The sequence below is a fragment of the Bos mutus genome, chromosome 9 (genome assembly GCF_027580195.1).
Source record: "Bos mutus isolate GX-2022 chromosome 9, NWIPB_WYAK_1.1, whole genome shotgun sequence".
In the NCBI taxonomy this organism is placed as follows: Eukaryota; Metazoa; Chordata; class Mammalia; order Artiodactyla; family Bovidae; genus Bos; species Bos mutus.
In genome coordinates this window covers 96018385-96077046 of record NC_091625.1, presented here as the reverse complement: position 1 = coordinate 96077046, position 58662 = coordinate 96018385, and the positions used below count along the sequence as shown (strand labels likewise).

Sequence of the window (58662 nt, the reverse complement as noted above, 5' to 3'; positions counted from 1 at the left end):
AAGCATAATCCAAGAGACATAAAGTAAATGACTGACTGATGGATGTGATGACACAAGACAAGGCTAAATTAAATGAGGCTAGATGTTTAACACACCCGAAAAGTAAATTTAATGAATAAGTGACAGATTTGGGGAAATATTTGCCACATATAAAATATTAAAGGGCGAATACCCAAAATAAATAAAAAGCTACTAAAAGTAAATAAAGAAATGACAATCCTTTACACAGACCATAGGAAAAAAATGGTTCAAGAATACAAAGTTATTTATAGAAATAGCTTTAAAATATGGTTAGATTATATATATATAAACGTATATATCTTCACTGCTGGGAAATAATAAGGAAATATTTTTTACTCTTCAGATTAATTAATAAAAGTAATTTAAAAAATTGAAAACATCAAGTATGGACGAGGACATGAAAGAACTTTCGTGCATTGCTGGCATGCATGAGTTGATTGGTTTAGTCTTTAGAAAGCAGTTTGGCGGTGTCCGTGCACATATTAGAAATGTGCACATCTGGACCCAACAATTTCACCACTCAGTGTCTATTTTTGAGAAACACTAAAGTGTATGCAGATTCATCTCAGAGGTATTCATCGCATCATTTGTTGATGAGAGCAAAAACTGGAAATAACCAAAGTCCTTGTATGTGAGGAATGCTTAAATAAGCTACGGTATATCAACTCATCAGTGGAAAAGAGTGAAAATGACATATAGCTACTCCATATAAAGACCTTCATGGTGGAGGGCTAAGGTGAGTTTTGGAATAAGGATGTGGAAATCATAGGATGCGCATCTAACTAATGATGTAGGGGGAGAGGAATGGGACTGGCAGGGCACAGAAACGATTAGAAAGATTTTACTTTTTCTGCAAGTCTTGCATTTTTATTTTTTCATGTGCTGATCTGTGGCATGCTCATGCTGTTTTTAAAAATAAATGATTAACTGGGAAAGAGTTTGATGGTTTCTTTAAAAACTAAACATGTACTTACAATATCACTCGGCAATTGCCCTCCTGGGTATTTATCCCAGAGAAAGGAAAACATACATCCACACAAAATGCCATACACAATTGCTCATTTTTGTCTCTAATTAAACACAATCTGGAAATAATCAAAATGTCCCTCATACCAAGGAACACTCCTCAGTAAGAAAAAGGAACAAATCAACAAGACACACACAACTTGAATGGATCTCAAGGATGCTAGGCTGAGTGATAAAGGCCAGTCTCCAAAGGTCACTCATGAAAGGAAAAACTCCTGAGATGGGAAGCAGATCAGTAGTTACGGTAGTGGTTACATAAGTACATAAATCTACTCGTGTGATAAAGTGACATGGATCTATACTCACATAAAGCACCAGTGTCAGTTTCCCGGTTTTGATATTTTCTATAATTATGTGAGATGGAACCATTCGGGAACACCAGGTGAAGGGGACCCAGAATCTCTCTGGATTACCTTTGTAAATTTCCCGTGAATCTAGTTATTTCAAAATAAAAAATTAAAAACAATATTTTCAAAATGAAATGCTATGGGGACCCAGAAGAGGCCACTTCTCTGTAACAATGTTTTTTCAAGTTAATGGTCAAAATGTCTTTGACATCCAAAGGAAACTACGTTCCTCTGTCCAGAAAACTGCATATCCAAAATTTGCATATACTTTCACAGGCTTTTACCAATCCTTCATTCAGTTAAGAACTCTTGCTGTTGACACAAGTTTCAGTCCATAAACCAAATCCAGCATGCTGCCTGTTTTTAAATAAAGTTTTATTGACACACAGCCACACGCATTGACTTCTATTTTGTCTAAGGCAACTTTGCAGCCACTGCAGCAGAGTAAGTGGCTGCTGCAAAGATTCTCTGATGCACAAACCTTAAAATATTTGCTATCTAGCCCTTTATGGGGTTTACCTAATAGATCAGCTGGTAAAGAATCCACCTGCAATGTAGGAGACCCCAGTTCAATTCCTGGGTCCGGAAGATCCCCTGGAGAAGGGATAGGCTGCCCACATCAGTATTCATGGGCTCTCCTGGTGGCTCAGGTGGTAAAGAATCTGTCTGCAATGCGGGAGACCTGGGTTTGATCCCTGGGTTGGGAAGATCCCCTGGAGGAGGGCATGGCAACCCACTCCAGTATTCTTGCCTGGAGAATCCCCTGGTGAGCTACAGTTCATGGGGTTGCAAAGAGTCAGACATGACTGAGTGATTAAGCACAGCACAGCAGCCCTTTATGGAAAAAGTTTGCTGACCCCTGGGTAGAATCCCACCTCTGTAAACTGAAAGAAATGTTGGAATAAAAAAGAACAATAAAAGCACAGAGAAGGCAACACTGTTGACCTTCTAGAGTCTGCGCTCCTTCTGTGCGCCTGTTGTGCAGGCAAACAGGAAGAAGTCAGGCAAGAAGGTGGCAGTGTGGAAAGAAGACGCACTCACATCTCCCCAGCACGCTCGTGCACACGGCCCCCTGCGGCTTCCTCCCTGGGCCCTGAGCTGGGCTGGGCTGCCCAGCAGCCTCGGGGCGTGCTCTGGGTGCGGTGATTCCCGAGAGCCCCAGCACTCCTGAGGAAAAGAACTGGGTGGGCCGTGCAGATTGGGGTGGCCACGTAAACTGGGAGGGGCGACTTGGGAGGGAAGAGTCAGGGACCATTCTGTCTACTGTGTAAGATGTGCTCAGTAAAAGCCCCATTGTCTAAAAAGTCCCACTCATCAAAGACTATTATTTTCATTTAACCTAAAGCAAAAAGAATGTATTTTTATTTCTTCAATGAAAGAGGAACGTCTTTCCTCTAAGAATATGTCTCCTGTTAGGAGTTCTTCCGCTTTTTCTGGCATAAGCCACGTTTCTGACGCACTGTTGATCATTTGCAGTTTGAGTCTCTTTAAAGTAGAACCAAAACTCAAAACACTTTGAAACAACCTGGATCAAAAATTCCAGATTTTTACCATACTTTTCTTCTTTAATATTTGACTTGTCCACATTTACATGACATTTTTAGTGACTCACTCTACTGAATATTGAGAAAGCATTTAATTCAGGGGTCCCCAACCCCCAGGCTACAGACTGTAGCCTGTTAGAAACTGGGATGCACAGCAGGAGGTGAGGATTGGGCAGGCAAAACCAAAACTATAATCCCACCCAGGCCAGCGGCAACACTGTCTTCCATGAAACCAGTCACTGGTGCCCAGTGTAGGGAACTGCTGATTTAACTTACTTTAATTGTGTATTAAAAATGCATTTTTACCTTTCTATTTCATCAGATTACATGATGTCATCAAATTAGGTAATCACAATATAGAGTTCAAAGAGAAAAAACAGATTTAGGAGCAAATCTAACTGATCCCTGGTCCTCCTGTAGCTCAACTAAGAGACACAGATAGGTGGTCACATTAGAACGTGGCCACCTAGCTGAGCTGAGGGTTCGCCAGCTGGTTTTGCTACCCAACACAAGTCTGTGTGCCCGACACACAGCAAAGCCAAGCAAACCTAAATGTCAGAGTTTGGAGCCAAGAAAGGTTTATTGCAACCCCTAGAATCATGCCAGGAGAATGCGTGTCTCATGCCCCCAAAACCCATCAACTCCCTGAAGGAGTTCAGCAAAGCATTTTTAAAGATGGGGGTGGGAAGGATGGCAGGGTTTGTGATCAGTTCCTGCGTCGTTTCTGACTGGCTGATGGGAAGGTGACATGGCCGTGTCACGGGGTAAACCTGAGCAATCCTTAGGCTCCAGTAGGTCTGGGGGTTACAGTGCTCAGCATCGAGCAGTTAATTTCTTTCCTCTGGTGGTAGCCTCCAAAAAACTCAGGAAATAAGCATGAAATACCGTGATCTGGGTGCTTCAGGGAGGAGCTACAGCAGAGGATATTGGGGACGGGTCTGCCCCAGGAAGGTCCCACGGGGTTCTGATCTGTTACAGTTTCACAGAGAGAAGGTGTGCCCAGCGGGGTTCCCCAGAGAAAACAGAACCAACGCACAATGTACATATACACATACGTGAAAGGAAACTTTGGCTTACATTGATTGTAAGGCTGAGAAGTCCCACGATCTACTGTCTACAAGCCAGAGACCCAGGGAAACCAGCTGTAAAGACCAGGGGCGCATGATGCTGTAACTCCCGGTCCCAGGGCAGAAGACAGATGCCCCGCTCACAGCAGCAGGAAGGGAGGATGGCAGGCAGGGACAGCACTCCCTCCTCTCCTTCTCGTTCTGCTCAGTCCCTGGATTGGACGATGCCCACCCAGGTTGTTGGCGGCAGGGGGCATCCACTTTTGCTGAGTCCACCGCTTCGCTTCCAATGCCGATCTCATCCTGAAACACCCTCACAGACATACTCAGGCATCCTGCTTCATCAGGACACAGGATTTCACGTTCATGGGGGTGGGGGTCGCTCTGTAAACCAGTTCACTGGAGGCTGGTCTCAAGAGCTCCTTCTAAGCCCAATGCCGCTCTGGTAAACAAAACATAGAACTCGCCTTGTTTCACTCATGCAAACTTGACAAATAGGACAATACATCTAAAACACCAGGACCCTGATCAAACCCCAAGAGTAAAGCTGTCTTCCCTTTTCCCCATTTGGCAGGTCTTAGCACAGTATCCTCGGTTAACCAGAACTCTGTAGCTGTGAACTTGGGTGACCCCCATGAAAGTTCTGAAATCAAAACTGACTTGGCAAAGACTTCTCTCCCAAAACAGTCTGACTCTATGCTTACACCATCAGGCAAGTGGGTCTCGGGCTCAGGTTCACTTTCAGATGTCTCCAGCAACGATTTCTCTAAGGCAGGAAGATGTGGAGTGAGAGGGGACCACGTCCGTCACTCTCTGGCTGCTGTAATTTGGGGGTCTGTGTGATTTCCACGTGCCCTCAATCTGCATTTCCCTGTCAAGAGCCCAGGGCATCTTGCCTCAGGAGTGCTTGCCCTCAAGCATAAGGCACCCAAGGACACCACCTCAATCATGACTGGGCCTGGCAAAATTGAGTCGTCTGTGTTCCAGGTCCCCTTGTCCCTGCCTATCCTCCTCCCCATGCCCACCCTCCCTGGCCACACCAGGGCCCTTTGACACCAATGGCTCAGCAGGTAAAGAATCTGCCTGCAATCCAGGAGACACAGGGTCAATCCCCGGATCAGGAAGATCCCATGGAGGAAGAAACCCGCTCCAGTAGTCTTGCCTGAAAAATTCCATGGACAGAGCAGCCTAGAGGGCTACAATCCATGGGGTCACAAAAGAGTTGGATACAACTGAGCGACTAAGCAAGTAAGCCAATCTCCCCTGTGGCCCCTCATCAAAAAAGATCCGCTCCATGCCCCAGAATCTTAGGGCTCAGCTGGGGAGCGACCTGTAGGGCAGAGAGTGTTAATTCTGGAAACCAGTTCTGCTGGGTTGTGGGAACTAGCAGTCTCCATCCCAGAGTTCAATCATTTCAGTGCTTAGATGCCCAGAAACTCCTACAAACAATGACTCATAACTAGTGCTGGCTTGGATCCCCAGGTCAGAGATTCTAGCCCAGAGCACTCTTCCCAGATCCAGACATCTCTGTTTAGACATGCGGAGGGTTCCCGTGGGTCTCCCAGGTGGGGCTAGTGATAAAGAACCCACCTGCCAAGGCAGGAGACATAAGAGATGCAGGTTCGAACCCTGCGTCGGGAAGATCCCCTGGAGGAAGACATGGCAACCCACTCCAGTGTTCTCGCCTGGAGAATCCCATGGACAGAGGAGCCTGGCGGGCTACAGTCCACAGGGCCGCAGAGTCAGACGCAACTGAAGCTGCTTAGCATGAGGGTTCCGGTAACCAGCATTTCTCACTGAGATTTTACTGCCAATGACAAAAAAGTTTATCGTCTTCAGATTTTGAAAAGAGGAAGAACTCTGTAGAGGTCCATATTCATATCTTTCTTGCACATTTTCTAAGCCATCTGTCATCCCCAGGAAATCTTGTGGAATGTTACAGATATTTTACCCCCAGAACAGATGTTCGGTGAGGATTTTCCCGTCAGGCAGAAATACTAGGGTCAGAAACCACAGAGGCAGTAGAGGCCACCCAGTGCCTGTGAGAGCTCACAACCCTGCAGGGGCCCAGCTCAAACACAACAAACAGGAACTGTAACCAGAACCCTGTCTGGGGTGTCCCTCATCACTAGAGAAGCAACCTCAGACTACTAACCACGGTACAAAGTGCGAGGGTCTCCTCTACTCGGGAATGCTGTTCACCAGGACAAGATGAACAAGATGGGTGTGGGCTTTGACGCCGCAGGCCGGTTGGGGAATACCCTAGAGATGACAGCGCGATGTGGAGCCAGCCTGGGGACCAAGAGGGAAGTGCCAGATCCCCAAAGTCAAGCTGGTTTTGCTTCTTGAGCGGGGACAGCTCTCCCTGGGGAGCCGATACTTAGTACAGTTCTAGGAGTTCACAGACAAAGGAGAATACCTGGAGGACAATTTGGAGTTTGGAGACAATACCCCGAGAGGCTGAGCTTCAGTGTGTGCAGGAGGTGGAGAGGCAGGCAGAGTGGCCAGGGCTGCCCAACCTTGACCTTGTGGGCAGAGAGCTGGGCAGGGAGAGATGGGATGGGCAGCAGGAGGCACGGAGCCAAGAGAAGCAGACAGATGAAGGAGATTAAGGGAGAAAAGAAAAAGGATGACCATTAGCTGTGGAGCCAGAGGCTAAAGGGGCATTTAAGAAGAGCATAGCAATGAGATTTATCCCATAACAAACACACTAGACACTAGCTTCACAAGCTCGACAGCCTGGGGACAATTCCAGGATCAGGTTCAGAGGTCCTGAGGCCATCGGTGTCTAGAGCATCACACAGGAATTTTTGTCCACAAGGCAACCAGAAATCACAAAAACAGGTTCAAGTATTCTCAAGTACTCTCAGAAAGAAAGAAAAAAGACATTTTAGGAACACTTTCATCCAAAATGGTTCAAAGAGAAATAACATTAAGACTGAGAGGAAGGGTAGTTTTACATTTTATTCTTCATAACTTTGGCATTTCCTCAATTTTCTGCAATGCATATATTTAAAAAACAAAAAAACATGTGTTAGGCAGGATATGGTGCCTATAAAAATACGCGTGATAGATGGGTCACCGTTAAAGATTTCCTTTCTGAATTCATTCCTGGTCTAGCCTCCATCACACCAAAGGTAACAACTATTCCAGATTTTGTCTCTCCAATTTCCTTGTTTTGAGTGTACAACACACACACACACACACAAATGTGTGTATGCATCCTGTTAAAAAACAAAAATTCCACTGAGAATATTTTAAAGATCTAATTGACTTTATTGAACAATTCAGGCATCAGGCAGCATCCCATGCATTGTGTGGAAGGAAGCCTCAAAGGGTGACAGAAAGGGAAATTTTCTAAAGACAGGATGGATATGAGAGAGTGCGTGTGTGCTCATTGGCTAAGTCGTGTACAGCTCTTTTGCAAGCTCATGGACTGTAGCCTGCCAGGCTCCTATGTCCATGAGATTCTCCAGGCAACAACACTGGAGTGGGTTGCCATTTCCTTCTCCAGGGGATCTTCCCGACCCAGGGATGGAACCCACGTCTCCTGCATTGGCCGGTGGATTCTTTACCACTGAGCCACCAGGGAAGCCCCAAAGGCAGGACAAGGAAGTCATAAACATGGAAACAAAATTGTTTCAGATTCAGATCATCTTTCTTCGGGGGAAAAGGGGTCTTTCAGGCACCACCTCACCTTCCTTTGGGGGATGGAGAAGGTGCTGACCGGAAAGTATCTGACCGAAAGGTTAAGGCTGTATTTCTGGGGGAGTCTGAGCTTCAGTTAAGTTAGGTATTAAGTCCTGATTCGGTGGCCTGATGTAGTACAAGTGAATCCTTTTGGGGCCTGTGGTCTTATTTTAATGCTATCAACTTATTTTTAATATATTTTGTAAATGTTACTGAAATACAGTTAATTTCAGCCTCTATTTTCAGCTTTGTTTTATATTTTTATTACTTTTTGCTTTTATCTTCATCTTCACTTTTCTTACTTTGGGTTTATCCTGCAGTTCTTTTTCTAATTCCCTGTCCCGAATGACCATTTAGACTCTGAGCCTCAGCCGTCACAGATATCTAGCACGTTGGCCGATTCTGATCTGAGAGGCTGTTCCATACATCCCCGCATCCCTGCCCCAGGCTTCCTATCTCCTGGTGGGACCTTCAACCGGGAGAAAGTCCCAAAGCTCCACCCCCTCTCTCAGGCTCTGTTTAACCCCCTTATCACACAAAGGGCACAGCAATGTTTTCCCACAGCCGTGGGTTGTTTTCTTCTCGGAGACATGCTGAGTTGGGAGGCCAGGAAAACGTCTATTCCTGGGTCTTCAAAGGAGAGCAGCCCCTGATGCTGTCCAGGGACTCCTCTAAAGCCACGCCCGGCTGTCTGTTAGAAGTGACCACCCAAGGTCAGACACTGACGCATCACTGTCTCAGCTCAAACACATCTTAAAATCACGGATTTCTCTCTTCCAAAGGCAAGAGACTGCTAAGTGCGGTGGGCGTGGTAATGAAGTTAACGGGAGGACAAAGGGGGAAGTCTAAAGAAGAGATTCCCTCTCCCTTCTTCCAAGTGTGGCTCCAGAGAACTTGGCCAAGTTCAACTAGTGAGCCATTCTTTCTAAAGCATCCAGAGAAGGGGGGATTCATTAAGAGCCAATGTCTGGAATGAAAGGAAGTCCCATGAAACCAATTAAACAGGGTTCTCCAATAGATCAAACCAGGCAAAGGTGAATGGACAGCAGAAGACGAAGAGGGAAGACAGCGTCAGAGAGAAGCGAGGAAGGCCTTGAGAGACAGGTTTGACTTGTCTTTCCTGCTGCCACTTTGCGTCTGCAACTGCTGAGGCAAGAGGCAGAGGGGGTCAGGGCTGACCCGGCATCAAGACGGATTGCCCCGTTTACTAGCCATGTGACGCACGTTTACAGACTTCTGCTGCAAGTATCAAATTGTCCTCCAGAAGGTGTTAGAAATTAATTGCACCGACACACCAGAGGAGAGCCTACTTTTTCATGCCGTCGTCCCCCCAACAGCTTCTCTCTCACGCACTCGCTCATGCTCTCACACCCGCACACACACGCACCACCGCTGCGCAGTCTTGCCGAGTGGATCCGCCAAAGATCACACCGCAAGGCTGTTTCACCCGTGCTTCTCTCCGAAATCGTCTGCTTTTCCTTATTAACAGGTAAGAGCCTTTTGTATATTAGGAATAGTAACACTTTGGCATAGAACCTTCAGTTTGTGTCTTGGAGTTGGCCTCTGGCCTTTTAGGGGTTTTGGGTGGGTGGGGGAAATTTTTCATGTATAGAATTCTTTTTTACCAAAAAGAAAAACAAAATGGGCTGCCTCCCTACTCGAGAGGTACCTTTGGTGCGATTGAAATGGAGGTCTCTGTCTTGACCCAGTAACTCTGGGCGTTACCACACCTTTGCCGTGAAAGGAGGGCTCCCCTCCCCACTTCCTCTTTCCACCCTCCCAGGACCCCCCCAACCCCACCCCCATTCCATCCTGAGCAAAGCACTCCTCTGCTGTCTGTGGGACTCAGGGGAAGCCCGAAGCTGCTTCTGCTGAATGGTAAGGTTCTTTCTTCATCATGAAAGAACTCAGAAAGGAAGCAGGGAGTTTAAGAAAGTTAAGTCAGAGTTTATTTCAGCAAGAATACACTCTGAGAGGGAGAGCGGCAAGCAGGTGAGGAGCTGCTGCCCCGGGTTTCTTTAGCAAGCCGGTTGCGAGGGGCTACAAACAAAGGGGTGTATTCACTGGGAAAGGAAGGGTTTGGGGGTCACCTGCCCTGATTTTCAGGGCTTCCTGGTGGCTCAGACAGTAAAGATTCTGCCTGCACTGCAGGAGCCCTGGGTTTAATCCTGAGTTGGAAAGATGTCCTAGAAAAGAGAATGGGTACCCACTCCAGTACTCTTGCCTGGTATCCATGGATGGAGGAGCCTGGCTGGCCACAGTCCATGGGATCATAAAGTGTCAGACACAACTGAGCGACTAATACTTTCACTTTCAGATGAGTTTACTTCTGGATGACCAACAGGTTTCAATTTAAAACGACCAAACTGGACTTTTCTGGTGATCCAGTGGTTAAGAGTTCACCTTAAGAGGGGATGTGAGTTTGATCCCTGATCTGGGAAGATTTCACATGCTGAGTAGCAACTAAGCCTGAGTGTCACAGCTACTGAAGCCCTCACACCTAGAGCCCAAGCTCCGCAACATGAGAAACCACCGAAATAGAAGCCCATGCACTGTGACCAGAGAAAGCCCAAGAGCAGCAACGAAGACCCAGCAGAGCCAGAAATAAATAAAATAAAATGCATTTTAAAAAATAATAAGAGAAAGACACACTATTGAGAGGGCTAACAGTCAGGAAGGCTAGGGGTCCCCAAGTGGCACGAGGAAATGAACTGCAAGTGACAGGCATTTCTTTCTTCTTTTCTCTTATTCCTGCATTGGCATGATGACACCTGGTGCCACCTGAACTTAATTTTTCTCAAACCTTGAGCTAACCAGTGCAGTTTTCTTATGGAAATGTTTTTCTTAAGCCATGTTAATGAAACTGTGTATTTGCTTTGGAAGTGATCAGTGCAAAGAAATAGAGGAAAACAATAGACTGGGAAAGACTAGAGATCTCTTCAAGAAAATTAGAGATACCAAGGGAACATTTCATGCAAAGATGAGCACAATAAAGGACAGAAACATTATGGACCTAACAGAAGAAGAAGATATTAAGAAGAGGTGGCAAGGATACCTAGAAGAACTGTACAAAAAAGATCTTAATGACCCAGATAACCATGATGATGTGATCACTAACCTAGAGCCAGACATCCTGGAGTGCAAAGTCAAGTGGGTCTTAGGAATCATCACTACAAACAAAGCTAATGGAGGTGATGGAATTCCAGTTGAGCTATTTCAAATCCTGAAAGATGATGCTGTGAAAGTGCTGCACTCAATATGCCAAAAAATTTTGAAAACTCAGCAGTGGCCACAGGATTGGAAAAGGTCAGTTTTCATTCCAATCCCAAAGAAAGGCAATGCCAAAGAATGCTCAAACTACCACACAATTGCACTCATCTCACATGCTAGTAAAATAATGTTCAAAATTCTCCAAGCCAGGCTTCAGCAATACATGAACCATGAACTTCCTGATGTTCAAGCTGGTTTTAGAAAAGGCCAAGGAACCAGAGATCAAATTGCCAACATCCGCTGGATCATGGAAAAAGCAAGAGAGTTCCAGAAAAACATCTATTTCTGCTTTATTGACTATGTCAAAGCCTTTGACTGTGTGGATCACAACAAACTGTGGAAAATTCTGAAAGAGATGGGAATACCAGACCACCTGATCTGCCTCTTGAGAAACCTGTATGCGGGTCAGGAAGCAACAGTTAGAACTGAACATGGAACAATAGACTGGTTCCAAATAGGAAAAGGAGTACATCAAGGCTGTATATTGTGACCCTACTTATTTAACTTATATGCAGAGTACATCATGAGACATGTTGGGCTGGAAGAAGCACAATCTGGAATCTTGTGGGAGAAATATCAGTAACCTCAGACATGCAGATGACACCACCCTTATGGCAGAAAGTTAAGAACTCAAGAGCCTCTTGATGAAAGTGAAAGAGGAGAGTGAAAAAGTTGGCTTAAAACTCAACATTCAGAAAATGATCATGGCATCTGGTCCCATCACTTCATGGGAAATAGATAGGGAAACAGTGGAAAGAGTGTCAGATTTTATTTTTTGGGGCTCCAAAATCACTGCAGATGGTGACTGCAGCCATGAAATTAAAAGACGCTTAAGGAAAGTTATGACCAACCTAGACAGCATGTTAAAAAGCAGAGACATTACTTTGCCAACAAAGGTCCATCTAGTCAAGGCTATGGTTTTTCCAGTAGTCATGTATGGATGTGAGAGTTGGACTGTGAAGAAAGCTGAATGCCAAAGAATTGATGCTTTTGAACTGTGGTGTTGGAGAAGACTCTTGAGAGTCCCTTGGACTGTAAGGAGATCCAACCAGTCCATCCTAAAGGAGATCAGTCCTGGGTGTTCATTGGAAGGACTGATGTTGAAGCTGAAATTCCAATACTTTGGCCACCTGATGTGAAGAGTTGACTCATTTGAAAAGACCCTGATGCTGGGAAAGATTGAGGACAGGAGGAGAAGGGGATGACAGAGGAAGAGATGGCTGATGGCATCACTAACTCAATGGACATGAGTTTGGGTAAACTCTGGGAGTTGGTGATGGACAGGGAGGCCTGGCGTGCTGCAGTCCATGGGGTTGCAAAGAGTTGGACATGACTGAGCAACTGAACTGAACTGAAAAAGGACACCATCCTTATGGCAGAAAGCAAAGAACTAAAGAGCCTTTTGATGAAAGTGAAAGAGGAGATTGAAAAAGTTGGCTTAAAAATCAACATTCAAAAACTTAAACCATGGCATCCAGTCTCATCACTTCATGGCAAATAGATGGGGAAACAATGGAAACAGTGACAGACTTAATTTTCTTGGGCTCTAAAATCACTGCAGATGGTGACTGCAGCCATGAAATTAAAAGATGTTTGCTCCTTGGAAGAAAAACTATGACCAACCTAAACAGCATATTAAAAAGCTGAGACATTACTTTGCCTACAAATGTCTGCCTAGTCAAAGCTATGTTTTTTCCAGTAGTCATATATAGGTGAGAGTGTTGGATCATAAAGAAAGCTGAGTTCTGAAGAATTGATGTTTTTGAACTATGATGTTGGAGAAGACTCTTGAGAGCCCCTTGGACTGCAAGGAGATCCAACCAGTCAATCTAAAGGAAATCAGTCCTGAATTTTCATTGGAAGGACTGATGATGAAGCTGAAGCTCCAATACTCTGGCCATTTGATGTGAAAAACTGACTCACTGGAAAAGATCCTGGGAAAGATTGAAGGCAGGAGGAGAAGGGGACGACAGAGGATGAGTTGGTTGGATGGCATCACTGACTTGATGGACATGAGTTTGAGTAAGCTCCAGGTGTGGGTAATGGACAGGGAGGCCTAATGTGCTACAGTCCATGGGGTCGCAAAAAGTCAGACACAACTGAGCGACTGAACTGAACTGAACTGATTTGCTTTGGAATCTGCCCTTCTTCAAATCTGTTCTGCTTAAAACTCATTTATTTCCCAAACCTTGTGCTGATCATGTCTCAGCAAACCAGTACGTTTTACTCTTGGAAATGTTTTCTCAAACTATGTTAATGAAACTGTATTTGCTTGGAAATCTGCCTTTCTTCAAGAGTCATGTGATTGTTTTATGGCTGGAGATGACTCTCCTTGTGCCATTCTATCTCAAAACTCACGTTGTGGGAGAGGGGCCTGGTGTGACCCTTTCAGTCTTGAGGTGTTTCTTTTATCTGATTAGCAGCTTGCTAACTGATATGAAAGGGGGCACTCTTTCTGTCCCCTTCTGATGTCTATGTCAGAAGCTTTATCTATCTCTTTTTATACTTTAATAAAACTCTGCTACCCAAAAGCACCGAGTGATCAAGCCTCATCTCTGGCTCCAGATGGAGTTCCTCTCCTCTGGGGGCTACGAATCCTGCTGTCATTCACGGCTCTCAGCCACAAACTTTCACTATGATCGTGGTTCAGAAGAATTAATATTAAAAAATGAATATCACTGATGAACATAGATGCAAAAATCCTTAACAAAATTCTAGCAATCAGAATCCAACAACACATTAAAAAGATCATATACCATGACCAAGTGGGCTTTATCCCAGGGATGCAAGGATTCTTCAATATCTGCAAATCAATGTAATAAAAATGAAATAAAACAATCAAATCATAGACATTATATATTTTAAGCATGCTTTCTTTCCTTCTATATCTGTTTCTTATTTATGGTTGTTAACCTTGGTGTTAATCTAACTTTGAGTAGCAAACTCATATTATTTGTGTTGAACAATTAACAGAATGCCTTATAAACTTTATTAGGAATTGGCACAATTCCTGTGTGTTCCTTTTAATTATTATCGTGGACTTGTGACTCTTTTTATAGTCTCAGCTGGTTTCAACAGACTATAATTACTATAATTTGATGATGTTGAAACTGTCCCTGCTGGGCCGTGAGGAGCCCTCCATACTGTAGGCATCTTTGTCTTTTGAACACGACCTTAATCATCTCTGACAGTCTTTGTTGTTTGGCAAAAACGTTTCCTCCCACTTTTGAAGTCTGGATTTTCCTTGTCTCTAGGTGTAGCCACAGCAGCTCTTCCCGGGATCTTAATTTCTTTTAGACAAACTGTATAGGAGACCAAAATCTGGGTGCCTCGAGTGCACATGAGATGGGCCGATGGGTTTCGACAGCAGCAGAGAGGCCTCAGAGGGAGCCTCAGCTCTGAGTGAAATTACAAATATTTTGAAGACAACTAGTCAAAAATTCAAATTTGGACTGAGACCAAGATTAGGCCACAAAAGCTTGCCGTTCACAGATCAATTAGCAAATGTTTAAAGAACACTTACTTTTTTTTGCCTTTCAAATGTTATATGGGTTTTTTTTTTTTAGAGATTTCATTTTTGGTGCAATGAATTACTCTGATTTTTCCTTGTGATTCTTTGGGGTGTTTTTTTCTTTTTTAATTTATTTTTAATTGAAGGGTAATTGCTTTACAATATTGCTTTGGTTTTTAATGATGAGCAATTCTAGATTTTATCACTAATATTAATGTCTGGGACTATGATAACAAAGCAGATAAAAACCAAACTTTCTCTGAACAGATAGAGAGAGGTCAGGAGTTTGGGCTGGACAGTAAGTTGCAAAGGGTGGATCATGGGCACTGGTGTCTGGAATCAGAGGGGACGTCAGCACTTGGAGGAGAAGTCATAGAGATGGAGGCTGAAGGGCCTGAAATCCTCCCAGGAAGGGGAGGAACATTTTAGTACAATGAGAGGGTCCCCAAAGCATAGACGTGCTACCGGAAGGAGGACTCCTTCCAGGGCTTGAGAGTGAGCTCTTGTCTAACGTTCAGAAATGGATTGTCTGAGGAGACACACAGGCCAATAAAACAAAGACTTTATTGGAAAGGGGCACCTGAGTAGAGAGCAGGAGGGCAAGGGAACCCAGGAGGACCGCTCCACTATGTGGCTCACAGCCTCGGGTTTTATGGTGACAGGATTAGTTTCCGGGTTGTCTCTGGCCAATCGTTCTGACTCAGGGTCCTTCCTGGTGGCACCAAGATGGATTCCAGAGAGGTGGATTCTGGGAGGTTGGTAGGATCCCAGAGAGGTGGATTCTGGGAGGTTGGTAGGACTTTTGGACTGGTGTCTCCTTTGGATCCTTCCCGAATTCTTCCCGTCGGTGGTCGCTTGTTGGTTCCACTTTCCTCACCAGGACCTCCTGTTTAAGATAACTCATGTAAGGGGTTTACTATGGTGCCTGGCCAGGGTGGGCAGCTTCAGTTAGTGGTTTCCTTAACAGATGGACACTGGGGTTTCTTTGAACGAGGCTAACTGAATGACCAGGTGTGATCCTCTAAAAGTCCAGACCCTCCTTCCAGGATTACGTGCAAACAAAACTAGAATCAGACTTAAAGAAAGGCCCATGCATCACCAAGTTCTCATCTCAGCTGTTCGTTAGCTCTTGAAATACCCCATGATACCCCCCTGGAGCCAGGAGAGACTCCACCGGACATCAGCAGTCAGGGTGGTGAAAAGCAGGTGCTGTGTACCTCCAGGGCCACTTGGCAACTGCATCCTTTCTGTTCTCAGGCTGCTGGGGGGAAAACGGTGGAGCGTGTTGCGGGTGGGATGAGAGGAGGCATACGACAGACCTCACCCTGTCATTGTCATAACTGAGAATGAGCTGAAGGACACACAGCTGTTTTTTGTGTCCGTGCTTCTCTCTTGGCAAGTTAAGGAGGTGGTGGGTGGGACATGGGAACTGCCTGACCTCTGCGGGGCTCACGTGCTCAGATGTGCCCTATACTCCACATCTTTGTTCTAACTTTCTTCCCTTCTTCTAAAGACGCCCTTTGTCCCTCCATTTTTACCCTAGAAGGCAGCTTTGAGCTTCCAGTTTTACAAGTTACAGGTTAGCCAGCTCTTTGTTTTCTTATCACCTTCCCAACTCACCTTTCATTCCCAAAAGGACCTAGGGAGGTATATCTGCTAAAGAAAAGGCCACGTGGTTCCTGGGATCTACAAGGTCACTTCCCAAGGGGACAGCAGCCTCCCTCCACATCCCTCTAAGGGCAGAAGGTCAGAACACATTTGTTTGCATTTGAGAGGTAAGTATAGTTCCTAGTGGGCTTCCCCGGTGGCTCAGCGGAAAAGAATCTGCCCGCCAATGCAGGAGTCACAGGTTCAATCCCTGGGTTAGGAAGATCCCCTGGAGGAGGAAATGGCAACCCACTTCAGTATTCTTGCCTGGAGAATCTCATGAACAGAGAAGCCTGGTGGGCTACAGTCCTTGGGGTCACAAAAGAGTCAGACAAGACTTAGGGATTAAACAAGAACAATGAAGTACCTAGTGGGAGGGGAGTTATTTAGCTAAGACAGAGCAAAAAATTTAACTGTGATGTTTGGAAAATGTCAGTTCAGTTCAATTGGTCAGTCGTGTCCGACTCTTTGCAACCCCATGGACTGCAGCACACCAGGCCTCCCTGTCCATCACCCACACCTGGAGCTTACTTAAACTCATTTCCATCAAGTTGGTGATGCCATCCAATCATCTCATCCTCTGTCGTCCCCTTCTCCTCCTGCCTTCAATCTTTCCCAGCATCAGGGTCTTTGCCAGTGACTTAGTTCTTCACATCAGGTGGCCAAAGTATTGGAATTTCAGCTTCATCATCAGCCCTTCCAATGAATATTCAGGACTGATTTCCTTTAGGATTGACTAGTTGGATCTCCTTGCAGTCCAAGGGGCTCTCAAGAGTCTTCTCCAAACCCACAGTTGAAAACCATCAATTCAGAGAGCTTTTTTTATGGTCCAACTCTCATACCCATTCGTAACTACTGAAAGAACCATAGCTTTGACTAGATGGACCTTTGTTGGCAAAGTAATGTCTCTGCTTTTTAATATGCTGTCTAGATTTGTCACAGCTTTTCTTCCAAGGAGCAAGCATCTTTTAATTTCATGACTGCAGTCACCATCTGCAGTGATTTTAGAGCCCAAGAAAATAAAGTCTGTCACTGTTTCCATTGTTTCCCCATCTATCTGCCATGAAGTGATGGGACCAAATGCCACAATCTTAGTTTTCTGAATGTTGAGTTTTAAGCCTGCTTTTTCACTCTCCTATTTCACCTTCATCAAGAGGCTCTTTTCTTTGCTTTCTCCCATAAGGGTGGTATATTCTGCATATCTGAGGCTACTGATATTTCTCCCTGAAATCTTGATTCCAGCTTGTGCTTCATCCAGTCCAGCATGTTGCATGATGTATTCTGCATATAAATTAAATAACCAAGGTGACAATATACAGCCTTGATGTACTCCTTTCCCAGATTGGAACCAGTCTGTTGTTCCATGGCCAGTTCTAACTGTTACTTCTTGGCCTGCATACAGATTTTTCAGGAGGCAGGTAAGATGGTTTGGTATTCCCATCTCTTTAAGAATTTTCCAGTTTGTTATGATCTGCACAGTCAAAGGCTTTGGTGTAGTCAGTAAAGCAGAAGTAGATGTTTTTCTGGAGTTCTCTTGCTTTTTCTATGATTCAGCAAATGTTGGCAATTTGATCTCTGGTTTCTCTGCCATTTCTAAATCCAGCTTGAACATCTGGAAGTTCTCAGTTCACATACTGTTGAATCCTCGCTTGGAGAATTTTGGAAAATGTACCTGCTAAGAAATTTTACACAGTCTTGTATGCAGTCTTGTATGTTTGGGGTGATTTTCATATGTAACATAATATGCCATGTGAAATGTGTGAGAAAGAGAGAGAACAAAGTGAATTGGTAAGATGAGACAAACAGAATTTGGATCAGCAAGAAAAATGTGTTTAGCTCACAAAATGCTTGATAGGGCAGGACTAGATTGTGGACTGTCCAGGAGGGAAAGCCTGGCCACTCCAACGATAGTCAGGCCACGCAGAGAGAATGTGGCAAAGCAGGATGGGGAAGGAGAGTCAACAACAACAAAAACACTGTCATCTGATTTCCAGTGAAAGCGACCAAATTCTAGGAACTGTAGTGGTTGAATAAATTCTCTTGCTCAATGCATCACTGTACAGTCATGACAAAGAATCAGACCCACGTGGCTGTAATGGAAGAAAGTTAACTTGCAGACCGATGTCTATGGCATCACTTCACAAGTTCTCAGGCCACGAAATTCAAATGTGTGAGAAATGCAACCTTGTGTTTCTCAGACTTAGTTTTTATCTGAAGTCCTCATTCTTCCAGGAAGTGTCCTCCCCGCTGTGCCCTGTCCCCTGCAGTGGGGCCTGGCTCCATCCCCAGCAGAGGGTGTAGGTACAATGGGTGTGCCCCAGCAGCCACCTGGGTCCTGGGGAGCCCTGTCCAGCAGAGCAAGGAGATGGTGGCACCAGAACCAGTCCCCAAGCCATCAACTAGCGCCGGACAGACAGCCTCGAATTTCTTCAATGTGAGCAGAACTCTTATCTTGTTTAAGCTTCAGATGTTTGGGAGATTTCAGTTACAGGCAAATTTAAACCACTGCATTAGACTAACACACCCCCAGGGAAGTCTACCAATGTCTCGAAATATCAGATTTTGGACCTTCACCTGCAGAAAGGAGACATAGTGGGGTGGAAATAGGACACGTTGCCCTTAGCAACCAGTGCAGGGACTGCAGTGTCGGATGGCTCAGTGGTTTCTCCAGCTGGAGTTCGGAAGGTCCCCTGGGCCATGCAGATGTGGGGACCAGGTGGACTGGAGCTGGGACGAGGCCATAACATCAGCAGATGGGGGAGGAGGCATGGGAGTCAAATTCGGCTCATTCCAGGGTTGGGTCGCCTTCTGTGACATAACGTTGCCACTTTAGGGCCACGCTGTGTCCCAGGGAGCACGCTTCCTGTCCTGCAACCACCCGCCCTCTGTAGACACTGGCCCCGCCCACCTGTCCCCATTGGGTCCGACCAGGCAGGCAGCCCCGCCCCCATTGCTTCCTCTGTCTCATCAGTGGTTAGCTTTCAAGACCTGCAGGGAGAATCTCTAAACGTGGGGCTCTAGACACTGCAGGAACCTGGGGCGTGCTGGGGAGCTGACGTCGAGGCCCTCCCATCCCTCCACTTCCTTTGAGGCTGGCTGTGCTGCTCCTCCACGTCCAACAGGATGACTGAAATGACCTCACAAAGGCTTCATTTCTACTGTGAGTCCTCATGTGGGCATTGGTCCCAGCACATCTATAGCTTCCTTCCGGTTCTCTAAGGGGCCAAGATGACAGAGGCATGCATACAGCAGGTGCTCAGTAGAAGCATGCTGAAGGAACAAGACTTCTTCCGGGGAGGCCTGGGGATGCTTGGCTGCCACGCCCTTTCCAGGAGCTGCCTGCTTCCTGAGGCCTGAGTCACACCTCCCAGGCACTCTAAGTGTTCGCCTGCCTTCTGTGGCCCACCCCCACCCACCGACCCCTGAAGGAATGACTCTGGCTCTGTTGTAGCTACAGCGAGGAGTCGGGGGCCCAATGTCCCCTCCTGACACACGGCTTTCCTCCTGTGCCCTGGAGAAGCTGCTCCCAGGATGCCAGAGAAGCACTCCTTCACGGTTCAGACAGGCTTCACTCTGATCCAAACCCTTGTGATGTTCAAGGGTGACCTGCTTCTCTCCCAGAACCAAGTGTCTACTTTGTCCAGACATGTCTTCTAAGCAGAAAGAAAATCAGAGGTTTTACTGTTGTTTTTAACAATAACCCAGCTCCAATGCTTTGGCCACCTGATGCAAAGAGCTGACTCATTGGAAAAGACCCTGATGCTGGGAAAGATTGAAGGCGGGAGGAGAAGGGGGTGACAGAGGATGAGAGGGTTGGATGGCATCATCGACTTGATGGACATGTGTTTGAGCAAGTTCCGGGAGATAGTGAAGGCCAGGGAAGCCTGGTATGCTGCAGTCCATGAGGTTGCCGGGAGTCAGACGCAACTTAGAGACTGAAAAAACAGCAACCTCTCCATCTAAAGCCTTCTTCAGGAGCTTTGCCCAAGATTCTAAGGAAAATTAGAGAGGGTATTTTTTAATACACATTTGAAAAACTGATTCAAAGCCTGCAATTAACGTATTTGCTACCAGTAAAGAGTATAACTGTGACAGTCAGAAAGAGAAGACTCAGAATTGGGGCTTTGCTTGGGAGAAGCTGAAGTGGAGCACTAGGTCCCCTCCATGCGCCCCAGATGTGGTTTTGTTTTAGTTATTTATTTATTTATAATTTTAAAAATTCGAATCTAGTTGATTTTTTTGTTTTTGTTGTTTTACCAATGGCAGAGTTTCAGGTTTCCAATTAGCTCATGTTCACTCTCAAAGGAAGATCAGTGCTGCCCAGAACGAAATCCCAATATCACGAGTCCACGAGGCCGTCCCTTGGCTCAGCCAATCTGGCCAGGAGTGTTTATAAGGCAATACCACATGTCTTCAATCATGCCTCCAATTTGCATTCGAATCTTTTCTCCCACAGTGTGTTCTGAAGGGTCCTCATTTGTGGTTTGTCTCACGAATAAAGAACTTTTAAAATAAACAAAGTTTCTGTTTTCTCTAAGAACTGAAATCACTTCTTGAACTAGAACTTGAACCAGTTACTACAGCTGCTGCTAAGTCGCTTCAGTCGTGTCCGACTCTGTGCGACCCCATAGACGGCAGCCCACCAGGCTTCCCCATCCCTGGGATTCTCCAGGCAAGAATACTGGAGTGGCTTACCATTTCCTTCTCCAATGCATGAAAGTAAAAAGTGAAAGTGAAGTCGCTCAGTCATGTCTGACTCTTAGCAATCCCATGGACTACAGCCTACCAGGCTCCTCCATCCATGGATTTTCAGGCAAGAGTACTGGAGTGGGGTGCCATTGCCTTCTCCGCCAGTTACTACTAACTCAGAGTAAATTGAACTTGGGACTTCCTCAGTGGTCCAGTGGGTTAACTCCACGCTTCCAATGCAGGGGACATGGGTTCAATCCGTGATCAGGGAATTAAGATCCCACATGCCATGCAGTGAAGTCAAAACATTTCTTTAAAAAATTATAAAAAGTAAGCTGAACTCCCTTTTTATATGTTCACTGTGATATTCCATTGTTGGCGTATGAGGTCACCTTCTAGAATCACCAAAAAGAACTAAAAGCAAGAGTGAAATAGAATGAGGCATTCCTAAAATGCGGGTCGCCGAAACTCTTTCCCCCAAAATTCTTATAGACCTTCTGGTCTTGGAATAAGGAGCCTGTTTTGTGCCATCACGAGTGTATAAGCATGCTTAGGGTAGAGTTGGCTGGAAGAGTCACCATATTCATAAACCAGTAGTCCTCCAAGGAGCCTACATGCTAAAATACTTTTGCCAACATGATGCCTACAAAGACGTTTTCTTTCAGAGAGTGAATAAAACAATACTTATTCTAGGAAGCCAATGACAGAGGCCTCTGGTCTAACAGTATTTAAATGCTACTGGGCTTTCAAAATACTTTGGATAAGTAAGTACTTGCTAACCACCAATAGCTCTCACTAAAGAAGATAAGTAGATAAAAGATAGCCAGAGCTTTGCGAGACTTCAAGAAAACAAAATAGAGCAAAGCACAGTTAGCATTCTCTAGAACTGATATTGATTTGAGGGCAGGCAGGTGGGAGGAAGCGTTCAGGGCTTCTGAAAGGGTGAGAACTCGGTCTTCACTTCTGCTGCGCGGTCCCCTGCGAAGCATCTCTCTCGGCTGCCTGTGTGTTGAGTTCTGATGTTTGAACCTGAAGGTAAATCTTGTTTTCTTTGGGTTTTGCTTTCCTGCAGTGACCAAAAAGAAAAATTTTAGTTACAATAGGGACTTCCTTGGTGGTCTGGTGGCTAAGATTCCACACTCCCAAAGCAGGCGGCCCCAGGTTCGATCCCTGGTCAGGGAACTAGATCCTGCCTGCCACAGCTAAGACCCGATGCAGCCAAAGAAATAAATATCTCTTTTCTAGTTTTTAAGTTAATATCAGTAATGGCTTTTTAAGAATCTGTTGCAAAGTTTCATCTGGGAATAAGTCTCCGAAGGTGAGAATGTGCATAGCAGGTGATGAAGAAGAACAGGCTCAGCAGAGACCTCGGGTGGATAGTTTCTGGTCCTCTGCCTGTTTTGCTATGGTTTCTTACATTTTTAAATAGTTCTTGAAAGTCAAATGTTAAATATTATTTCTTGACATTTGAAAACTGGATGAAATCTCAATGTCAACTTCCATACATAAAGTTGTGCTGGAACCCAGCCACGCCCATTCATTTATGAACTGTGACCGCTTTCGTTCTGAAAGGACAGAACCTAGGGACAAAGACTGCACGTCCCCAAAGCCGCAAGTATTTACTCCGTGGTCCTTTACAGAAAGAGTTTGCTGGCCCTTCCACAGAGCATCTGTTGTGTCTCTGTCTCACAGCATCCCCTGAGAGTCAGCGTTCCATTTTGAAGCTGGGGCTCGGGGGTATCTAGCACAATTTCCTTTATCTGTAGCTAATGACAACAGCTGCCTCACAGGGTTTTGCGAGGATGGGCACCTGAAACTCAGTGAAGTTGACGCAGTGTGACATCTATTAGCCAGAGCTCCCATCACTCCCAATCCCTGACCTTGTTTCCTGGAAAGTAGGGAAGAATGTGTCATTTTTTAAATAAATCATTGATTTGGCTACAAGGGATCTTGGTTGCAGAATCTAGTTCTCTGACCATAGATTGAACCCGGGCCCCCTGTTTTGGGAGCGTGGTGTCTTAGCCACTGGACCACCTGGGAAGTCCCAAGAAGGTATCAGTTGAAATGATCTCTCTATTTATGAAATTCGTATAGCAGAGAAGACAGATAATGAAATAAGTGGTGATTATACATAGTGAAGGGCATTATCGAGAACAGAGGGTGTCCATGGCGGCATGGAGCTCCAAGCAGAAGCCCTGGCCTCCCCTGGCCGGGCAGGAATGGCTCTGATGATGGAGTGAAGGGACAAACACAGCATCATAAAAGATGACCAAGTGTCTATTTACAAATTATAACGAAACTTTTCAAAATCAGGTAGTTAGCCTTAGCTATATGTGTCTACTCCTTGGGGCCAGAGGAAGACATTGTCATCAAGGACAAACGTGTAGCTGTGTGTGTCTGCTACACAGACGACAAAGTGTGCTTACAGTTCACATAGAGCGTGTGTCCCTTATCAGTACTGAGAGATGAAGAATTTCTCAAAGTGAGGCGCGCTGACGGGTATTGATCGTCATGAAAAGATCAGGTTCCCCCATTCAATTATGAAGTCCAAAACCTAAAAGGCCTAGGAATCTGCATTTTAGCAAGCTCCATTTGTGACTCCTCTGCAGAGTAAATTTGAGAATCACCGAGGAAATCACACAATATGCATGAAGAATGGCAAGAATCCAAGGTTTGTTGGACACCTACTATGTGCCGGGCTGTGGATAAGTCGTTGTCACCTACTTAACCTCATTGAATTTTCACAGCACATCTCTCAACTAAGTATTATTGTGGCTATTTTTCAGGCAAGGAAATGAAGGTTAGAGGATTCAATGATATTCCCAAGGTCACATGGCCGATTAGGTGGCTGCCCCTGGACTGAAGCTAAGCTTTAATGAGTCCCCAGAGTCTCTTCGCTCTACTTTCCAGGGACACGTGGGTCCTTACATAGAATCCAAGAGCCAAGCCTGTAATGACTACATCATCGGACACTTTTTCTCCCTTTCCTGTTTTGTGCCTCTAAGAGTAGGACCTGAGACTCCAATGAAGCCCTTGTCCCTGTTACAGGAGTGAAGGTTTTAAGTCATTCTTCTTTGTGAAGAAAGTCATTAAGGAATTTGAACCAACAGTCACAAAAAAGACAGAAGATTGATTTAAAAATAGCTCCCAGCAACTCTGGAGTGAGCTAGAGGCCGTGGTGCTCCGCATGGTCAGCATCACAAACAAAACCTTGCATCTCGCGGTTTAGAGCAGGTGACTGCCAACCAAAAACATACACTCCGGCTCTCCCTGCTTTCCTTTTTAGCCAATAGTCACTGCGTTGTGTTTCTGTCTGTAGCAGCTCTGGGGGTGATAACAGGCCGCACAAGACCTGTAAAGCTCTCCCAGGAGACAGGAAATGGAGAGTGTTCATAACCGGGAGGGCAAGTCTAACATGGGGCTCTGGGTCCCTCAGTGGCCGGCGCTCACCTCTGCAGGTTCTCGGCATCCTCGATGGTCTCTGGCAAAGTGACCCCCTTGGTCTCTGGAAGAAGCAGCGTCATTCCCCCGGCAACCAGCCCCAAGGCCGCTTCAAACGAGACAGATTCAACATGGAGCCGTTAGAGCATGGCCAACACCTTTTACAGATGATGACAGCTAACTAAAGAGATGCGTAGGCAATACATGAGCGAGGGCCACTTCAAAAAGTCAGCGTTGTCTAGAAAATTAAAAGTGATACGATAACGGGGGAAATGGCAGAGTAAGAAAGGAAACACTTCCCTCCTTGTACACCTGTGCTGTGCTTAGTTGTTCAGTCGTGTCTGACTCTTTGTGATCCCTTGGACTGTAGCCCACCAGGCTCCTCTGTCCATGGAGTTCTCCAGGCAAGAATACTGGAGTAGTTACTTACCATGCCCTCCTCCAACCCAGGGATCCAACCCAGGTCTCCTGCGTTGCAGGCAGATTCTGTACCAGCTGAGCTACCCAGAAAGCCTCAAAGTACATCTACCTAAGAATACAGTTCTAGAGCAACTGATGTTTAAATATTAGGGGGGTTATCGATTCAGGTACCTTGGGAATGATAGGAAACTCAATTTTGACTCGTAACTATGTATAAAGTATATATGTAGCAACTATTATATACACGCGTGCATGCAGGATAAGTCACTTCAGTCTTGTCCGACACTTTGAGACTCCATGAACTGTAGCCCACCAGGCTCCTCTGTCCATGGGATTCTCCAGGTAAGCATACTGGAATTGATTGCCACACCCTCCTCCAGGGGTTCTTCCCAACCCAGAGATCAAACCCACATCTCTTATGTCTCCTGCCTTGGCAGGCAGGTTCCTTACCGCTAGCACCACCTAGGAAGCCCTTATTATATTTATATATATAATATAATGTAATATGATATATTATATAATTGTATAATATAAACTATGCATGCATGCTCACTCAGTTATATCTGGCTCTTTGTGGCCCCATGGACTGCAGGCTTCCAGGCTCCTTTATCCATGGGATTTTCCAGGCAAGAATATTGGAGTGGGTTTCCATTTCCTCCTCCAAAGGATCTTCCTAATCCAGGGATTGAACCCGCATCTCCTGCACTGGCAGGCAGATTCTTCACCACTGCGCTGCCTGGGGCGCCCATATATAACCTATACAGTGTATATTACAGCTACTACACACATACGACATGGAGCCCAGCTGATGCAGATGTGGGCAGTGTGGGCCTCTCTCGCTACGCATCCACTCCCGCCCCACCCTCCCCTGATGGGCTCACCTGGCCCAGACATGGCAGCTCTCCACACGTGCGCAGTGGTTTTGCCCTCCGCTGAGTGGCAGGTCTGGGGAGAAGTGGATGAGTTCCCTCCTCCTCCTCTAATCTAACATAATCAGTAACAAACCAGGTACTAAACTTGGATTCCCACTGTGCCTGTGTTTCTGCTGTCGATTGTTAAGATCTGGAAGCAGAAGAGTGACAGCCTAGCATCTTCACATGTTAAGTTCACCGAAGTTGGGAGTCACATTCACAGGACACCAGGAGGCTACGTCAAAAACGCTCTCCTGCTCTATTCTGTAGAAGGAATTATTGGACTCCAGAGCCACAGGACGTAAAACCTCTGGCCCATGTTATAAGAACGGCATCTTATCTTTCCCGTGAAGCAAGACAGAGGAGCCAGGAGACAATGAAAGGGCAGACACCATCCTTCCCTTCTGTACACTCGCTGGGGGTACCATTCACTCATCCAGTAGTTACCGACTATTCACACTGGGCTGTGAATAAGAAGTAATAAACATGTCATGAAGTCTTACCAAACAAAATGAGCGGCGAGCCTTGCCAAACCTCCATCAGCCTGAAGACCAGGAACGGGGTGAGAACCCCACCCAAATCACACAGGGAGGAACACACCATCATGCCAAGGTTCCTGGTAAAATACAGAGACCGAAAAAGATGACATTTCTGTGAATCAGTGTTCCAAATGGTAAACTTACGCTACAGCAATTACACCGCCCATTCCCCAACCTCCAGGGAGGGGAGAGGGGCTGGAGATGGGATTAATCTCTGAGGACTGGACTTCCCTGGTGGCACAGTGGATAGAAATCCACCTGCCAATGCAGGGGACATGGGTTCGATCCCTGGTCCAGGAAGATTCCACATGCCGTGGAGCAGCCAAGCTCGTACGCCACAACCACCGAGTCTGTGTGCTGCAACTCCTGAAGCCCGTGGTCCGGAAGGAAGAGTAGCCCCTGCTCACGGCAACTGGAGAAAGCCCGAGCACAGCCACGAAGACCCAGCACAGCCAAAAATAAATAAATACATATTCTTTAAAAAAAAAAAAAATCACTGATTATTTCATCAACGGCGCCTACATAACGTGCTAAGAGAAAGACACATCCCAGCTCCAGGGGGACAGAAGTGCCTGTGCTGGGACTCTACTAGCTTTACCTGCGAATCTCTTCCTCTGGTTGCCTGTTTATAACCTTTATAACAAATGAGAAAGTGTAAGTGCTTCCCTGAGTTCTATGGGCCTTATAGCAAATGAATGAACTCCAGGAGGGAGGTTGCTAATTTGGGAAATGCCAGGCTGGATGAAGCACAAACTGGAATCAAGATGGCCAGGAGAAATACCCATAACCTCAGATACGCAGATGACACCACCCTTACGGCAGAAAGCAAAGAAGAACTAAAGAGTCTCTTGATGAAAGTGAAGGAGGAGAGTGAGAAAGTTGGCTTAAAACTCAACATTCAGAAAACTAAGGTCATGGCATCCAGTCCCATCATTTCATGGCAAATAGATGGGGAAACAGTGGAAACAGTGACAGACTTTATTTTCTTGGGCTCTAAAATCACTGCAGATGGTGACTACAGCCATGAAATTAAGACGCTTGCTCATTGGAAGAAAAGCTATGACCAACCTAGACAGCATATTAAAAAGCAGAGACATCACTTTGCCAACAAAGGCCTGTCTAGTCAAAGCTCTGGTTTTTCCAGTAGTCATGTGTGGATGTGAGAATTGGACCATAAAGAAAGCTGAGTGCCAAAGAATTGATGCTTTTGAACTGTGGTGTTGGAGGAGACTCTTGAGACTCCCTCGGACTGCAGGGAGATCAAATCAGTCAATCCTAAAGGAAATCAGTCCTGAATATTTACTGGAAGGACTGATGTTGAAGCTGAAACTCCAATACTTTGGCCACCTGGTGTGAAGAACTGACTCATTGGAAAAGATCCTGATGCTGGGAAAAATTGAAGGCAGAAGGAGACGGGAACAACAGAGGATGAGATGGGTGGATGGCATCACCAACTCGATGATACCATCGAGTCTGAGCAAGCTCTGGGAGCTGGTGATGGACAGGGAAGCCTGGCATGCTGCAGTCCATGGGGTCACAAAGAGTCGGACAGGACTGAGTGACTGAACTGAACTGAATGTCAGAATTGGATTATAACAATGGTCTGGAGATTTGGAGAACTGGTTGGTCTGAATAGAGTTTTTGCTTTTACATAGAGGGACGGGGAAGGATAAAGACAGGAGATTAAGAAATAAAGGACAAAGAAAGCTAGGGAGGAAACTGTCTACTTGAAATGATCTCTTTTTCCCTGACAATAGTTTTCAATCATTCTGTCTTATATGAATATAGCTACTTCAGGGTATTCCTGTAAATAATCTTGAGCTTTGGGTCGAAGGCATGGTTAAATCAGGAACAATAAATCAAGAAAAGTTTTATCCTTTTAAGCTTCTTCTATTACATCCATTTGCACAATTTCTTACTCCCTAAAATGAGTAATTATAACATTAGAACATTTTTCTTCCCTTCCCAAAGTCTCTCTCTATGACCTCAGTTTAGTTATTTATTTAGTGTTTGCCATTATAATCATTAAATACGCTTTGTAATTTACTTGATTCACCAGCTTTCAATAATATATTTCTTTTTAGCTGGAAAACATACTGAGAAAACTATATGAAAAATTATCTATCCATGTTTATTGAGAGATTTAAAAAACAAAATAGGTGTTGACTTTTATTGAATGCCTCTTTTATCTGTGGAGAGAAGAGTACAATTTTCTCTTTTAATTTATTAGCATGAACTATACTATGATTTTCTAATATTAAGCTATCTTTGTATTCCTGGAATAACCCATCTTAGATATGATGTATTATTATTTTAATGTGCTCCACTCTTCTGCTTGATAATACATTGTTTAGGATTTGAATTTATCATTCATAAATAATGTTTGTAGTTTTCGTTTCCTTTATTTTTGTTGCTATTTGACACCACCATCATGAGAGCTTTATAAACAATTTTTTAAAAAACTTCCTTCTTTTCCTATACTCTAGAACTGTGGATCACTGACATTTTCTATTAATTCAATATTTTATAAAACTATCCTGTGAAACCATTGTGGATTCTCTCTTAACTACGATTTAGGGTCTTCTTTGTCTTAATACATTTTTGCATAAATTCAACTTTGTCTGATAGAATCATGATTCTTGCTACATTTTTGTTTCCATTTAGCCAGTAGGTGTGTGCTGTGCGCTCAGTCGTGTCTGACTCTTTGCGGCCCCAAGGACTGCAGCCTGCCAGGCTCCTCCATCCATGGGATTCTCCAGGCAAGAACACTGGAGGGGGTTGCCATTTCCTCCTCCAGGTGATCTTCCCGACCCAGGGATCAAACTCATGTCTCCGGAGTCTCCTGCATTGCAAGTGGGTTTTTTACCACTGAGCCACTGGGGAACCCCCTGCTTTTGTGCATTTCTTGCTTCTCAACATTTCTGAGGAAAAGTTATACTGCAACTATGCAGCAAATTGTTGGATTTTGCTTTGTAATGAAATTAGAGCCTTTTTGTTTTTGAATAAAGGAGTTAAGTCTTTTTATATTTATTTAAATATCAGAAATGTTTGTTCTTAATTCTGTCATTAACTGTTTATTAATATTTTATAAATATTTCAACACATGCCATGTTTTTTATTGTTTTCTGTGTCTTTTATTTCTCAATTTGTGTTGGTTATGTGTATTTTTTCTGATAATTTGGAAGGTTTGAGAATATACTTAATACTCTATTTCTTTAAATAGTATTGGTTAACTATTATGAAAAACTTTAAAATTAGTGTATTTTTACTTTCTCCTCAAATCATCCCTGCATGCACTGGCTGTAGTTAATAATATCATTGTTTTTACTGTTTGCCTTCATCTCTTAAAATATGCCTAAAAACTACTTAATTTATTAGCTTTTAGTGATATATTTTTTCCTGGAAAAAGTATTGAGAAAATCAGTGTATCACACCATCTCCAACATTCTCTCTTTCCTTTCCAACTTTTTTAGTTATTGGGCTTCCCTGGTGGCTCAGATAGTAAAGAATTTGCCTGCCATGCAGGAGACCTGGGCTCTATCCCTGGGTCGGGAATATCCCCTGGAAAAGGAAATGACTCCAGCATCTTTGCCTGGAGAATTCCATGGACAGAGGAGCCTGGAAAGCTACAGTCCAATTTTAGTTATAGCATTTCTGTATTGTCAATTTATATTCTGTAATCAAAACAGAAACTGAGGGGTTTAATCTCAGATTCAGTGATCACCATCAATAATTTTGAAGCATTACTCTACTTACTGTGTTTACTGAGAATTTTTTCTCTAATAGCTTTTTTGGAAAAAGTTTATAATAACCATATTTTTAAGGAACAAAATAATTGGATGTTGTTTTTATCTGGGAATGAGATTTTGGATAAAATTCTTTGAGTACATTTCCTCTCCTTGGGATCATTGCAGCAAGTTTCACCATCTTCATCAAATGGTATCAGTTTGATTTTCTCCTGATACATGTGACTTACACGTTCAGCCTCGGTACCTCATAAGTCTTTCTTTATCTCTGAAGCACAGTAACTTAACTGGAATATTTGCTAATATTGCTCAGAATCAAGTTTTCCTGTAACTCTCACTGTATGCCCCTTCAAATCATAGATCCAAGCATTCTTTTATTTCCAGAAGTTCTTTTAAGTTCTTTGTTCTTTGGTTTCATTATTTTAATGATCTTCTTTGGGACATTATAAGTATAATCTCTAAGCCTTTTAAACTCTTTGCTTATTTCAATCTTATTTTGCAATTCTTAGTTCTATCTTACCTTTTCTTTATCAATTCTCCCTTGTACTGCTTTCAAAGTGGTTTTCATTTGTGAAATATTTTAATATTTCTTTTTATTTTTTTAGGCTGAGCTGACTCCATCTCTTGTCTTATCACACATTCTCCCAAGAACTTACATTCTCTGCTTCACACTCTTCTTTTACAGAGACGGCTAATTCATTACTGCTTTGCACCTGGTCATAGCACACTTGGCTATACTCTTCATTTGCTTTCTGATAATATTTTCCCTATGCATTTTCTTCATTTGTCACTTGCTTTTCCTCTTCCTTTCTCCTTTTTATCTCATGATATATCTGTATAGCTCCTGGGAAAGTTACTTTTTTATTTGTGATTCAGCATTCAACACTATTATATCTTCCTGTAGCAGCTATTTTAGAAGGATTTGTGGACAGGGACCAGGGCATGTTTTAAGCTATTAGAAATTCTCTTTCTGGCCAGGGCTGTCTATGATTAGATGCTTTGACTCTGTTATCCCTACTCATGACATTAAAAGACGCTTGCTCCTTGGAAGGAATACTATGACAAACCTAGACAGCATATGAAAAAGCAGAGGCGTCACTTTGCCATAAAGGTCCATCTAGTCGAAGCTATGGTTTTTCCAATAGTCATGTACGGATGTGTGAGTTGGCCCATAAAGAAGGCTGAGTGCCAAAGAATTGATGCTTTCAAATTGCGGTGCTAGAGAAGATTCTTGAGAGTCCCTTGGACTGCAAGGAGATCAAACCAATCCATCCTAAAGGAAATCAGTCCTGAATATTCATTGGAAGGACTGATGCTGAAGCTGAAGCTCCAATATTTTGGCCACCTGATAAGAAGAACCAACTCATTGGAAAAGACTCTGATGCTGGGAAAGACTGAAGGCAAAAGGAGAAGTGGGCAGCAGAGGATGAGATGGTTAGACAGCATCACTGACTCAGTGGACATGAGAGATAGGGAAGGACAGGGAAGCTTGGTGTGCTGCAGTTCGTGGGGTCGCAGAGTCGGACACGACTGAGAGACCGAACAAAGGACGTAGACAGCATGGAACCGCTCGCCCTGCAGGGCCTCTCCCCTCCGTCCTGCCCGCAGTGCAGTGCTCCCTCAAGGCTCCTGAGTGTCTCCCGCAGCTCGCCCGCCCCTCCTCCCCTCCAGCCACACAGCATCCAAAGAAGGAAACACGTACCTCCAGCCCCTGCGCCCATCTTATTCCTCCAGCGAGGGATTGCGGGTCATGTCCTTCAAGCTCCCTTCCTACCTGGGAAAACCTCTGGCCTTGTCTCAAATTTGCTGCCCCAGTGGACCTCCCTGGAGTCTTCTAGACCCTTTTACATTCACTGTACTAGGCAGCCCTTCTTCTTACACATTCTTTCAAGGTCATCCTACTTTCAAAGATGGCATTTGCTGTGTTTTTTTTTTTTTCTGCATCTCCTTTTTTGTTGCTATTAAATTATTTTTGTTGAAATTTTCATTGATAAAAATGTAGATTCTCACACAGTAGTAGTAAATAATAAAGACATGCCCTCATATATTCTTCTCATTCTTCTAATGGCTTTAGTGTGGTTTCCAAGAGGAGGAAAAAAAATCACCATTTTTAAAATAATTTTAAGAGAATAAGTCTTAAAAAAGAGAAAGATTTTATAAGCACACGGAAGCTAAAAGAAGTGAGAAACTGGTTTCCATCTTTAAAACTCATAGGGCTTCCCTGGTGGCCCAGTGGTTCAGAATCCGCCTTGCAATGCAGAGGACACAGTTTCATCCTAGGCCCAGGAAGATCCCCCAGGCCACAGAGCAGCTAAGCCCGCGCGCGCCACAACTACTGAGTGTGCTCTAGAGTCCACCAGGCTCTGCAACAAGAGAAGCCACAGCAACAAGAAGCCCGTGTGTTGCAGCTGGAGAGTAGCCCCACTCGCCGCAACTAGAGAAAGCCTACATGCAACAGTGAAGACCCAGTGCAGCCAAAACTAATTTAAAACAATAAACATCTTAAAAAATAAAATTAAGAAAATTCGGGTCTCTGGGACACTTCATTCATTCATTCTGCAAGTGCCAGGTGCCCGGTTAGTATGGCTACAGAGCAGTCTCGGGAGGCGCAGACAAGAGCCCTACGTAGTCTCTGTGTTCCAGGAGCGCATAATACAGAGAAGAGGTAAAAACGGGTGGATGGTTTTCAATACAAGGCAGAGCGAGCGTGCATGCGTGCGTGTGTGCCATGTCGCCTCAGTCGTGTCTGACTCCGTGCGACCCTAAGAACTGTAGCCCACCAAGCTCCTCTGTTCATGGGATCCTCCAGGCAAGAATACTGGAGCGGGTTGCCATGCCCTCCTCCAGGGGGTCTTCCCAACCCAGGAATCAAACCCACGTCTCTTGTGTCTCCTGCACTGGCAGGCGGGTTCTTTAGCACAAGCGACACGTGGGTCTTGACAGTGTATGTTGCAGACAGTTAGAAGGAGGAAGCTGTTCAACTCTAAAGCCTCCTGTGGGTAAGAAGCAGGGTCAAAATGGTCCAAATAGAAACTGTGTCAACCTGAAGCGATTATAAAGTAATAAAGGAACAGAAATGATCCTTTTTTTCCAATTTAGATTTGATTCAATTGATTGAAAAGACCCAAACTTTCATGACTGTCTTACTTTGGCATGTGATGTCTATGCATCAAGTTTAAAGTTATTTCTGAACCTCTGGCTTTCCTTCCTGGTTCTTGAGAATCCTCATCAAATGGATGCTATGCCCCTTGAGGATGGGCCACTTGGCCTTCCTCCGCCTTGGACCAGGCACTCAGGACCTCTGGCAGTTTACACTCTGAGTCAGTCCCCTGGGTCCAGTGGCCATGACAATGGAATTGTTTGGCCCAGCTGTTTTAGACTCTGGGCTCAGAACTGCCAATTGTAGATTTTTCTCCTTCATTTGCCTTTATCTCTCTGTACCCATTCCGAATAATCTTTTCCAGATGAGACAGGGCCTTTTAATGAGGGATGTGCAGCAAAGAGTGAATCAGAGTCACCTGTGTCTTCTGGCTCACGAAGGGGTTCTGAGGGCTGCCCAGGTGTAAGAGAAGGATGGGGAGCTGGAATAGTTCTTAGACATCATTGGTCTGATGATATGTGGAGAAGAAAGAATTTATAAAGTGGGGGAAAAAAAAGAGTTTGCAGAAATGCGCCAAACTCTAACAAAGGTCAGAATTTAAACTTTAAGGGGGTTAATCCTTTGCAATAAAAATACTCTTCATTTAGACTAAGCCTTCTAAGATACAGATGGTAATAAGGACATGCAAAGGTGATCAACATTATCAATAGTTAGGACAACGTGAATCGAAGTCACGATAACACCACCACCTCCAACACCAAGGACGGGGAGGATGCAGAGCAATCACCTGTGTCTCACATAGCTGGTGGGATGGAAAATGGTGTGGCCAGTTTGGAAAACGTTTTGATAGTTTCTCATGAGTTTAAACACACAACTACTATATGACCCATCCCTCAGTTTTTACCTAAGAGAAATGGAGACGTGTGTCCACACAAAGACCCATAGTGAAGCAAAAGTTGCTCAGTTGTGTCCGACTCTTTGCAGCCCCATGGACTATATGCAGTCCATGGAATTCTCCAGGCCAGAATACTGGAGTAGGCAGCCTTTCCCTTCTCCAGGGGATCTTCCCAACCCAGGGATCAAACCCAGGTCTCCCGCATTGCAGGCGGATTCTTTACCAGCTGAGCCACTAAAAACCCAAGAACACTGGAGAGGGTAGCCTATCCTTTCTCCAGTGCATCTTCCCGACCCGGGAATAGAACCGGGGTCTCCTGCATTGCAGGCAGAGCCTTTACCAGCTGAGTCACAAGGAAGCCCATAAACCCGTAAGTGAATACTTATTGGCACCTGTGTCGTGATCACTGGGAAAAGCCCAAACCTCCACGAACGGAGAAACAGAGAAACACACCGTGGTCCATCCTCCACGCATGGAAACCACACTCAGCAATAGAAGGAATGGAGCATTACAAGCCACGGCGTGGATGGGTCCCCTGATGTCAAGCGAAAGAAGCCAAACACAAAAGCCTGCACTCCAGGTCACTTCATGTGTGTAGCATTCAAGAGAAGGCAAAGCCATAGGGAGAGAAACCAGATCGGGGGTTGCCCGGTGCTGGGGGTGGGAGGGGAGAAAGCGGATCACAGAGGGACAGGAGGACACATTTGCATATGATGGAGACGTGTCTGTGTCACCTTGATCGTGGTGCTGGTGAAATGAATGAGTCAAAACTCGTCAAACTGTGCCTTTGAGGGTGAATCTTGCTCTAAGAAAATTCTGCCTCAATAAACCTGACTTGAAACAATGAATGATCTGGGCCCATTGGTATTCTTACAAAGTATTGTGTCACTGTAGGGAAATACCAGCTCCAAGGGCAGAAAAAAGTGTGTTCTTGGTTGCCAAGAGGGAAGGGGAGGGGAGGGATGGAGTGGGAGGTTGGGCCTAGCAGATGCAAACGAGTGTAAACAGGACAGACAAACAGCCAGGTCCTACTGTAGAACAAAGCAGACGGCACTCACTACCCTGTGACAAGCCACAGTGGAAAAGAACACAAGAAAGAATGTATTAATATGGATACGTGTAACTGAATCTCTTGGCTGTGCAGCAGAAATTCACACACAGCATTGTAAATCAACCGTACTCCAATTGAAAAAAAAATAAGAGGGGCGAAGCAGCGTGTTCTTACCTGGACCCTGCCGCTTTCTAGCTGAGTGACCCTGGGAAGCTCGCCTTCCCTTTGTAAACCTCGGCCTGCTCACACGGAAAGGCAGATAACAACGATTCTACAGGATGACCTGCATGCTGCGTGTGGCAATGCTCTGATTGTCACGGTCCAAATAGGAACTGCCCTTAACCAGATGTCTTTTCTCTTGCGTTGGCCCTCCGTAAGGGGCACGACGCGACCCTGAGTCCACTTCAGCCTGTCCATCTCACCTTCTCTACCGCATCAGGCGTGGGCTCTGTCTTTGATGCCCAACCCCCATCTCAATGCCAACCCATCCACCCTGGGGGGCATCTTCAGCAGTGGTCCTCAGTGAGCCCGCTGGCCCACAGCCAGGTCAGCAGCTAGCCACCCCATCCCCCAGACACACTCACCGGATGAAGGTCGGGAACAGCTCAGCGTTGACCAGGCACACCATCTGGAACACGATGGTGATCCCCATTCTGCCAACACAAGCTACCATGATATTCAACCAGGGCAGATCTGGGAGGAGACAGACAGCAGATCTGAGCGCTAGAGGGCTGTACCCACAGATGTGCCAGGAGACACCGTGACTGGGAGCTTGGACTTTAGAGCTGGAGGGCCCGAAAGGCTGTCTTAGCCAACCCCTCCAGATTTGGATCAGTAAACTGAGCCTGGTGGTTCAGATGGTAAAGAATCTGCTTGCAATGCGGGACACCTGGGTTTGATCCCTGGGTTGGGAAGATGCCCTGGAGGAGGAAATGGCAACCCACCCCAGTGTTCTTGCCTGGAGAATCCGGTGGACAGAGGAGCCTGGCGGGCTACAGTCCACAGGGTCCCAAAGAGTCGGACATGACTCAGCGACCACTACTAACACCCACTAAACTGAGTCCTGAGAGATTTGGGGACTTGATGACACTTGAGGGAAGACTTCACTGTACAGAGGAAAGAATGTGCTTTTTTGAATCTCAGCTGTGCCTCCTGTCAGCAGAGTGACAAGGCAAATGGCTTACTTCTGCCTGCCTCAGTCTCCTCAGCTATGAAATGGGAATAATCTTAGCCAACTTAAAGGTGGTGGTGAGATTTAGAGATAACACATGTCAACTGTGCATCATGACCACTCCACCAGTCCTGGCTTTTCATTATCTTGCAATAGTGTCCTTGCTGACACAGCTCCTGAAACACAGTAGGTCCTCAACAACGTGGTTCCCTCAGGCAGAAGTCCTAGAGCTGGTGGACCAGATTTCTCATCCTCAGCACTCATTTCCCAACACATTTTTTTTATGTTTTATTTATTTATTTTTGATGGCACCGAGCCTTCGCTGCTGTGCAAGGGCTTTCTCTAGTTGTACGAGCAGGGGCCACTCTCTAGGTCTGATACTGAGGGCTTCAGGAGTTACAGCTTGTGGGCTCTATGACTTGGGCTCAGTAGTCTGACACCTGGACTTAATGGCCCCGCGGCATATGGAATCTTGCCAGAGCAGGGATCTGCAGTGTCCCCTGCAGTGGCAGCTGGATTCTTAACCCCTGGACCACCAGGAGAGTCCTCAGAGGAACACATTTTTTAACCCAAGCATCTTTCACTGGTCTGAGAGGATAAGGGATGCAAACCCTCATCTCCTCCTAGCAGATGGCTCTGCATCTTAGTTAGCAGCAGGTCCAGAAGCCTTCTCCTTCCTGGGGAGTCATCAAACCATTAGGCACCATCATCTGCTTCACCTGGATGTTGGGTGTTCACCCAGACCCCAAACCACAAGTGGCTCCTGAGTCAGGCCGGCTCACTAACAGAGCCTCCAGGGTCACAGACAGCATGTCATCTCACCCTCATCCTCATAAGCCGGCTACTCAAGGAAGACAGGCTTCCATCCCCTTGCCAGCGGGAGGCTCTGGGGAGAGCAGACCCAGTGACCTTGGGGCCGAATTTGCCCACAGCCAGTGCAGCCTCTCCAGGTCTTGGCTGCCCTGTGCCTGGAGGAGAGCCCAAGCGGAGCCTTTAGTTAAGGCTCCTATGAGATATAAGACAAGGGAGTTCACTCGAACACCTGGAGGAGGGCATTGGTCACAAATTCCGCAGCTTTGATGGATTTGGCAAGATGCTCTACTGGACATGCATGGCATCCTTGCCCTCAGAGAACCGCCCTGCCTCCTCTGGGCCCAGGTCACTCTCCCCAGCAGTTGGAGGGACCACTTACAACTGCAGTCCTGCCGCATGGCTTCCTGCCATGCTTGGGATAAAACCCACGCTGGCATCTCTCCCTGTCTCCTGCTCACGCGGGTCCGGCTGCTCCTCTAGCGCCCAGCTCTCCCCATCCTCAGGGTCCTTGCTCTTGCTGTTCCCTTTCCTGGAAACCTCCTTGCCCGGCTGTTTAAATGGCTCATCCCCTCTTCACTTAGGTCTCCTAAGGTCACCCTGGACCACCATATGAAGAATTAATGCCCCATCCCTCTTCCTCCTTCTCTTTTCCCTCTAGAACTTAAGCTCCAAGAAGTGGAATCATTCTCTGCTTTGCTTGTGGCTGAGATCCTGGGGCAGAGACGCCACTCTGTCAAGTACACAGAGGAGCTTCCCAGGTGGTGCTACTGGTAAAGAACCCAACTGCCAATGCAAGAGACATGAGATGCAGGTTCAACCCCTGGGTTGGGAAGATTCCCTAGAGGAGGGCACGGCAACCCACTCCAGTATTCTTGCCTGGAGAATCCCATGGAGAGAGGAGCCTGGTGGGCTCCAAAGCGTCTTTGCTCCAGAGGGTCACAAAGAGTCAGACACAACTAAAGCAACTTAGCATGCACTCACACAAGTACATGGAAGGCACTTGAAATAGTTTCTGGAGCAGGAGATGAAGGCTCGTCATCGAATGCGATGAGGACCGGTAAAGGGAAGTGGCAAGAGTGGGAGCCGGGAGAGGGTCCTGGGAGGATGTGGGACAGAGGACGCAGTACCCAAGCTTCTTCCAGGGGATAATCAAATGGTCTCAGATCCCAGGTTCCCTCTCGGTACTTGGCGCTGTTACTTAAAAAACAGCAACAACGAAAACCTCTACTTGTTCATTCAGCTTTACCAGGATTCTAGAAACAGGGAGATGGGGGAAACGGGGGAAACCGATTTCACACGCTCAGCCCCTTTTCCTGCCTTCTTTGTCCCCGGTGGCCCAGACAGTGTAGTGCCTGCTTGCACTGTGGGAGACCCGGTTCAATCCCTGGGTCGGGAAGATCCCCTGGAGAAGGAAACGGCTACCCACTCCAGCATTCTCGCCTGGAAAATTCCATGGATGGAGGAGCTGGTGGGCTACAGTCCATGGGGTCGCAAAGAGTCGGACACGACTGAGCGACTTCACTCACTCACTCATGAAAGGAGGGAGGAAAAAACCTGAGCTACCTTTTGCTACCTCTTAAAATTTCCAGCCTGCTCTGTAAAGTCTAATTCTTGAGAATAGGGATTTCATGGGATGTTTCTCATAATATCCTGCCCCCAAAGCCTGCCAAAATGACTCATTAAACCAACAACTGCAGAGCACAAGCAATAAAAACTGAGAAAATAGCAAATCTGCTCTATTTTTTTTAATATTTCTAAAAGTAACAAATGAGAAAGGCAATGTATGTACTCAAATTAAAACTGCCCAAATGATTCTGCTTTGGCTTATCTTGGATTGCTAAGAATTATGGACTCAAGCAAACAGGCACCAAGATGGCTGGTGTTGAAAAGACTAATGATGCCAAGTGCTGGTGAGTCTGTGGAACCACTGGAAAGCTGATGCACCACCGTGGGAGCGTGAACTGAAAAGCTGTCTGGCTATATCTACTAAAACGAACCTGTGTCCCGGTTCGGGGAGTGAGTGTCCCCGAAAAGATGTGTTGGAATGTTCCCTGCAGCCTTAATCCAAATGGGCAGACACTGGATGACTTTAGATCTTCCCAACCCAGGGACTGAATCTGCGTCTCTTACGTCTCTTGCACTGACAGTCAGGCTCTTTACCAGTAGCACCACCCGGGAAGCTCCTCTATGTACTTAGAGTGGCGTCTCTGCCCCAGGAGCTCAGCCGTGAGCAAAGCAGAGAATGTTTCCGCTTCTCGGAGCTTGTGTTCTAGAGGGAAAAGAGAAGGAGGAAGAGGGATGGGACTTTAATTCTCTGTACGGCAGTCCAGGGTGACCTTAGGAGGCCTGAAGTCAACAGAGGCCTGGATGTAATTGAGGGATTCCTACAATGTGAGGCTGCCCAACAGTGAGAAAGTGCAAGAGACACCCCCGTGGACAACGTGGGTGACCCTTGCAGACGCCACGGTAAGTGAATGAAAGTCCTACAAAGCAGAGGTGCTGCTGCTGCTGCGTCACCTCAGTCCTGTCCGACTCTGGGCGACCCCATAGACGGCAGCCCACCAGGCTCCCCCGTCCCTGGGACTCTCCAGGCAAGAACACTGGAGTGGGTTGCCATTTCCTTCTCCAATGCATGAAAGTGAAAAGTGAAAGTGAAGTCGCTCAGTTGTGTCCGACTCTTTGCGACCCCATGGACTGCAGCCCACCAGGCTCCTCCGTCCATGCGATTTTCCAGGCAAGAGTACTGGAGTGGGGTGCCATTGCCTTCTCCGAGCATAGGTGCAGTATGGTTCAAATGTATGAAGTTTAAGAACAGCCGACATTAATCTGCGATGGCAGAGACCAGAGCTGCGGTGACCCGGGCAGGGGTGGTGAGCGTTGGTGGTCAAGGAGGGTGAGGGACCTTCCGAGGTGCTGGACATGTTCTTTATCTTGGCGTAGGTCGCGGTGCCCAGGCATACAAACAGGTAAAAAATTCATCGGCTTGAACACTTAAAAAGGGCTCATTGTCGGTATGCTGTACCTCTACTTAAAATTTTTTGAAAAGTGATTCTAGACTCAGGCAAACACCTTGTCTTTGTTCCTGTTCCAACTCTTCCCACAGTTCAACGACCCGGAACATGATGGGCGTGGACCACTCACCGTGTGGGATAAAGATCATGAGGAAACAGGCCAGCCCGGCCGCCAAGTTGGACGTGGCCAGCGGGTAGCGGCGGCCGAAGCGGTCGATGGTGACGAGGATGATGAAGCCTGCGGGGAACTCGACCAGAGCTGAGTAGAGGAAGTCCAGGTAGAGGTTCCCGCCGGTGGCGCCCACGTGCATGATGAGGCCCTGGTAGACCACAGAGCTGGTGAACCTGGGCGGGCAGGAGAGGCGGGTCAAAGGTGAGATCCCGGAGACTGGCCGGGAGGATAAAGGCTCCTGCAAGCTGGAAGGAAGCGTCCATCGCTGGATGTATAATGTTCTAGACCAATATGAGAAGTAAGAAAGTAAATGAGGTCGCTCAGCCGCATCCGACTCCTTGCGACCCCATGGACTGTACGTAGCCCACCAGGCTCCTCCGTCCATGGGATTTTCCAGGCAAGAATACTGGAGTGGGTTGCCATTTCCTTCTCCAGGGGGATCTTCCCGACCCAGGGGATGGAACCCGGGTCTCCCGCATTGTAGGCAGACAATTTACCATCTGAGCCACCAGGGAAGTCATAATATGAGAAGAGGCAGTGGGGACCAGGGGGACATCAAAATCCAGGAGGGGCCCTCCTGGTTGAGAAGCTCCTTCCACAATTTTTGTGAGCCTGTGACTTACAGGACAGACCCGTGTTTCCCGAGAGATGGCAAACGATGTAGCGACCACCGTTTACTTCATACTGTGCCCCTGCGGGCAGCCCTGCTCTGAACACTGCACGGGCCCTATCTCATCGGATGCCCCAAGCCTCCAAGGGGAAGGAGGGCAGGAGACAGCAGTGGGGAGTGAGCAGTGTCAGGGTTCAGACTGCTGGCTGAGCCGTGTGGTCTTCAGTAAGTTAACCAGCCTCTCTGTGCCTCAGTTCCTTCAGCTGTGACTCTGTCCTGAGAATTCACTGAGGCCGTGGACCAGAAGGGCTGGCTGTAGTTGGGCACTCAGTGAAGAGCAGATTTTATTGCTGTCACAGTTGTCTTTCCCAGGGCCAGGATCCAGAGTACCACCGGGGGGAGGGGTCGGCCAAGTCTTCCCAGCTCCACAGTGGGGGCCCCCTGCGCACATCACACCATCTTGGAACCAGCAATATTCCCTTCCTCTCTTTCACCCCATGTCCCACGGCACACGACCCATTCACCCATATCTGAGGAAAGAACATCCATGTTATAGAACATGGCACACAGCTCGGTCATTCTGACTCAGGGGAAAACGTAGAGTCCCGTGGGTCACTTTTGGGCAAACTGCACAATTTTGGAACATTGAATGACTGTGTTGGTACAGTCGTTCCTCACTACCATGGGGGACTGGTTCCAGGACCCCCCAGGGTACCAGAACCCGAGGATGCGCGAGTCCCTCGCGTAAATCGTATGAATTGGTGTAGGATGTGCAAACCCCCGTAAGACTGACACCATCGCTAGATTACTTATAACACCTAACATAAAATAAATGTTGTGTCAGTATTTGCCAGCTTGCAGCAGATTCAAGTTTTGCTTTGGGGGACTGTCTGGAATTTTTTTGAATATTTTTTATCTGCAGTTGATTGAATCCCCAGATGCAGAACCTGCAGATATGAAGTACTGACTGTGGGAAGAGATTTTGGTGGATAAGAAATTACTTTCTTATAGAAATGCAAATTGCCCGTCAGTTCCAAAACTGAGATCACAGGGGACATTTCTCATTACTACACCACCCCCACGCCCCCGGTTTTATAAGGTCCAGCTCTCATGGCTCAGATGGTTAGGAATCTGCCTGCAATGCAGGAGTCCCCAGTTCGATCCCTGTGTCGGGAAAATCCCCTGAAGAAGGGGATTACTGGCAACCCACTGCGGTATTCTTTCCTGGAAGATCTCATGGACAGAGGAGCCTGGTGGGCTGTAGTTCATAGGGTTGCAAAGAGTCAGACACGACTGAATGACTTTCACTCACTTCAGTCACTCACTCCCTGGTTCTATAAAGCTGCACCCAGGGGAGTCTGGTATGCTTTTGTCTCTAGTTCTAAATTATTCCTGTTTGATCCAAAGTGTCAAGAGAATAAGCATACACTGAATGCAACTCGGTGAGTTTAGATGAGCCTGGCGGGGCGAGGGAGGCTTCTCTATGCCGGCTTAAATGGTTAAATGGGAACAGTCATCTTCTACCCATAAAGCGACTAGCCCAAGAGAAAAGAATGTAGAACCCTGATTTTCCTGTACAAATAAACAAAAACCCCAAATCACAACAAACTCTGGAAGATGGTGAAGAACAGGGAAGCCTGGCGTGCTGCCATCCATGGGGTCCGATGGGGTCCCAAAGAGTTGGACAGGACTTAGCCACTGATCAACCAAACTGGAAACAATCAACAATGTGCAATGCTGCCATCTTTTGGCAGAACCCACAAACCGCATGTGCGCAATGCTACGGGTAGAGGTGATGGTTTTTTCGCCAAGTGGCTGACTCTTTGCGACCCCATGGACTGTAGCCCGCCAGGCTCCTCTGTCCATGGGGTTTCCCAGGAAGGAATACTGGAGTGGATAGCAGTCTGTCGTTGTTGGGCGTTTCCTAAGTTCTAAGCCTTTCACACGCATTATCACATTAATTCTTCCAACATGCTTCTATCATTGCCTCCATTGGGCTGATGAGGAAACCGAGTCACAGAGATCACGAAGCTTCCTGAAGGTCACGCAGCCAGGAAGTGATGGGCCCCCCGCCCCGAGTCGCTGTAATGAATGGAGCAGACGGGGGCAGGGGGCGTGTACAGTAAGAGAAGGTGTCCAGGGCCAGATGGCACGAAGCCTTGCAGGCCGCAGAAGGAAGCTAGGTTTCTTCTCAGTGGATTAGGGAGGCTATGAGGATGTGGACAAGGAGGTGATGTGATCCGTGACCTGTGCCCTGGGGAGGGGGGGACAGGAGTGGGAGCAGACCGCCAGCGAGGAGGCTACCGCGACGAGCTGGACGGGAGATTGCAATCCTAACACCTGAGAGCACAGGCGATGAGAAATGGCAGATTCCGGATAGATTTTCAAGACAGAGTGGGATTTGTGGAAAGCTTGCGCGGAGGGGTGTGAGAGAGCTGAGGAGACAGGATCACCGCCTTGACAGGATTGCTTGGGGTGGAGATGGGACCCGGACTGATACAGGAGGGGAGCAAGCCTTTCTGTCTGCGGGGTCCCGGGCCTCCAACCCAAGAGGCACCATGGAGTCGGATGCTGAGAATCAAGAGAAACGCGCCAGGCACCTGGCATGCTTGCAGGGGTTCCTGGGCCGCTCACACGGCGGGCACAGGGTTCCCGGGGCCAGCTCACAGTCATGGGGCCTAGGGACCAGGAGAGAACCCAGCATCTAGAGAACTCAGGATGGACTCTGTGGAACACTAGTTACTCATTCAAGCTTCCACAAATATTTACGGAGCGGCTGCTACGTGCCAGGCGCTGCCCTCGTAGTTGGAACCCTTATTTCACGGAAGGGCAAAGAAGGGCAGGGTGGCAGAGTGACCCCAGTGGAAGGGGAACCCAGCCACTCGGCCCAGGGGTTTCCAGGGATAACTGAAGGGCCACCAGGATGTGGAGGAGCAAGTGCTGAGGTGGGGAGCTGAGCCAGCCCCCCAAGGGAATAGGGAGAAGACCCCATCTCAAGGAAGCCACAGGGGAGGGTGACGCTGCCCCAGGGTGTGCAAGGCGTGCTGGGCGTGGACAGGCGTTTCCTAATCGGTGTGAAAAAAGCACACATGTGCTTTCTGCAGGCTCTGTCAAGTCCTCAGACGTGAGGAAGGCTTCTTCCTCCTTGACAGCCCGGAAAATGAAGTCGCTCAGTCGTGTTCGACTCTTTGTGACCCCATGGACTGTAGCCTACCAGGCTCCTCCATCCATGGGATTTTTCAGACAAGAGTACTGGAGTGGGTAGCCATTTCCTTCTCCAGGGGATCTCCCAACCCAGGGATCGAACCCGTGTCTCCCACATTGTAGGCAGACGCTTTACTGTTTGAGCCACCAGGGAAGTACTGATGTCCTGGGGAATCCCTGAAATCTCATCTACCTGCCGGGGCTAAGTCAGCACTTGGCTCCTGACACAGGGGGTTTCTGGCAACCCTGTCACCTCCCTCCGGCTCACTGCTAACTTTTCTACGTGGAGATTTCTTCTTACTAAAACGAGGCCTTTCCTCTACTGGGCAGTCCTCAAAGGACAAATACAGGTGTCTTTTTAAGAGCTCTTTGAGCGGAAAGCCATCTGGAAATGCCTTTTCATGCCTCTCTTTCCACCCCCCCATAAGTTGACCCACCGTCTCTGATGTGTACCCGGGCATGCAGGGAAGTGCACAGGGCCTCAGAAAGACCCCTTACCACAGGTACATCAGGATGAAGGTGTACTTCCTCAGGTTGGGCGTGCGGAACAGGTCTATGAATGAGGGGCTCAGCTTCTCAGTGACGTCCTCCTCGAGAGACAGCATCTAGGAGAGAGTCAGGGCGTCAGCCACATCCAGGCTGCCACCGTGATCAGGAATCGCCATCAGAGCCCTTCCCCCGCCCCGCCCCCCGCCCCCCACCAGTCTCCACCCCGAGGCCGGTCATCATACTCTTCACCCCGAAAAGCTCCAGCACCTTCCGGCTTCCCCAGGCAAGTCCCACAGGCAAGCGCTAAGTCATAAACCCGACCCAGCATTCAGTGAGGGGAGAAAGCCCTTTCGAGTGAGTCACCTTCAGGTCAGCAGGAGGCAGCTTCCCATTCTTTTGTGCAATGTGGTCCATGATCTTTATCGCCTCAGTGTTTCTCTTTGCGATAACAGCCATCGGGGGGACTCGGGCACAAACCTGCGGACGCAGATCATCCCCACTTGGTGTCTCTCCCAGTGCCCGTCTGAGGTTAAGATCAAAAGAGAAGCTCGCTGGAACTGACTTGAATGCATTCTTTTTTATAGCTGAGAAATACTGCTCGTGTATACGTACCACAGCTTCCTCATCCCTTCGTCTGCCAATGTTCCTGTCTGATGGGCACACTCCCCAGAGATGGTTCCATTCCTTCATCTACTCCTTCACTGGCTCACCAAAGAGCAAATGCCTACTTTGTGGCTAGGTGAACTTTTGTCTGACTTTTAGCATCTCAGGCCCCTCTCTGGGTGATGTGAATTTAAAGAAACTGTACGTTTCTTTAAAGGGTGGCTGAGAGTGGCTCGCCCCGGAAATGAGGGCTACCCCGTGACGGAGCACCCCAGATGGCGTGGGTGGCTGGAAGCCCCGGGCCTGCAGGTAGGGCTGCCCTGGCTGTTGGGAAGACGGGTCCCCACAGGGACACAGTACCAGAAGCGGAAGAGGAGCAGGAAGATGGGCAGGGAGACGGCCAGCTGCAGCCAGCGCCAGTGCGGGAGGATGTAGGCCAGTCCGGAGAGCAGCACCAGCCCCACGGTGAAGGCCATCTGATAGAGGATCGCCACCGTCCGTCTGTAGCCCAGGCCCACGAACTCCGTGACTGAAACGGAGAAACGTCACCCACGGGCTCCCATCCGCTTTAAAATCCCCCATTTGCTATCTGCAGCTCCCCCCGCCTTTGCACAGTGCCGTATTCCACCTACGGGGCTCTCCTGCCCAGAACCTTCCTCCCATCAGCCCCAGGATTAGCTGGAGGATTTCCCATGAGCCCCCAGGGAGAGCTCGTTAACACCATCAACATCTTTGAGTGCACCCCAGGGACCTGGCCCTGTCACAGGTGTTCAGACGCATCTCCAGCTCTGTGGGCACAGTCCCGCCCTCCTAACCTCACAGCCTCGTGAGAGGTGGTGGATGAGACACACACACCATGTTCATCACACCCGGTCTTGACATGATGTGGGCCATGTGGGAAGAAAGCATAAACAGCCAGGAGGGTGGGGGAGTCTCCGGGGGTCACAGATTTTCAGAGAGCAGTGGAGCAGAGCTCGTGGAGGAAATTTGAGATATCATGAGCTATCATATTAACTGAACCTGGAATGGGAAAGCAAGCTCCAGGCAGAGGGACAGCAGCCCAGGTGACCGCTGGGTGAGGTCGGGTCATGGGGGCCGTGCGCCCTCCTGAGGGGCTCTCGTAGGCTTGAGGAGAACGCTGGCTTCAATGCGGGAGGCACAGAGGCACCGCAGCACAGGGGTGAGCCGATGTTACGTCTGCTAAAGGCCCCCCCACCACGCTGCTGCCTGTGGGTGCCCCGGGGGTGGACCAGCGTGGAGCGGAGCGGTGGTGGTGGTGGGGCCCGGCAGGAGCAGCAGAAGAGCGAGAGGGCTGTGGTGCTGGAGGTGTTCCGAGAGGAAAGCATATGGGGGGCTGGGGAGAGGGGCACAGGAAGAGCAGGCTTGGGGGTGGGGGAGGAAGACGTCCCCGGCTGGGAAAAGAGGAGGAGTTGGTCATGCAGACTGAAGGGGAGCCCCTGGTGCAGGACCAGGGAGTATGGGACCTCCAAGCAAGCCAGGGAGCCGTGGGAAGGATGCAAGCCAGGGTAGCACACACTCCGTCACAGACAGGTAGCATTCCGGGTTTGTCTTCCTTTCTCTCTAGCCTGGGAGCTCCTTGACGGAGGTTGTTGTTCAGTTGCTAAGCTGTTTCCGACTCTTTGCACTGGCCTGTAGCCCACGGGGTTGCAAAGAGTCAGACATGACTGAGCAACTTCACTGGTTGGTTGGCAGCCCAAGGACTATAGCCCACCAGGCTCATCTGTCCTCCACTCTCTCCCAGAGTTTGCTCAAACTCATGTCCACTGAGCCAGTGATGCCATCCAACCATCCCATCCTCTTTCACCCCCTTCTCCTCCAGCACTCCATCTTTCCCAGCATCAGGGTCTTTTCCAGTGAATCAGATCTTTGCATCAGGTGGCCAAAGTATTGGAGCTTTCGCTTCAGCAACAGGCCTTCCAATGACTATTCAGGGTTGATTTCCTTCAGGACTGACTGGTGTCTTGAGAGTAGGATGGGAGGCTTTACCTATTTCGGCCTCTCCAGCCCTGCCCCTGTGCCTGCCACAGGGCAACAGCCACACCGCAGGGAGGAGAAGGGGCGGGCATGGCTCTGGGCTCCCCCTGGAGCCCTTCATGGACCTCACTGCACTGTGGTCCCCACGTGGAGGATCCTGAGGCAGAGAGAGATTATGGAATGTGCCCAGGACCACACAGCTGGTCAGACTTGGGTGTAGATTTGACCTTAAATTAATCCTTGTCACCAGGTGCCAAGTACTGCACGTTCAGCCTCTAGATGGCTGGGCTGTTGCAGTTAATATGTGCTGAACTCACTAAACTTAACTAGTGTGTTCATGGTTTCTTGGGGGAGGAACATGGTGTTTTTTTGGCCCTAGTGAACTATTTCCTAGAATGTCAAGCCATAAGACATCGTTTTCAAAGATGGCAAGACCTGGCAAAAACCTGGACCATCCTCACTGCTGTCTGATGTACCCATCCAGCCACGCATAGGCTGAGAGATACACAGACAGCTATTACGCTTTCTTCTACAGAAGTATTTTTCATTTTCTATTCTTACTCTTCATAGAAAACTTGAAAGAAAAAATAGTATATAGAATTACATTGTTTTACACTTCAGTTTTTTCGTCATCGTGTCTATCTCTTCTTTTTTGATTTGCTTGTTCAGTTGCCATGTCCGACTCTTTGAGACCCATGGACAGCAGCACGCCAGGCTTCCCTGTCCCTCACCATCTCCCAGAGTTTGCCCAGGTTCATGTCCATTGCATGGGTGATGCTGTCTAACCATCTCCTGCTGTCTTCTGTCTTTCCCAGCATCAGGGTCTTTTCCAATGAATCGGCCAAAGTATAAGAGCTTCTTTTATTTACTCTTATATCTTCTCCCGTAACTCTTGCTGCTGCTGCTAAGTCACTTCAGTCGTGTCCGACTCTGTGTGACCCCATAGATGGCAGCCCACCAGGCTCCACCGTCCCTGGGATTCCAGGCGAGAACACTGGAGTGGGTTGCCATTTCCTTCTCCAAGGCATGAAAGTGAAAAGTGAAAGTGGAGTCGCTTAGTAATGTCCGACTCTTCGCGACCCCATGAACTGCAGCCTAACTCTTGAGTGTCCTTCAAATCAGTGGAGTTTGTTGTATTTCTTTCAGAAGAGGCTGGTTCGTTCATATTTAAAATGTTAAAACACTCTCCCACCTGTCTCCCCTTCCTACACAACTCCCATCACTGTAAACACATCACATGTGATCTCCCTTTCCCAAACAGATTAGTTGATATGGAAACAAGGATCCATATAAGTGGTTATATAAGTATCTCTCAAACAAAGAGAGACAGAAAGAGGCCATTCTGACAGCACACCCGGTTCCAATCACACAGACACAAGTACAGCTAGCGAGGCCACACTTTCTCTAGGCTTCCTCCAAAAAAAAGCCGCCTCCACGTTCGGCTTCGTCCCATTCTGCCCCACTGTCTGACCTCCCGGGCTTCTCAAAGTGCCCGGAAACCTCGGGCCAGCAGATGCTTACTCAGGGTGTAGCCAGCCATCCAGCTGCCCTTGCTGACCAGCCCCTGCAGCAGGCGGAAGATCAGCAGGGACGTGTAGTCCGGAGCCACGGCCGTCAGGACGCCCAAGCTGGCGCAGGCGAGGGTGGTAGCCAAGAGGCACACCTTGCGGCCAAACCTTCAGAGGCAAGCAGACATCGAGGTGAGTGCTGAGTGCTCACAGCGACTGAGGGACAGCAGGCTCTCTACTGGGAGACAAGACAGCTTCTCTGCGGCATCGTGCGGTCCATCACACATCGCGGCCCCTTCTCCAAGCCTGACCTGGTCCCCCTCTCTGTGACAGCGACCGGCAACTCTTGCAGGTTTAATGAAGTCACTCTGAAGAGGAATCCTGACCACTCTCAGTCAAGGACCAGGGGTCTCCCTCAGTGACCCACCCAGTTCTGACTCATCCCCTCTCATCATCTTTGTATTTAGCAGATTGCATGACTATTCACAGACTTAACAGGGTGCACCAGAAATCAGATCCCCGCCCCCATCCACATATTTAACCTTATCAACGCTCATAAGGGTTTTCTGGGGAAATATTCAATTCTAATAGTATAACCACTGAAAAGTGTTTTTCCTTTCTATTTCCGTGAGTAAAGTGGGCCGACAGACACATGAAGAGATGCTCAACATCCCTAGTCATTGGGGAAATGCGAACCAGAGCCACTCGGGAAGTCGCTGTAAACACAGGGAGCTCAGGGGCGCCCTGTGAGATCCTAGGGGGCGGGGCGGGGTGGGGTAGGGGGAGGTTTGGGGGAGGGGACGCGCGTCCGCGCATGGTCCGTTCACACTGGCGCAGGGCAGAAGCCGACACGGTGTTCTAAAGCAGTTATCCTCCAATTAAAAATAATTCTTAAAAAACATTTAAAAAACTACAATGAGATATCACTTCACACTTATCAGAATGGCCATTATCAGAAAGACAATAAACAGTAAGTGTTGGCAAGGATGTGAAAAAAAGGGAGCTTAGGACACTGTGGATGGGAGTATAAACTGAGGCAGCCATTATGGAAAACAGAAGAAACAAGACAAAGGTTCTTCAAAAAGTTAAAAACGGAACCACCGTACAGTCCAGCCATTTCAGGTCTGAATGTTTCTCCAAAGGAAACAAAAACACTAATTAAAAAAGACATCTGCACCCCTATGTTTACTGCAGTATTAGCTAAATTGCCAATATATGAAAGCAATATATGGAATATATTCCAATATAAGCAATATATGGAAGGACTGATCCTGAAGCTGAAGCTCCAATACTTTGTTTGACCACCTGATGTGAAGAACTAACTCATTTGAAAAGACCCTGATGCCGGGAAACATTGAAGGTGGGAGAAGGGAATGACAGAGGATGAGATGGTTGGATGGCATCACCGACTCAATGGACATGAGTTTGAGTGGACTCTGGAAGTTGGTGATGGGCAGGGAGGCCTGTGGAGAAGGCGAAGGCACCCCATTCCAGTACTCTTGCCTGGAAAATCCCATGGATGGAGGAGCCTGATGGGCTGCAGTCCATGGGGTCGCAAAGAGTCGGACACGACTGAATGACTTCACTTTCACTTTTCACTTTCATGCATTGGAGAAGGAAATGGCAACCCACTCCAGTGTTCTTGCCTGGAGAATTCCAGGGACAGGGGAGCCTGGTGGGCTGCCATCTATGGGGTCGCACAGAGTCAGACATGATTGAAGTGACTTAGCAGCAGCAGGGGCAGCAGCAGGGAGGCCTGGCGTGCTGCGGTCCGTGGGGTCGAAAAGAGTTGGACTTGACTGAGTGACTGAACTGAACTGAACTGATATGGAAGCAACCTAAGTGTCCATCGATAGTTGAATGAATAAAGATGTGTATATATACATATATATATATATATAAACCAGGGTCTCCCGCATGGCAGGCAGATGCTTTATCCTCTGAGCCACCAGGGAACACCACCATATTATATATATATATATATATGTGTGTGTGTGTGTGTGTACAATGCAATAGTGCTCAGCCATAAAAAAGAACATATTTGTGACAGTCCAGATGGACACGGAGGGTAAAGCGCTGAGTGAAAGAGTCAGAGAAAAACGAACACCATGTGACCTCCCTCAGACGCAAGACTTAAGAAACAAAACAAATATAGCTTCTAAATGACAGTTATCTACTCCTGAAAACAGATACATAAATGGATAAATACTAAAAATATTAGTGACGGAACCATTCACTCTACCTTCTTCCCACATGCAAAGATGATTAACATGCTTTAGGGAAATACTGCGGGGGGAAAAACAGCTGTCCACACACACAAATCCACTTCCTCATCTCTCATCTTCAGCCTTCCACTGACACTGTCCTTGCTCACCAACTTCTACATGTTGAACTTCTCTCTGCATACCCTCTTCTAGCTTATCTCAAACTTGGTTTATCGCTTTAAATACCAATTACTGGTGGCAAATCCCAAATATTTAACTCCAGCCCGAACCTTATGTACCCAACTGTCTACTTGGCAACTCTTCTCTGTCTCACAGGCTGCTCTGAAACACATCTCCTAAAAGCTGCAAAGAAGGGTATTCTTAACCCTCTCTGTCTCAAAAAATGGCACTGCCCCCTCCACCCATCTTCCAGAAGCATAATCCTTGGCTTTGTGCCCCCTTCCTCTGAGCCCTGCATCGAGCTACACAACCTGCCTGGCTCTGAAATCCCCCCTAAATCCCCACCTTCCTTCCGTCGTCTTGCCCCAAATCGTCCCGCACTCCCTACCGTGTCGGGTCTCAGCTTCTGCAAAGATCCCCTCTGGCCACTTCTCCCACCACTGTCTGCTCAAGTCCCTTCTCCCCATGGTGTTGACGCTGTGCTTGGTCGGATCCACCTTTACATACCTGTCTGCGATGTAGCCGACTCCCAGAGAGCCCAGGAAGAAGCCCAAGTTCACACAGGACTGAAAGAGGTCCACCTTCCAAGAGTCATCACACACCAGGTTAAACTGCGGGTCGGAGGGGCCAAAACACACAAGACTGTTTGTAAGTTAAACTATGCCTACCGTTTTCCCTGCAGAAAATGTCAACGCATGACACAAAACTGTGGGATCCCAGGGCCCCTCACATCCTTTCCTTTCACCACATTTTCATAAGACAACTGCAGGGTTTCTGGGGAATCTCAGGCAGTGTCATTACACGCCTAATATCTTTATCTTGGGTTTACCCTCAATATACACTAATTAAAGAGTCTGTTGTCAGGTACCCCTGATAGTTGTCAAAGGACAGGGTGGCCAAACGGTAAGGTTTCTAAAGGAAATACAGCAAAGTAATTCTCCAAAAACGAAAATGATGTAAAATAAATATGACGTGTTTCCCAGAATTGGTAAAAACCCTTAATTAAGAAAGCTGAGGACCAAAGAATTGATGCTTTGAACTGTGGTGTTGGAGGAGACTCTTGAGAGTCCCTTGGACTGCAAGGAGATTCAACCAGCCCATCCTAAAGTAATCAATCCTCAATATTCCTGGGAAGGACTGATGCTGAAGCTGAAACTCCAATACTTTGGCCACCTGATGCGAAGAACTGAGTCATTGGAAAAGACCCTGATGCTGGGAAAGATTGAGGGCAGGAGGAGAAGGGACAACAGAGGATGAGATGGTTGGATGGCATCACCGACTCGATGCACGTGAGTTTGAGCAAGCTCCAGGAGTTGCTATGGACAGGGAGGCCTGGTGTGCTGTAGTCCATGGGGTCGCAAAGAGCTGGACATGACTGAGTGACTGAACTGAACTGAATCACATGTTTTATTCCATAAATTCTACCCAATAATTGTGTAAATTTGTCATGACTGATGGAACTGTGAGTATCAACATGAGAATTTCTGAGCAAAGAAGCAGAGGCCAGCTGGTGGGGGCTTCTGGGGAGCAGCCCTGCATGCGGGGGAAGGGGGAACCCAGAGGCGGCAGGAGATGCGGAGGGTCCCATGTGCCTGGGAGGAACCGAGGCAGAAGGACAGAGGCAAAGACAGGAGCCGATCTGCCTGGGCGTTATTGGGAATGAGGTTCAGGGACCGCCCTTCCGTGTTTGGCACATTCATGGTGATGCCAACATGCGTGGGCGCTCTGGGAGGCCCGAGTGCAGAAGCATCCCCGCTTGGAGTGCAGAGGGGCAGAAAGTAGGGGGTCTCGGTCTCCTGTCTGGAAGGTATGTGTGGAGCTGCTCCTGTCACCATCATGAAGCCACTGTGGGCGCTGCAGGGAGAAACCATGTGCCCATGGTTTAGTAAATAATGAACCATTTAACTTTTTAAATGAGGCTTTAGTTTTTGTTGTTCAGTCACTCAGTCACGTCTGACTCTCTGACTCTAGGGACTGCAGCATGCCAGGCTTTCTTGTCCTTTACTATCTCCTGGGATTTGCTCAAATTTATATCAATCGAGTCAGTGATGCCATCAAGTCAGTGATGCCATCCAACCATCTCATCCTCTGTCATCCCGTTCTCTTCCTGCCTTCAGTCTTTCCCAGCATCAGGGTCTTTTCCAATGAGTCGGCTCTTCTCATCAAGTGACCGAAGTATTGGAGTTTCAGCTTCAGCATGATTGCTTCCAATGAATTTTCAGGGTTGATGTCCTTTAGGATGGACTGGTTGGATCTCCTTGCAGTCCACAGGACTCTCAAGAGTCTTCTTCAGCACCATAGATCAAAAACATCAGTTTTTCGGAGCTCAGCCTTCTTTATAGTCCAACTCTCATAACTGTACATGACTACTGGAAAAATCATAGCTCTCAGTAGACAAACCTTTTTCAGCAAAGTGATGTCTCTGCTTTTGAATATGCTGTCTAGGTGTGTTTTATTACCTGGGAGGCTTTGCTACCCATCTCCTGTAAAAACTTAGAGTTGCATGTATGAACCATGCCCTTGTCCTGGCCCAGTGGTCAGTCATGAGCACTTTAAAAAAATAAACAAAAAGGTAAAACTCCCTGCTACCGTTTGACTTTCAGAACCTAACAATCAGCTCGTGCTACCACCTGCCTTATGCTCAGATCTTGTCTGCTCCTGTGAATAGCTCAGCTCTTGGAGGCAATCAGCATCTCCCCCATTCTTGGCTGATCCAGATGTTTCAGTTCAGTTCAGTTGCCCAGTCGTGTCCTACTCTTTGTGACTCCATGGACTTCAGGACAGGCTTCCCTGTTTCATCACCAGCTCTCGGAGTTTGCTCAAACTCATGTCCATCGAGTCGGTGATGCCATCCAACCGTCTCATCCTCTGTCATCCCCTTCTCCTCCCACCTTCAATCTTTCCCAGCATCAGGGTCTTTTCAATCTTTTCTTCGCATCAGGTGGCCAAAGTATTGGAGTTTCAGCTTCAACATCAGTCCTTCCAATGAATATTCAGGACTGATCTTCTTTAGGATGGACTGACTGGATCTCCTTGCAGTCCAAGGAACTCTCAAGAGTCTTCTCCAACACCACAGTTCAAAAGCATCAATTCTTCGGTGCTCAGCTTTCTTTATGGTCCAACTCTCACTCCCGGTGTTTATTCCCTTGAAAATTCAGCTGGAAGCACACCGCCCTGGGGAGTTTCTCCTGCCTCTGTTCGGCTTCTCTGCGGCCCTGGGCCCTGTCAGTGGAACTCGGGGGAGGCCGCTCCTGAGAGCTGTTATCTCGCTGGCCCAGGTCAGCCTCTCCAGCGGCCTCTCTGGAGCCCCCACCTGCATCACCCAGGACGATGTTCTGTGCATACTAGACGCCCCCAAAGCCACAGGGCAATGGTTTTGGGGTGTTTGTTCTACTCTTTGCAATCAGCATCTTTGTACAATATCTCTGCCACCCTCCCTGAAATGTCCTGCGTGCCATCCTGCTCTGGGGGCGTGCAGAAGCCAGGGAGCTCATGGAACTGGAGGAATGGGGGCCTGGCCTTCCCTACTGATGCTGCCTCCCTTAAGAACTCTGCCCCCAGCTATGCCAAGGGGCTCTGTCTGCAGGCACCTGCCTGCCCTCTGCGATCCCAGACCCAGCCACTGTCCCCAGGGACCCTCTGTGCCTCTAGGAAGATGGAAAGCCTGGAGTTTGTACAGGGGGCGCACGGGATGGGGTGGGGTCTCCTAGGCCCGGTCCCTCTCCCTGCTGGGACTTCACTGGGGATTTCTCCGGGGCCAGGCTGTGTGGTGGACATGGCCTGTAGAGCAGCAGGCTGGCCAAGCTCACGTGGCACACAGTCACCCAGCGTCCTTGTTAGAATCCAGGTTCCCGTGAGTTCTGTCTCCGCAGATCATGGGTCAGAATCCAGGTGATCCCGGGGATCAGGTGAGTTGGGAAAACTTCCTACCCCAAATGGACCCTGACCTCTGCCCTCAGGGTGGGGAGGGACGGGGAGCTGGGTGTTCAGAGAGGTCAGCTCGTCGCGTTCCCTTCAGCCAATTCCAACGTCCAAGGCAAGGCCATGTGAAAGATTATTTCTGCAGAAATGAATAACTAGGGAGGTTCTCCCCCAAACAAGCTTCAGCTTAGGCTGAGGGCAGGAGGCAAAAGTTGTTGTGAAGCAGTGGGAAGGGTGAGTCAGAGGAGGCGCGTTCCGTCCAGGAGAAGCGGTCCTCCACTCCTGAGGCCCCGCGTCTCATCGCCTCCTCACCTCCAGCTGGATCCCACCCCCAGTACACTAGCGTGCCCCCAGGTGAGCCCTAGCCCACAACCCCTCCCCTGTCTCCCCCAGTCCTCCCCAGAGTGCTCGGGTCCCCGAGGACCTGGAAGACTGCTCCCGGTTACCACCGTCAGCCAGTCGGGACTATGTCCCCTCCCCAGGGCCCCTGCCCAGGCCAGGCTCCCCACATGAATGAGCTGCTACTTCCCTGTGTTCCAGCCTCACTGCTCAGGTCTCAGCTGCCTGCCTCCCCGGCCAGGACCCTCTGGCAAATCGGGCCCCTCCTCCTCCCCAGCCCCTGCCAGGTCTGCGTCTCTTAAATCAATCCTTTTTGATCCTGTGACAGCCGCGTTGGCTGACAGTCCTGCCAGGGCCCGTGTCGGCCTCTTCAAGCTCTCCCCACCTCTGGGGAGCGTCACCTCCACTCTCCACCAGCACCTGGACTGTTCCCAAGGTCCAGTGAGGACTGTCTTCTTGCTATGCCTGAACTGCCACTTGGCACAAAGGTAGGGTTGCCAGTTTTAGAGCAAAAAAAATATGGGGTGCCCCTCCGAACTGGAATTTCAGATAAGCAACACTTTTTTTTTTAGTGCAATCATGTCCTCAGCAGTATCTGAATTCCCAGCCTCAGCTGTCAGTATCAAATGTTATGCAATACCTGGGACCTAATTATCCTAAATAAATATTCATTGTTTACCTGAAATTCAAATTTAATGGGCGTCCAGCATTTTATCTGGTGACCTGATGTAAGATCTCAGCCCTCTGGCCCAAAGCTGAGCCGCCACCATTCTGTCCATGACTCCTCTACTGGATTCCAGTCACTTCACCAACTCATTGCTCCCTGAACGTGGTCCCTGCCCCCCTCCCCTGAGCTTTGGTTCACACTCCCCAACGCACCCTGTTTGCTGTCCTAGCAGCTCAAAATACCACCCTGGGTCGCATTCAAATACTCCGTCCTAAGGACCTACTGTGTAGCATAGGGAATTATATCTGATATTTTGTAATAACCTAGAAGGGAAAAGAATCTGAAAAAAAATAGATATCTACATGTATATAACTGAGTCAAGGAGGTGGCACAGTAACCCACTCCAGTGTTCTTGCCTGGATAATCCCACAGACAGAGAGGAGCCTGGTGGGCTGCAGTCCATGAGGTTGCAGAGTCGGACACGACTGAAGCGACTTAGCCTGGGATGGCATAGCTGAATCCCCTTGCCTGAAACTAACACAACACTGTCAATCAACTACATCCAATGTAGAAAGTCTGCCACCTCCTGCTGGAAGGCCCCAGCGGCCAGCTGAATAGTAAGGTCCCCCTCCCTGTCTGGGACACTGATCTTATTCTCACGGTCACCACCCCTTCCTGGCTCCCTGGAGACTGCAAACTCCTTGAACTTCACGGGCTTCTTCTGTGTCCCTCCTGGCATCATACCCAGTGCCAGAACAAAGGAAAAGCTCAGGACACGGTTACTGAGGGAATAGACGGGGAGGTGAATGGATGAATTCTTGCACCTAGCTGATCCTTTCCAAGCAGAGTATGCCTCAGCCACAGAGAACAATACATCCCCGTCTGGGTCTGTTTCTAGATTTCCAGCTAGAAGAGCGGCCAGTTCAGCATCCCTGGGAGGCGATCCTCTACCTGGACATCTGTGGTTGGAGGACACTTCAGAGACCAGACGTCTGAGCAAGGGCACCCACACCTGCTCCCTGTCCCCCAAGACAGTGGGCCGTGGGGCCGGAGGGGCGGACACGGCGCTTTTCTCCAGCTAGACGTGCGCTGCTCAGGCCACTCAGCTACCTTGCTTCAGGTGAGCAGTTTGCTAACAGACAGACTTTGCATAGTTCTGGTCTGTGGCTTCACCAAATGGCTTCCCTGGTGGCTCAGATGGTAAAGAATCTGCCTGCAATGCAGGGTTCAATCCCTGGGTCGGGAAGATCCCCTGGAGAAGGAAATGGCAACCCACTCCAGTATTCTGGCCTGGAGAATCCCATGGACAGAGGAGCCTCGCAGGCTACAGTCCATGGGGTTGCAAAGAGTCGAACACGACTGAGCGACTAATGTGTCTAAACTTCTCCTGTGACTTCGCCAAGTGACCTTGAGATCAGTTTCCAAGTGCTTACTCTTGTCACAGAATAGCACTTTCCAAAGGGTCCATGAAGGAAAGAAATCTGCTGGCTTCTCAGTGAGATATTCTCAAAGCAAACGCTCAGATAACCCACTAACCTATCTAGGCAAGTGCTCTGCCGCCATCCTGCTCTCCTGTGGGCCATGGAGGAGACACTCAGGGCAGCTGGGTGCTGGACACCCAGGGGTGCTGACCCAGCCACTCTCTGGCTTGTCTGATCAGCATCTTCACGGTCCTCGGCCGAACCCTGGGAAGCAGGTCATTGTCATCACTGGTTTACTGATGAGAGAACTGAGGCTCAGAGAGGCTGAGTAACCTACACAGCGACACTCAGCCAACTCAGGGCGTGGCTGAGACTCAGTCAGACTCCAGGGCAGCTTCCACACCGCCTCAGAGACCAGCGTTGAGCTGTCACATGTCCACGGCTTGTGAATGGAGGGAGGGGGCCTCTCATCTCTGATGGTGGGGCCGCTGGCCCCCAGGTGGATTCTGCAGGCCCGTGGAGAAGCCACTGGGGCAGAAGGGTGAGGAAGCAAGCAGTCCAGCTCAGCCTGGCAGGCGATGGTGTCTCTGAGCCCCAGTTCCCTCCTCTAACACCCAGAGTGTGCGGAGGATTGAACAAGGGAGGAACGGCAGTGCCCAGTACGGAGTCTGATACGCCAGAGTTCAGAGAACATGACCCCGCTCCCTCTTTGCTGATGTGGGATTGAAGCCTGTAGGATTCATCATGTTTCCTCTCTGCCCTGAAACCCACATCGTTATCCCCACAGCGAAGGCCTGCTCTTACCTCGGTCACGATGGAGGAGCCGGGCGTGTCGTACACCCAGCCCTGCTCGCAGGGGCCCAGGGGCAGGGGGCTGCCGTTGGTAGCCAGGCTGGCCAGCGGGTCCAGGCAGCCAAGGGTGCTCTGGTTCCAGTCCACCTCGTAGCGGAGGCACTGGCTCTCGGGTCCCGGGCCTGGCACCGTGTAGTTGAGCTCCTCCGCCAGGCTCCAGCCACATCGCCGGCTCAGCTCCGCCACCCCTGGACTCCGGCAGCGGTGGTCCGGGGTGAAGGCCAGGAAGACGATGCCCACATAGATGGGGGCGAAGGCGGCCGAGAGCAGGCACAGAATCAGGAAGGTTTGCTTCTGGAACCAGCCGAACTCCCCAACCTGCTTCAGTACATCATCAACGGTGAGCATGACTGAGCCTCCACGCGCATCGCTCTGAGCAGACCACAGCAGCCGCAGGGCCCGGGGTCAGGGTCTTATGTGGGTTTCTCTGCAATGGGCTGGTCTGAAGTCGAAATGCTGTCTAAGCATCTTGGCCTTGGAAGCCAACCAGCTGGAAACAATCTTTCACCCACAGGGCAGGTTTCAGGCAGGGATAGGAGGAGGATGATTGGTCAGACTGCTGGGCTGGGGGAAGTCACCTGGGCTGA

At 48.0% G+C, this 58662-nt stretch overlaps 1 protein-coding gene across 1 annotated transcript; it reads right to left on the bottom strand.

Moving 5' to 3' along the window:
• Window positions 1–21769: 21769 nt before the first annotated feature.
• LOC102278342 (solute carrier family 22 member 1) lies at window positions 21770–58423 on the bottom strand. The gene is given in 12 exon segments (XM_005900394.3): window positions 21770–21878; window positions 24263–24362; window positions 26088–26200; window positions 35500–35608; window positions 40041–40255; window positions 44395–44501; window positions 44749–44828; window positions 44831–44862; window positions 45349–45517; window positions 48505–48659; window positions 51383–51486; window positions 58028–58423. Coding segments are annotated over 12 exon segments (1689 nt in total).
• Between the last annotated feature and the right edge of the window lie 239 nt (window positions 58424–58662).